This window comes from Schistocerca nitens, chromosome 4 (genome assembly GCF_023898315.1).
Source record: "Schistocerca nitens isolate TAMUIC-IGC-003100 chromosome 4, iqSchNite1.1, whole genome shotgun sequence".
In the NCBI taxonomy this organism is placed as follows: Eukaryota; Metazoa; Arthropoda; class Insecta; order Orthoptera; family Acrididae; genus Schistocerca; species Schistocerca nitens.
In genome coordinates this window covers 256,171,398-256,243,486 of record NC_064617.1, presented here as the reverse complement: position 1 = coordinate 256,243,486, position 72,089 = coordinate 256,171,398, and positions in this window count along the sequence as shown.

Genomic DNA, 72,089 nt, shown 5'->3' with positions numbered 1-72,089 from the left:
GAGGATTTTCCAGTACGACCAGTCCATGAGTGTACCGTGAACGTCAGGAGTCCGGTAAGACATCAAATCTCCCACATCGCTGCGGCATGAAAAAGATTATGCAAGAACATCATCGATGCGGGCTTTCGGAGCCAAAGGCCCACTCGTGTACCCTTGATTGCTGGACGACACAAAGCTTTACTCCTCGCCTGGGCCCGTCAACACAAACACTGACTGGAAACATGTTGCCTGGTCGGACAAGTCTCGTTTCATATTGTATCGATCGGATGGACGTGTACGGGTATAGAGACAACCTCACGAATCCATGGACCCTGCATGTAAGCAGGGGACTGTTCACGTTGGTGGAGGCTCAGCAATGTCTGAGGCGTGAGCGGTTAGAGTCATTTGAGACCCCTGACACGTCCAGATACGACCCTGCCAGGAGACTCGTAGTAACCTGTGTGATCACCTGCATCCATTCATGTCCACTGTGCATGCCGACTGACTTGGGTAATTCCAGCAGAACAGTGGGACACCCCACCGGCCAGAATTTCTACAGAGTGGCTCCAGAAACTTTCTTCTGAGTTTAAACACTTCCGCTGGCCACCAAACTCTCCAGATATGAACATTATTGATTATGCCCTGGATACTGTAGAACGCGCTGTTCAGAAGAGATCTCTACCCCCTCGTACTCTTACGGATTTATGGACAGCATTGCAGGATTCATGGCGTCAGTCCCCTCCAGCACTACTTCAGACATTAGTCGAGTCCACGCCAAGTGGTGTTGCGGCACTTCTGCGTGCTCTAGGGTGCCCTACACTATATTAGGCAGGTGTACCACGTTCTTTGGCTCTTTAGTGTATACTATATATGTTGCTTCCATTCTAGTACGTGAGAAATCCTGACACATGCTAAACTACCCGAAACATTAAAGTTAATTGCTAATCACATTGCTAAGAGTTTAATCCACGTAATTCTTGTAGCAAACTTCTCTGGGCAGTCAGTCTCACCGTGCCTTCTTTTTATTAATTTTATTTTCAATGTTAAAATTTGTTAAACTTGTGGAGAAAAAAATTAATAAATGTAGTTTTCGGAAAAGGGGGAGCGAGGCCCACATATGAGCAGGTCTGCCAGAAGCGAGGGATCTTTTCGGAACTCTACTGGTGACTGACTACCAAAACTTGAACGAAGCGATACAAGACGTTCGTTGTTCATGAGCTAGGCTTACAGAAATTGCAAATAATTGTCAAAGAAAAACCTTGAAGTTCAGTTTCCACTTTCTACTAAAACGCTTGCTGTAAAGAACGAGCAGGCCAATTTCTTAGGTGATACTGTTTTACCAACAAAAATGGCCAATTTTAAAACAATGGGTGAGCCACACATCAGTAGCGCCATCTAGTGGCCCCCTGTAAAAATCTAATGGGCGAACCTCCTAAGCCGAGCGGGATTAGCCGAGCGATGCCGGCATGGTAGCTCAGCGTGTTCGGTCAGAGGGTTACGTGCCCTCTGTAACAAAAAAACTGAGTTAAACGATCAACAAAGAACTTAAACGGATGTCTTACGACGTCAGCCCCGAGCAGACGCAACGAACATAAGCGAACAAAATTAGATTTTAAAAAAGGCGGTCTGTAGACGCTGCAGTCACGGACTGTGCGGCTGGTCCCGGCGGAGGTTCGAGTCCTCCCTCGGGCATGGGTGTGTGTGTTTGTCGTTAGGGTAATTAAGGTTAAGTAGTGTGTAAGCTTAGGGACTGATGATCTTAGCAGTTAAGTTCCATAAGATTTCACACACATTTGAACATTTTTTGAACCTCCTAAACGGTTTTCAGCCGTGTATTTTGTATCAACTTATTACGTTCAAGTATTACTTTCCAGTGTATTGAGTGTTGAACATCAGCGGAAAAGCTACACAATAAGAAGTGGCCGTACATAAATATCGAAAGCAGTAGCGCAAAAGAAGTTAAGCATTCAGAAAAAGAGGAGAAAACTAAATTGTAAACTACGTATTATACAGTGTATTTCCCTAAGAGGGTGCAAAATTTTAACAGAACATAGAGGACGCTCCATTGAACAGTTTGAAGTAGAGAAGCTGGCTCGGTGAAGCCAGCTTAATGCGATAATAGGGGAAAATTTTTTAAAAATCACGTTTTTGTTTACATAAGTTAACTTCAAGTATCATAACTGACACAATGAACGTACAGTTCGTACAGTATCTTACAAAATGTGCTGAAACTGACTGCCATCAACCTCACTGCAACCATGACATCGGCGAACAAGATTCTTACACACCCTGACAAATATCCCTGTCATGTTCCAAATCACAGCACAGGCAGCTACAATTCTGGCAACTAATTCTATCTCCGTATCCACTGGGGTCCCAAACAAAAGCGACTTTATAGATATCTCCATAGGAAATAATCAAGGGGATTCAGTTCAGATGACCCCGCAGGCGATGGGATAGGACATTTCCTTCCAATCCAGCGACCATGAAATACTGTACCGGTACTGTCCCATCGTAGTGTGCTGTACGTCTGTGAAGAATACTTAGTAATGAATGGGTCTATAGTTGATTCATAGCACGTTCTTTCATGAGACAATGCAAATACAACCGAGCCACCTTAAGGAAAGGTAAAGTGAACAAAACCTCTATCATGACTTCCTGATAATCAGGCTCATCCCTTTTGTTTCCTTGCAGGAAATAAGAGTGTACATGTAAATAAACAGCACAATACTTGTAAACTCGTACACATATTAGTTGTAAATAAGCTGGAAAATAGCAATGCTAGACAAAGCGGTAGACAAGTTTGCACCCATATCTTCTTAAGCTGTGTTCTCCGACCCAAAGTCCCCTACCTCATATGTTCAGTTGAGTATTCTCTATGTCCTGTTACATTTTTGCACGCCGTTACGGAACTGCCCTGTATACCGTGCCACAGGTGGCGGTTACTCCCTGTCATGTGACGGAACATATAGTCCGCCAGGGAGAGTCCTGTCTCAAGTCTCGCTGTTATCGTAGAGATCCCGCAGTTTACATTCAAGTCCTAAGCCCAGAGTACCCTCAGTCACTACCAGCCGTGACGTGCAGTCATGCCCGATGGCGCCTCACACCCCGATGATAGGAGTACCTCTCCAAAACACTGGAAGAATGGGGGCTCTCCTCGGCTAGTTGGCATACTCATCGACGAAAGTCGTCTGGGGTATAACGGCACCAAGATTCACCGCTGAACACAATGCGACGCCATTCATAGGCAGTTCTTGCTTTCCGGTCACAGCACCACTCCATACGCAGCCTTTTATATTGTGGTGTTAACGGTAGCCTGTGTTAACGGTAGCCTACGCGTGACACGGTAAAGCCTTAGAATAAACGCCGCCGTTACCATCACAGAATGGATTTACCTACTGATGTGCGAGCGGAATTTCCTTTGCCCATTTTCTGCAACTCTGTGTACTGAAGTGTCCTAGGAAATGGAAATATCGTTTGTCTGTGCACAGAATGTTCATTACCACTTTTTGTCCGCTCTCATGCGAGCAAGAAATTCCACTGCGAACGTTTGTCTTGCTGGCAGGTGAGCAGTAAGTAATTTCTGAATATGAATAATTTTGTATGGATGGCAATGCTGGATGTTTCGTGGAAATTTCCGCACCGTCCTCAGAGGGATATCGAAAATTCGAGAAATTTTCCGTGCATGTTTGCACAACACCACTCGACCCCTCCTGCAGTGCTGTGGCCACGTCTTCTACTGAAGTCTTATCAATTGGTTTCCTCCCTCTGCCAAAAAGCACTTCAGAAGAACCTGTCTTCTCGAATTTCGTAATCATTTTCTCCAAGCTCATTGAGAGATTGGATCTACGATTTTTTCATACTCTTTAGTATCGGTGACAGCGATCTGATACAGAAACTTTGATTACTATCACACTATATAAACGCTCTAAGACAAAAAAGTGATCTTACAGACGGCCGCTAGAGACCAAAAAGTACTACTTTTACGAAGACAAAGGAAAGGCCCAGCACGAAGGAATTATACGAATGGGTAGAAAATCGATACATATGAGGTACATGTACAGACAAACAAATGATTACAATTTCGGAAAAATTGGATGATTCAATCAAGAGAAAGAGCTGCAGAAACTGAGCAGGTCAACAACGCGTTGATTCACTAATGGCCCTTATGCACGTAGCCCTTCGGCCTTCCATTGATTGATAGAGTTGTTGGACATCCTCCTGAGGGATATCGTGCCATTTTATGTCCAACTGACGCGTTAGATCGTCAAAATTCCGAGTTGGTTGGAGGGCCCTGCAGATACTGCTTCAAGCGTTCTCAGTTGGGGAAAGATACAGCGACCTGCCTGTCCAAGGTCCAATTTGGCAGGCACGAAGACAAGCAGTAGAAACTCTAGCCGTGTGCGGGCGGACATTATCGTGCTGACATGTAAGTCCAGGAATGCTTCCAATTAATGGCAACAAAACGGGGAGTACAATATCGACGCACCAACGTGCACGGATGAAACCAGTGGGGTCTTGCTATGAAATGAAATGACACCCCACACAGTCCTTCCTTGTGTGTCTAGACACGTCTTCTGCCAGGAATCTGATTGGCTCGATTAGAATTGTCTTGTGAGTCATTCTTGGAAATGACGACCAGCGAAGACGTGTGTCGAGACGCTCCGGACAGCGGTGGAATACCAACCTGACTGTCGCCAGCCATACAGCCCGATGACCAGGTGTGATCGTCTGGGGTGACATTTCATTTCATGGCAGGACCCGTTTGGTTGTCACCATTACAGCACAGCGGCATGTTGACGATATTCTACGCCCTGTTTTGTTGGCCTTCATGGCAATCCATCCTGGGTTTACTTTTCAGCAATATAATGCCAGCCCGCACACGGCGAGAGTCTCTACTGCTGGTCTTCGTGCCTGCCAAACCGCTCCTTGGCCAGGGAGGTCCCTGGATCTGTCCCAAACTGAGAACGTCTGGGGCCTTATGAAAAGGGCCCTCCAAGCAGTTCGGGTTTATGACTATCCAGCGTGTCAGTTGGACAGAATATGGCACGATATTCCTCAGGAAGACATCCAACAACTGTATCAACCAATTCCAAGTCGGATAACTTTGCATAAGGTCCAGGGGTGGACCGGCTCCTTATTGACTTGCTTAGTTAGTGGATCTCTTTCCCTTAAAATTATAATCATTTGTTTTTCCGTACATGTACATCACATCTGTTTATTTCCGACCCATTCGATAATTCCTTCGTCGTGGATTCTTTCCTTTGTCTTAGAGTGTGCATATAAAGTGCTTATAATTAAAGTTCCAGTTTCAAAACCTGTCACGGACGCTAAAGGGTATTCATTTTCTTAGTCCTTTAGGGATATATGAAAGACGACAGGAAAATAGGTGCCACTCATAATATAGGCAATACCCTTTCCGAGAGCTTGTTCCTCTGCTGAAGGAACAAAAAGGAGGATTCAGTTCTGCTCCGTTCGCAGAATTCATCGCACGCGGCATGCGGGGAAGAAGTAATAAGCAGCAGAAACGAAATATTCCGTCGTTCTGTCTCCGGACAGGAAAGAAGGAATGAAAAGCTCCCATGGGTACGATTTTCACGCGCTCGCTCCGTTCGTGAAATTGCGTAATAATTTTTCGTTTGCTTCATAATGAATAGAACGGCAAGGAATTGTAAAACGCCGAAATTTATGGTCTTTAATTTGGGCTGAGAAAAAGTGGAATTTATTATTCAAACTAATTCCAATTTCTGCCATTTCAACTGAATACATAACGAGACGGCAGGCATGTTACGAGCAGAAAAGAAGTTTATACGACTCGACGACGGGAAATTATTAAGAGATCTGAGTTCAGGACTATGAATATGGAAAGAAAGAGGACGCAGCCTTGCTATACTCTTCGCAAAGAGGAGGCCAAGACGCCAGAGTCGTATAATAAGCATTCATCTTCGGCGCCTCAGCTATATGACTCACATTTTACTTCAGATGATACTTCTTGCACATTTGAAACTTTTCTAAATTGAATACATTACGAATATGAGCTAGCAATAGAATATTGTTGTTCCGCTACGTTGTTTCAGAGGGTTGTGTCAGCTGTAACATTAATTGGCAGTTACACTAGCATACGTTAAGACATTCCTAAGTAATTTTACCACCCATCTTATCAAAGAAAGTAAATTAAATGGTACGTTAAAATATCTTGTCTCTTGCTGCTCAGCGATTTTATTGCGTATTCAAAGAAAAGTGACTACAGCCTTTAGATGTAGTTTTCTGTTGTGCAAGAAAGTTGAAAACTGATCGTAGATTTAATTTCCGATACAAGCAAGTGCACTAGCCGGCCACATTGAGAATGCTGAGATATATTAGTGAATCCAAAAGTGTTGGTGCTATGCATGTAAGGATGGAAATGGAAGATACAAAAAAAGGACAAAAATAAGTAATTCTTACTATTAATTAAACGAATTCGTGAAATTTAAACGAGTTGCTTTCCACAGGGCGGCTGCTGTTTTTAAAATTCAGTCTATAAAAACGTTTCACTGACGAAAATATAAAGTACTAGCGAACCTGGTAGTCCTTCACAGTTTCTAAATATGAATGAGAATACATTAACTCCTTCCTCCCCTCTCTGAGACCATCTGTGACATAGGAGACAATCTGAGTAGCATTGTTTGCAGATAATCCTGTCATTTGTCTTCTTGTAAAGTCATCTTATGATCAACACTCTCTGCAAAATAATTTAGACAGAATATCTGTATAGTGCGAAATGTGGTAATTCACTCTAATTAATGAAGAGTGTGAAGTTATCCACATGAGTACTAAAAGAAATCCGCTAAATTTGGGTTACACTGTAAATCACACAAATCTAAAGGGTGTAAATTCAACTAAATACTTAAAATTAACGAACTACCAATAACTTCAAATCGAACGATCACATAGATAATGCTATGGGTAAGGCAAACCAAAGACTGCGATTTATTGGTAGAACACTTAGAAAATGCAACAGACCGACTAAAGAGAATGCATGCACCACGCTTTTTTGCCCTCTTCTGGACCATTGCTGAGCGATGTGGAATCCGCATCGGATGGGACTAATGGAGGACGTTGAAAAAGATCAAAGAAGGGAAGTTCGTTTTGTATTATCGAGAAACAGGGGAGAGAGTGCAACGGATGTGATGCGTGAAAAAAATGGCTCTGAGCACTATGGGACTTAACTGCTGTGGTCATCAGTCCCCTAGAACTTAGAACTACTTAAACCTAACTAACATAATGTGGTGCTACAGAAGAATGCTGAAGATTAGGTGGGTAGATCACATAACTAATGATGAAGTTTTGAATAGAATTGGGGAGAAGAGGAGTTTGTGGCACAACTTGACAAGCCGGCCGGAGTGGCCGAGCGGTTCTAGGCGCTACAGTCTGGAACCGCGCGACCGCTACGGTCGCAGGTTCGAATCCTGCCTCGGGCATGGATGTGTGTGATGTCCTTAGGTTAGTTAGGTTTAAGTAGTTCTAAGTTCTAGGGGACTAATGACCACAGCAGTTAAGTGCCATTGTGCTCAGAGCCATTTGAACAATTTGAACAACTTGACAGAAAGAACGGACCGGTTAGTAGGACATGTTCTGAGACATCAAAGGATCACAAATTTAGCATTTGAGGGCAGCGTGGAGGGCAAAAATCGTAGAGGGAGACCAATAGATGAATACATTAAGCAGATTCAGAAGGATGTAGGTTGCAGTAAGTACTGGGAGGTGAAGAAACTTGCACAGGATAGGGTAGCATGGAAAGCTGCATCAAACCAGTCTCAGGACTGAAGACCACAGCAACAACAACCTAAGGACATCACAAACACCCATGCCCGAGGCAGGATTCGAACCTGCGACCGCAGCGGTCGCGCGGTTCCAGACTGTAGCGCCTAGAACCGCTCGGCCACTCCTGCCGGCTGTGATGCGTGAATTAGGGTGGCAGGCATTACAACAACAACAAAAAAAAAAGCGTTTTTCGTTGCGGCTGAATCTTTTAGTGAAATTTCAAACTTTCTCCTCCGAATCCAAAAATATTCTGTTGACTCCCACCTACATAGCGAGAAATGATCATCATGATAAAATAAGAGAAATCAGAACTCGCACAGAAAGATTTAAGTGCTCGTTTTTCCTGCGCGCTGTTAGAGAGTGGAACCACAGAGAAATAGCGTGAAGGTGTGGTACAATGATCCCTCTGCCACGTCCTTAATTGTGAATTGCGGAGTAATCATGTAGATGTAGATGTATATGCAGATACTCCTCACCCTCTCTTTGTCCATCACCTCCTTCTTCTCTCCCCCACTCTGTTTATCAGGACCTCCCCGCCCCTTCCAATCATCTCCTACTCCCCCCTCTGCACTGTCTTTTCCTCCCTCTTCCCCTTTCTGTCTTCTTACCCGTCTCTCTGACCTCGAGCCTTATTGATTGGTATTGCAAGCGAAACTTCCATTGGGAGCAGAAGTCGCTTGAAATGAAAGGATATATAGGTTCGGATCATTAGTTTACGTGGTATGAGGGAGACATATCCAGTTGCTGAATTTGGGAGAATAGTAACTTCAGTGAGAGTATCTTGCACATGCTTAATCTTCGAATGGGTAGCATTAGAAAGTTTAGGACGATTCAGTTTCCGCAGTAATATTCTAATGATACGTCGATAAGCTATAACTACACCTTTCCTATTTTGTGTAAAACGGAAGGCAAAGACCAAAACGAAACAACGCATTGTTGGGTACACTGTGTGTTATTTGTTATGAAGTATTGGGGAATGATGCCCTGACACCTTTTCGTCTCGAACGGCATTTGTGAACTAAGCATAGCACTTGAAAAGGAAAGCCGATGGAGCTTATTTTGCTGCAAATTTTGCGAGTTTGAAACGTATGAATTTCGATAGTGCAGGATCCATTACTCGGTCTTCCGAAAATGCGAAACTAGCATCCTATGAGTGATAGTTACTCATCGCAAATAATAAGAAAAGCCATAGTGTCAGAGAAACACTTGTCAAGCCGTTTTTTGAAAACAGCTGATATTGTTTTTTGTACCAGAAAGTAAGCAAAAACTTTCTCAAATATCGCTTTCTAACAATACTGTAAAACGTCGGATTGGTGTTGTGGTCGGAACGATGTTGTAGCCGAGGACATAGCAAGTCATGTAGCAAAGGCCATGAAAGAATCAGAATTTTTCGCAATACAATTAGACGAGAGTACAGATGTTGCAAATTGTTGTGAACTGTGAGTTATCGTTCGATACATAGAAAACGAAACAATTCAAAACGAAATGATATTTTCTACAGAGCTAACAACTACTCCAAAAGCACTTCATAAAGTGAAAGCGATATCTGACTCCTTTGCAAATATGAACTGTTGTCTCAACAACTGATCGGCACAGACGACGCTCCGTCAATGTTTGAATCTCGCTCAGGAATGGTGCCGATGGTCAGAGAAAAGAATTTCAGTGTTATTTTGTGCGTTATACGCCTTTAAGCCGTGGCAGCTAAGACACTTCGAAACGAAATCAACGTCGTCTTAAAATAGTGTATCAGAACTGTGAAACATGTTAAAAAGAGTACGTAAAATACTCGTCTTTTACGGCGCTTTGTGAAGCTTTGGGAGCAGAATATAAGAAACTACTATTTCATACCGAAGAACGCTGGCTCTCAAAAGGAAACATGTTAGGTAGATTATCTGAATTTTGAGATGAAGTGATACAGTTTTTGAAATTCAAAACCAAACTGAGTTGTGTATGGAACTCCAAAACCCAAGTGTTCAAGTTGTGTTGGCTTATCTATCAGATTTTTCGTTTCACCTAAGACTCGAGCGCCAACGCTGCTTAGAAACAAAGCCACTGCTCGCAACACTTAGTATATCATTGAAGCTATGAGAAATCCTATACAGTGCAAGTTGGCAAGGAGTGTTGCGAATCATGTCGACGTTCGACAATGGGCCAATTTTTCGCACGTCTACTGTACTCGTATTCTACGAATGCCAGCGGTAGGATTATAGTTGCTGTCAGTTGCGGTGCTTGCATTCAGGCTGATGATCGTAGACGACAATGAATCTTTAAATATTCTTTTATTATTTATGCTGACGGGTTTGTGCATGGATAAATGCTAAGGAGTGAGCCATACTTTTTAAAATAATTAAGAAATTTCTTAAATATTTCTTTTGACATTGGCTTTGTGTATAAGGGCTTTTGTGATTATTTCACTCGACTGTGGATATCTCTTCAAATGAAACCTTCTTTTATCGGATTTCGAAAATATTTACTCACCGAAGATATGATTCGTATTGGACTATTTACGTGCTTTTAATGAACACAGAACTTTTCGCCATGTGAAGACGCAATATAGCCGAGGACAACTTTTAACATAAAATGAAACAAATATTAAATAATATCACTATATTCAAGTATCACAATTAAGCAATAAATTTACAATGAGGCTTCCAATAAATCAGTTGCAGTATTCACAAATATGCGAGTGCGCCTAGTATGATTACGCCTCTGCAAAATATAAATGGTAATGGCGGTGTGCCATATTAATCTGCCGTAATCACCGAAAAGCGTCCATCTTGGCTCGCTTCTAAGACAAAAAGATGCTGTCCCCTTCATAAGAACAAGTGAGGGACGTAATTTTACATCTGTTTCTGAAGCTGTATCCTACAGTCGACACAACCGTTCATAGTACTTAATTATTAATTATACTTTATTTATTTATTGCCTTTCAAATATTTTGTGCCTAAATTCCGCTCTTCCAGCAGATGCGCCTTTAAGATGCCCTCTGAACTGCGGCGTGAAAGAACACACCTGCAGGCAAGCAATTCATCCTGAAGTTCTATATTTACAATTCATGCTCACATACAATACAAGGTGCACAATTTGAATGTGGCGGGTGCGCCAGGTACATTGCGATGGTCGTAGCGATTGCCACGCGCATGCGCAGTCATGTATTCTCAAGCGCGGCTAAAAACATTTACTTGGTAGTCCATCTCGCAACACGCGAATGTTTGTTTTATACACATGAAACGCTCATCTGCTGCAGTAGCCGCTCCTGGTTATCTGATAATGGGTAAATTCCGAAACGCGTCATGTGAGCACTGAAGTCGTTCCTTGCCCGATGTTTGACTTCTGCTGTTGTGACCCAGTCAGTCTGAATCCAGAACTGCTGATTCTTATAATAATTTCAGCCTCCCTCCTGCATGACTTTATGTCACATTTGTAGTATTGAAGTTAAAACAGTCTCGAAAATCATGGAATTCCTGGGACCGATATCTTCCCAGTAGCCATGTCGATAACAGGCAAAAATTATCGAAATTCTCTATTCCCGGAATGGATAAACTGTCTACATACATTATTTGGTTTGCACTTAACCCAAAGTGCGTGAGTCCTACTCACATCTGGGCAATTTTTTCTTGAATGATTCGTGTCACTATTTTGCAACCATAACTTATTAAATTGATACTTCCGTAATATTCACACCTGACACTACCTGTCTTCTTTGGAGTCCGAATTATTACATTCGTTCTGAAATCTGAGCTGTTTCGCCTGTCTCGTATACAGAGTGTTTCAAAAAGGACTTTACAGCTTTGAAAACTAATATCAATTAATTCATAGCACCTACAGAGGTGATTGTTGTGGCAATTTGTTGGGAAATACATCAAGTTTTGTCTCGCGTAGTTCGCTAGTGCCGAATTGCACCGTTAGGAGCGGTAGCGGCAGTTGAGTTAAAGATGGCTACCTCATGAAAGTATAAGGAGGGGAGATGGCACTATGGCCGTCTGCTGTACGTCTGATTGAAGCCGGTGGGCCGCCATGTTTGATTGGTCAAAACAGTGACAGAGATCTTGTTAGAATTGCGTGTTCTTCATATTTAACGTTATGTCTGCGAAATAATTTCAGATGATGAGTGTTACAATGTTTACATGCATAACACAACGTCAGAATAGCTTTTTCAGGTGTTTTCGTTTTGTTTTTAATGCGTTTTTGCCCCAGCAATACAACTGATTTGGTCTCGTTAACTTAAGTGTTTCTTTTGGATACGAACTTCGAATGATGAAAAATAACAGTGTACAAAGCTCTTTTCAAACTCAAATCACCTTTTACTGTATTTGTGTCGATGTAAACTGAAAGCAGAACCCGAAAGCTATGCTAGTTTACATACCGGATGATATTTCTTACTCGTTTACACACTTATACAAAATTTCATTTGTAAATACAAACATCGTTTGTGCTTTGTCAAGAAAAATAAGCATATGAACCCACAGAGCCCTACGAGCTTCATTGATCGGAAATCTGAAATAAAATAAGAAGAAAACAGTTTCACAAAACGTAAACAAGGCCGCACATCTCACGAATATAAACGACAATATTTTACGATCGGGGCCACTTACGCATGGAACGTGATTCCTTTTAACTTGGTAGCACTATTCCAACGGTTAGTACACCCGTAAACAACGCAAACCGGCATTTTAAAATGAAAAAACCTTCAGCAGCTCTAGACAGTAGCACAATCGGAAACGAGTCTTCTGACCAAACTGCAATGGCGGAGCTCGGTTTCTATCGGCTTCAAGTTTGTGACGTCATGGCATCTCCCCTCCGTATACCTCCATGGGCTATCTTCGCTGGACCCGTGCGTGCTAGCCAGTGATCTCTATACAACCTGGATGTAGAAATTTTGTTTCTGAGTACAGAACTGTGGCGTGTCTGCCGCTTGATCTTCTTTGCATCGTCCGCCATGTTTTAGTTTGGCAAATAAATTTCCATCGCTCTGTACATGACAAAGAAATGCAGACTGATTTCTTGTTTTGAACTTTACGTGAATATATGGTTTAATACACTGACATGGGAGCGGAACCGACAAGTATTTTCCTTCCGTGTTCTAGTGACATTTCCTAGCAGCCATGTTGTAGTTTGGCAAGAAACGAAATATGAGCATCTATGGCGCGCACCATCAGACAGCTGAAGTTCAACATCCAGGTAATACGGAGATCATTGGTGATAGGTGTGTGTTTTGGTTTGAAAAATCGAGGTCGGCGACAATAGTTCAGCGTAATTTCTGTACCAAGTACGCTACAGATCCTTCTAGTAGTTCTACACTTTATGAGTGTCGTAAATGCTCTGTAGAAATAGGGTGCTCGGTAAGACATGGGAAATCGTAAGGTAGTCCAAGCACATCTGACGAGTGAGTGAGACAACGTTTTGTCAACAACCATAAGAAATCGAACCTGCGTGCATCTCGCAAACTGCAGATCCCACATGCGACTGTTTGGCATGTGTTGAGAAACCGTTTGCATTAGAAACCGTACATATTGACGATCTTACAAGCAATAAAAGACACTGACAAATTGCTTGCAAGAACTTCTGTGCGGGCATGTTAAATCAATTATATTAGGATGAACATTTCTAGGACAAAATCATCTTTTCTGACGAGTCAACTTTTCAGTTAAGTGGCAAGGTTAACACACATAACTGTAGTATTTGGCGCAGTGAAAATCCACATCAGACAGTGCAGCATGTTCATGATAGCCCTCAACTGTTCGTTTTTTTTAGCATTGAGGAAGAACAAAGTGTACGGCCCCTTTTTTTCCCGTGAGAGAACCATCAGTGGAATAGTGTACCTGGATGTGTTACAATAATTTTTGATAACACAGATCGATGAGGATGATGAAAAACGAGATGTTTACTTCATGCAAAATGGTGCACCACCCCACTACCTCGCTAATCTCCGGAATTTTCTCAGTGACCGCTTTCCAGGTCAAAAGATTGGCCGTGATACGCCAATTGCATCGCCCCCACGTTCCCCAGGCCTGATTTCACTCGATTTTTTATGGGTATTTATCGAGGATATCGTGGTTGTACCTTCTGTGCCGACATTTCTGACTGAGCAAGAATTTACGCTGCTACTGAGCAAGTTACACCTGCAATGCTATAACGAGTTTGGGAAGAAATTTACTTCCGACGGGATGTGCGCAGGATAATCAAAGGCCACATACGATATCTTTAGTTTAAAGTAAAAAACTTGAGGTGTTTCCCTACAAAATAACGCTAAATCAAGCTCTATATTTTGTTTCAATATGAGTTTTTAAAGCTAGAAGGCCCTTTTCGAAACACCCTGTATTTTGCTTACCAGGTGAAACAGTTATTTCATTGTATATTCAGCCAAGGACCTCAAAAATATTGATGGACTGTCATCTACTCCATGTGATTCCAGAGAAACGGTTGAATCAAAAACCATGTTCAACATAAAGTATAGTAGGAGAGAGTGTTGTACTTTGAAACGTTTTTGAAATTTATGCCTCTACCTATTAATGCTATAAATATGTAATATATTTTCTTATTCCATATTGAAATGTTAGCATTCACTCTATGTGTGGATAATTTTTCTGAAATTACAGAAATTATTCCAAGGTACAGCACAGTAATTTCCCTAGGACAATATATTCCACACAAATTTGAAAGTGTTGCAATTGAGAAAATATTGTCAGTACTGCACTTAATAGCCTATGTGTTACATACTAAACACCAATAATCAGTAAGAGATACCAAATTAAGAAGAAGTATTATAAAAACTATTTACAAGTTAAGCACGTATTTGCAATAGAGGCTATTGACAGCTGACGCAGCTTCTCATTTTCAAGCTAAGGAAAACTGATAGGACATTAAAGAAATTGTTCATTTTTAGAATACACAAAGAATTATGAAGACCCACAAAAATAATGGTGTAAGTCCAATTACTTAGGAAAAGAGTTTATGGCACATTTTGATGGCAAGTCGTTGGTACTACAAGACAAATGAAATGACTTTCAAACTACGTGGCAAGTCCCCGAGATACAAAGAGTATCACATTTAGTAGAGAGGGGAAGAACGAACTAAGTCGGTCTTCTCACGCAAACAATAGGGCAAGTCCTAGGTGTGTTTCACTGTCCACATTATGCCAGTTGGGTTGAGACTACAAACAAGGTCGGCTTTGTTTCTTACTCTGTGATGTTTCCTTATTGTTGTTGTTGTGGTCTTCAGTCCTGAGACTGGTTTCATGCAGCTCTCCATGCTACTCTATCTTGTGCAAGCTTCTACATCTTCCAGTGCCTACTGCAACCTACATCCTTCTGAATCTACTTAGTGTATTCATCTCTTGGTGTCCCTCTCCGATTTTTACCCTCCACGCTGCCGTCCAACGCTAAATTTGTGATCCCTTGATGCCTCAGAACATGTCCTACCAACCGGTCCCTTCTTCTTGTCAAGTTCTGCAACAACCTCCTCTTCTCCCCAATTCTCTTCAGTAACACCTCATTAGTTATGTGATCTACCCATCTAATCTTCAGCATTCTTCTGTAGCGCCACATTTCGAAAGCTTCTATTCTCTTCTTGTCCAAACTATTTATCGTCCATGTTTCACTTCCATACATGGCTACACTCCATACAAATACTTTCAGAAACGACTTCCTGACACTTAAATGAATACTCGATGTTAACAAATTTCTCTTCTTCAGAAACGCTTTCCTTGCCATTGCCAGTCTACATTTTATATCCTCTCTACTTCGACCATCATCAGTTATTTTGCTCCCCAAATAGCAAACATCCTTTACTCCTTTAAGTGTCTCATTTCCTAATCTAATTCCCTCAGCATCACACGACTTAATTCGACTACATTCCATTATCCTCGTTTTGCTTTGTTGATGTTCATCTTATATCCTCCTTTCAAAACACTGTCCATTCCGTCAAATGCTCCTCCAAGTTCTTTGCTGTCTCTGACAGAATTACAGTGTCATCGGCGAACCTCAAAGTTTTTATTATTTCTTCCCCATGGATTTTAATACCTACTCTGAATTTTTCTTTTGTTTCCTTTACTGCTTGCTCAATATACAGATTGAATAACATCGGGGAGAGGCTACAAACCTGTCTCACTCCCTTCCCAACCACTGCTTCCCTTCAATGCCCCTCGACTCTTATAACTGCCATTTGCTTTCTGTACAAATTGTAAATAGCCTTTCGCTCCCTATGTTTTACCCCTGTCACTTTTAGAATTTGAAAGAGAGTATTCCAGTCAACATTGTCAAAAGCTTTCTCTAAGTCTACAAACGCTAGAAACGTAGGTTTGCCTTTCCTTAATCTTTCCCCTAAGATATGTCGTAAGGTCAGTATGGCCTCACGTATTCCAACATTTCTACGGAATCCAAATTGATCTTCCCCGAGGTCGGCTTCTACCAGTTTTCCATTCGTCTGTAAAGAATTCTCGTTAGTATTTTGCAGCTGTGACTTATTAAACTGATAGTTCGGTAATTTTCACATCTGTCAACACCTGCTTTCTTTGGGATTGGAATTATTATATTCTTCTTGACGTCTGATGGTATTTCGCCTGTCTCATACATCTTGCTCACCAGGTGGTAGAGTTTTGTCAGGACTGGCTCTCCCAAGGCCGTCAGTAGTTCTAATGGAATGTTGTCTACTCCCGGGGCCTTGTTTCGACTCAGGTCTTTCAGTGCTCTGTCAAACTCTTCACGCAGTATCATATCTCCCATTTCATCTTCATCTACAACCTCTTCCATTTCCATAATATTGTCCTCAAATACATCGCCCTTGTATAGACCTTCTATATACTGCTTCCAACTTTCTGCTTTCCCTTCTTTGCTTAGAACTGGGTTTCCATCTGAGCTCTTGAGATTCATTCAAGTGGATCTCTTTTCTCCACAGGCCTCTTTAATTTTCCTGTGGGCAGTATCTATCTTACCCTTAGTGATATGTGCCTCTACATCCTTACATTTATCCTGTAGCCATCCCTGCTTATCCATTTTGCACTTCCTATCGATCTCATTTTTGAGACTTTTGTATTCCTATTTGCCTGCTTCATTTACTGCATTTTTATATTTTCTCCTTTCATCAATTAAATTCAATATTTCTTCTGTTACCCAAGGATTTCTACTAGCTCTCGTCTTTTTACCTACTTGATCCTCTGCTGCCTTCACTACTTCATCCCTCAGAGCTACCCATTCCTCCTCTACTGTATTTCTTTCCTCCATTCATATCAATTGTTCACTTATGCGCTCCCTGAAACTCTGTACAACCTCTGATTTAGTCAGTTTATCCAGGTCCCATCTCCTTAAATTCACACCTTTTTGCAGTTTCTTCAGTTTTAATCTACATTTCATAAACAATAGATTGTCGTCAGAGTCCACATCTGTCCCTGGAAATGTCTTACAATCTAAAACCTGGTTCCTAAATCTCTGTCTTACCATTATTTAATCTATCTGATACCTTCTAGTATCTCCAGGATTCTTCCATGTATACAATCTTCTTTTATGATTCTTGAACCAAGTGTTAGCTATGATTAAGTTATACTCTGTGCAAAATTCTACCAGACGGCTTCCTCTTTCATTTCTTACCCCCAATCCATATTCAGCTATTATATTTCCTTCTCTCCCTTTTCCTACTCTCGAATTCCAGTAACCCATGACTATTAAATTTTCGTCTTCCTTCACTACCTGAGTAATTTCTTTTATCTCATCATACATTTCATCAATTTCTTCATCATCTGCAGAGCTGGTTGGCATATAAACTTGTACTACTGTAGTAGGCATGGGCTTCGTGTCTATCTTGGCAACAATAATGCCTTCGCTATGCTGTTTGTAGTAGCTTACCCGCACTCCTATTTTTTTATTCGTTATTAAACATACACCTGCATTACTCCTATTTGATTTTGTATTTATAACCCTGTATTCACCTGACCAAAAATTTTTTTTCTCCTGCCACCGAACTTCACTAATTCCCACTGTATCTAAGTTTAACCTATCCATTTCCCTTTTTAAATTTTCTAACCTACCTGCCCGATTAAGGGATCTGACATTCCACGCTCCGATCCGTAGAACGCCAGTTTTCTTTCTCCTGATAACGACGTCCTCCTGAGTATTCCCCGCCCGGAGATCCGAATGGGGGACTATTTTACCTCCGGAATATTTTACCCAAGAGGATGCCATCATAATGTAACCATAAAGTAAAGCTTTATGCCCTCGAGAAAAATTACGGTTGTAGTTTGCCCTTGCTTTCAGCCATTGGCAGTACCAGCACAGCAAGGCCGTTTTGGTGACTGTTATAAGGCCAGATCAGTCAATCATCCAGACTTTTGCCCCTGAAACTACTGAAAAGGCTGCTGCCCCTCCTCAGGAACCACACGTTTGTCTGGCCTCTCAACAGATACCCCTCCGTTGTGGTTGCACCTGAGGTATGGCCATCTGTATCGCTGAGGCACGCAAGTCTCCCCACCTACGGTAAGGTCCATGGTTCATTATATCAACAGGTTCCTTATAGCAATAGGATTTAGTTTGAAGTGTGATAGTAGTGTGGTCCCCTTAGGATCTTTAAATTGCTTGGATCAACACAAGATGAAGGTGAGAAGACATTTGTTAATCTGTCAGATAAAAAGAGAAAAATTTATGGAAGAACGTGTAAGGTTCGTAGGGACCTCGGCAACGTCTTTTGAGTTAGGCACTGATTGTTAATGCTCATCGTTTGAGTGTTTCAGACAAATCAAACCCCACGAAAGGAAGCAGGTCATCAAGAATCTGAATTTGTTACGTAACTGGAATAATCAATCTTCCAATTTAACCAGCTTAATTGCTGTGGCATAAATTGCTCGTAGAAAGCCTAGACATGACGATTCCAATTTCAGTAATTGCTCTTCGCGATACATTGTAAGCATCAAGCAAAATGATATCACGAGTGAATTTCCTGTTTGCCAAAATTGCTTCATTACTTAGGATGGAATAAGAAAACGCAGACTGTAGACTTTACAATCCTCTATGAAGGATGCTGTAATATACCCCAAAGATAAAAGAGGCTTGCTTGCTAATCGTTCTGGGAAACCACGTAGAAGCATTTAAGGGAAGAATTAGAAACTATGGCAAGGGAAAAACAGACACAATCTACCTTCCAGAAGAAGTATGAGTTCTTTCAAGAAACAGTAAATTCAAATTATCGTTTGGTTTCCCGCGTACATATACATGCTCAACATATGACAAATTTCAAGCAGGATTAAAACATTTGAATGTAAGGCTCTCACGAAATATCTTTGAAACAGGGAAGATAGAAATTTTAAATGAAATTAAGGTATTTAGTCGGAAGACCAGGTTCATATCAAACAAGAACAGCTCTTCTCATAGTGGTTTCTACAATTAATTCCGCTGCACATTATTTTATTTGTAAAAACAGCTATGCAAACTGCGTTAAGCAAGATGATCCGCGTTCAGTGGATGCCGGAGCCATCATTTCAGCTTGTAGGCCTCTTGATGCATTGTGCAGTGGTTAACTAAATCGAAAGTCAATTAAGAGATTGTAAACTATAGTCTAACATACGTTTCTTTCACATATTATAACAATATACGAGGAAATGAAATTTTTTCCACATAATTATATCGAAGTCATGTATATTAAGCTTTAGGAAGTAACAGACTAAAGTTCTAACTTCTCATTCGGGCTGCAAATATCAACCAGCCAAGCTATGAAGTTTTGTCTCATTAAGGGAAACTAACTGTAAATCCATTACCACAAATAAAAAGAATCAACTACTCGCAGATCCAGACTCCCTTCATATCATTTTACTTCACATGAAATCTCCCTTGTGAGAGAATTTTTCTTTGTGTAACTAAAATAAATTATCTGAAATGATTACAAAAAACCATTTCTGAGCATTAAAATCTCAGTATCGCGAAGACGGCATGCAATGAACGTCAAACTGGCATTAAGTGTAGCACATTGAAACGCGTACGTTTCATAGGCAGCGATGGTGAGGCACAGAATCTTTGACCAGAGAGTAGTCTGTCGCGAGCTGTTGCGAGCTAGCGGTTGCGAGTAGCACGTGCGAGACGAGGCAGTCGGGGTCTAGATGAGAGAGAGTTCAGTTGTGTGTGAGCAGTCGGCGGGCGTCGGCACCGCAATGGTCGAGATTCAGGACGAGGTATATTATTAAGCAGCATTGCGATCAGCTAATGATGTAATTTTTGTGTAACTAACTTTCAAGAATCCCCCCAATAATAATTTTGATTTAAAAGCAATTTTTAACAAAGAATCATTCGATTTCCTTACATTTCCTTTAAACAAAAAATTTCAATTAACTTCAAAAAAATTTTTAGTTATTGCGATGCATCTGCTGCAAGCTGTGGCGCAGAATAAGAGCAGAATTTTGACATGCAGTTATATTAAGGTAAGAAATTAATTCTGATTTTTGCACAGGGCCAAAGACCGACATTTCGGTTTAATTGACTTTGATTAACACTGTACTTTCATTGTCATGGGATTATCTTTGATTAGTTTATGGGAATTTGTACTTGGGTCAGATTGCTAATTTTTGCTTAATTGTCTTTGTCATTAATATTTTTTGGGAAAGCTTACACTTAGCTCTGGCTCCCATTTACTAATAAATATAGTCATTTGAAATTTTCCGTGGGAAGGTTACACTTGGCTCCATTTCTATTAAGTATTGTCCTTTTACGAAATTTCTGTGGGGAGGTTACACTTGGCGACACCCAGTCCAGGATCGTATTTCGTTGAGAATCTTTTGAAAAACAGTCAGATATCTGCTCTTATTTGCTTAGATACAATTAGAATTTGGCGCAACGCTTTTATTAATTTGTGACTTTCTTTCTACAGGTCAACGGCAATTCGTTGCTCTGTTGTATTTGAGTGTTGCTTTTTGCATTGTGTTTATTTGTTTTGTGATTTATTGTGACTTTTGTAAAAATGCCGCGAAAGACTATTAATAGTACGTCGCGAGGTGTAGTGAACGAAGTTACCGACTCAAGCAATTTTACCGGTTAGACTTGTGACACGCAGTGTAATGATGACAATGCTGTGTTCACTAACAGTCAGTGCGTTCCAATCGCGAATGTCGACTTTTACCTTAATTATGAACAAGAGAACTCAATTGTCTCCTCTGTTAATTTGACGACAATTGATGACGAGGGGCGTTCTGTTGGAATGAGCGCTGCCCAGCTTAACACACCCGGTTTGGAAAATTCAAATAACGTACAGACAAATTTCTCTAATGAAAATGAGCAGGATACACAAAGTACGACGGATTTATTTAATTCCGAAATAATGACTGACAGTGTACGTTCGACTGACAAATCTTTTTGTAAATCACAGAATGACCAAATGGTCACACAGAACGTGACAATTGCATGTACTCCATCACAGAACACTGAAAATGCAGCAGCTACTTTTGGTTTGGATCAATTTATAGCAGTAATGCTACAGTTTAAGAACGAACTTAGTGTAAATTCCAAACAACAGAGTGAAGATCTCAAACAACTTAGTGAACAGGTCAAACAACAGAACGAAAAACAAGACAAGCTTAATGAAAAATTATACAACAATTCCAGACAGCTTAGTGAACAGATTAGAGCCGTTGCCGCACAATGTCATGATACTAAGGAACAGTTGCGCGAAGAAATTGAGGCGTGTTCAAGGAAAAGTAGCGAAGAAATTAGGTCTGTTGCTCAAGAATTAAGGGATATGCAAACAGCTACAACAGAAACACTTAGAAACGAAATTAGCGGAGTCGCTAAACAATGCTCGGAAAAGGGTACACAATTACGCGACGAGTTTAAAGCAATGACAACAGAACTTTCGCGCACAATGGATGAAAAGATTGACGCGAAATTCGACCAACAGAACACACAATTTAACGAACGTCTTAGTCTTCACATACAGAACAGTGATACGCGTTTCCGCAAATTTATTGATGATCAAAATAAGGTAAAACGTCAAGTAATGGAAACAATCACTGCTCAGAGACAGGAAGACAAACGTAAGATGTTTTCGAAAGCAAAAACATACGTAGACAACAATATTGTTACAGTGTCCGACAAAATTAATACCATCGAACAGTCAAACACAGAATTACGTGACGAAATTTCTGATTTGAAATCGAAAACAGACACATACATAACAGATTTTCAAACAGTGACCGACAGACTCGAACAATTAGAAATAACACAGGATTCCGATGTCGTCAAAGCTGACGTTAAAAAACTGAACGAAATTACAAGTAAGTTGCAAAAACAGATTAATGCGTCCGATTCTAAAAACGATGATCAGGCAAAAATAATGACTGAAAAATATGATGAATTGGCCAGTCGTATTGATGCTATTGAAAGTACTAATGACAATAAATCAGACGACACTTCACCGGTTTCATTTAATCAAACACCGGAATTTCAAAATTTACAGCAGACAATTAATGAGATCGATTCGTCTAATAACACCTTGCGTAGAAAATTGTCGAGCTTACAGCAGGAGGTAACAGAGATGAAAAACATTTCAGTTAATAACACATCACAGCAGACGCCACTTTTCGAACATTTGCCAGACTCACGCAGCGCGTGTAATTTGAGTAATCTACAGAGAGTACGGGACTTAGATTCCGAACAACCACAGTTCAACAGATTCTCTTACAATCCTGAACCTGTTCCATCTCACAGAGATGATAATTTTGATTACAAACATTTTCTGTCAGTAAGAAAATTTAAAGTGTTTAAAAACGACAGAACACAGATTCACCCACTGGATTGGATTCAACAGTTTAGCTTTGCTTTTCCACCGACTTGGCCCGTAACACACAAACTTGAATTTATTTGCAGCTTTTTGGAAGGCGAACCGGCAACTCGTATGAGACCGATCGCGAGACAATGTTATTCGGTAGAGGAATTTCAGAATGCTTTTCTGTCAGCGTATTGGTCGAAAACGACACAGCGCGGAATTAAAGTCAGTTAATTAGTTTGCCAAATTATGAAAACTCCAATTTTCCGAGTGTGACGCAATTTTTTGAGCACATGGTGCAACAAAACCAGTACCTTAGTGAACCCTACAGTGAATCTGCACTTATTCAATTATGTATCTCTAAATTACCACGATCATTAAGAGTGTCACTTCTCACGGGTCAACAAAAAGAAAACATTTCAGCATTCAGAGATCTATTGCAGCTTTTGGAAGTACAACAATCTGATTATTCTTTTGTAAACAAAAATTTTTCGTATAATAACCAAAGCCAACAAACTTACAGCAATTACGATCAGCCACGTAATTTCAATAGGAGAGGTAATAGACGCTTTAGGACCGACAACCACCAAAACTTTAATAACAGACAAGATTCTAATTATCGGTATCGTCAAAATTATGAACAACAGGGAGCACATTTTGGTAACAATAGAAGTTTTCCGCCACAACAGCATGAAAGCCAGCCGGTTAGCATACCTAACCAACAATGGAATGCACAAGGTCAACCAAGCTTTAATGCTTCGCCGCGTGCACGTATAGTCCCCGGTCCAACAAATAGTAACGCACGGGAGCAAGAAAATAACTACGTACAGAGAAGACAGTATTTCAATTCCTATCGCAATGCACCGTATAGGAATGACTATTACGACAGACGTAAAAATAATGAGGACAATTCTCAGCGTACATCCAACAACAGTCGGTCATACCTACAGCAAAATCATCCGCAAGAACATATTCTCGTGAATGAACCCGACAGTAGATATCATCCAGAGCGTAATACGTCTGGAAGAAGTAATAGAACAGTTCAAATAGTAGAAATGCCACGGAATCCTCCTGATAATAATAACACGTCAAATAGAATCTGACTAGATACTGTACAGGACGCATCTTCCAATAACACAAGCACTACCTTTGAGACGCGAAATGTTGTTCACGAAAATGTAATTACTTTTGACGACATCAGAGACACTCTTTTACAGGAAAGACCAGTTGTTCAGAAAATTATTTCACATCCTGTCATCGAAATTAAAATAGGTTCATCGAAATTTTCAGCAGTAATTGATTCTGGCTCACCTATGTCAGTCATTAATGAGGAAACTTTTAACGAGTGCAACAAAGAGAATACCTATCCTACATTACCATTAGGCAAAACGACAGTAAAAGGAGCAGTATCGAGTAAAGGAGTGGATGTAAAATTACAGACGCATTTATCATTTTGTATTGGAGGTCATACTTTTCATTCAAATTTTTGGATTGTTCCCTTATTGACAACAGACGTTATTTTAGGCATGAACTTTTTGGTACAACACGACGCAGTGGTTGATTTTCAAAATTCTTATTTAATGTTGAAGGACGAAAATGTGCAATTGGCTTTAGAATTTCAGCACTCATTATCGGCAGAAGAGCAAACAATTAACCGCACAGAGGTCATTTCCGCAACACGTAACATAGACTGTAATCCCGCATTGTTCACAGACACGTACGTACATAACTATAACATTCCAGACGAAACCGACTACGACGTAATGCAGATGATTTCTGATAAAGTTAAACAAAGCAGTGCACATACAGACGACGAACGCACGCAGCTACATAAAATTCTTTTACAGCAAGCTCCAGTTTTTGACAATGTTCCTGGTACTATGTCCGGATTTATGTACGAATTTCAAGTCAAACAGCACGACACATTTAAAGCAAAGCATTATCCTATTCCGTATATTCACAGAGAACAGGTTAAAAAAGAGTTGCAGGATATGCTCGACCAAGGAATTATAGAACCGGCAGTTAGTCCGTACATAAACCCGCTGCATATTGTTAAAAAAAAAGATGGCTCACTTCGCCTCGTACTTGATTCACGTCACATTAATGACATTATTATTAATGAAACCGATCGACCACAGACACTGGAAGAACTTCTACAAAAATTTCATGGTACTGCTATTTATTCTACATTAGATTTGAAATCGGGATTTTGGCAAATACAACTTCATCCGAATTGCAGAAAGTACACAGCTTTTCTCTGTTTCGGTGACTGTTATCAATTTTGTAAATTACCATTCGGCTTAACTATTTCTTCTGCAGCTTTTATTCGCGGTTTGAACACAATACTTCCGACAGAACTTAAAGACAGAATTACGACGTATGTAGACGACATTCTTATTGCAGAAGCTAACTGGTCTGAACACAATGTGATTTTAGAACGACTGTTGCAAACTTTTCATGCACAAGGACTCACAGTTAATCTCAGTAAATCGCATTTTGGTAAAACTTCTATAAAATTTCTTGGACACGTAATTTCAGCAGAAGGCATTGCGCCTGATCCAGAAAAACTTCAAGCTCTACGTGACATTACTGTTCCTACGACGAAGAAACAATTACGCAGTTTTTTGGGCTTAATTAACTTTTTTCGTAAATTTATTCATCATTCTGCTTTAGACACACCTAGATTATGCCAACTAACAGGTAAAAACACTATTTGGTCATGGGATAAGCAAGCACATTCTGAATTCGTGAACCTGAAACATGCTTTGTTGAATGCTCCACTTTTATCGCACCCAGATCTTACTAGAAATTTTTCCATTGCCACCGACAGTTCCAACACAGCTTTAGGCGTACACATTTTTCAGGAAATTGAAGAGGATGGTTCTAAAGTAATTAAGAACGTCGCATTTGCAAGCCGCATTCTGTCACCTGCTGAACGAAATTATTCCGTCACAGAATTGGAAACATTATGTGTTGTTTGGGCTTTTACGAGATTTCGGCACTTTCTTTATGGCAGACACACCACCGTTTACACAGACCATAGAGCTATCCAATTCTTACTTTCGGCTAAATTCACTCACGACAGACTAAGCAGATGGAAGCTATATTTACAGGAATTTAATTTTACGATTGTTCACATTCCCGGCACACAAAATGTTATAGCAGACGCACTTTCTCGTTCTCTCAGCAACAATCAGCAAGACATCGCAACCAACTTCTGCAAAGCAAATTTCAGCGTTATGTACATTCAGCAAGTTGCATTTGAAAATTTTATTTCATCGTCATTACAGGACATAGCACGAGAGCAAAGCAAAGACAATGTGTGGAAAGAAATTAAACACCTTTGGCAAGATAAGAATAATGTTACGATTAGGAACCACTACACTGTACGCAATGACATTCTGTTTCGCCGCTCTCATCCAGACAGCAACAATTGGTTACTATGCATTCCTGACGAACTGGTTAACAAATTAATTTGGTACACGCATTTAAGCTACGCACATTACGGAGTCAGAAAATTTTTTCTTATACTGAGACAGAACTGTTATTTTACAAATATGGAAAAACGTATACGACGAGTTTTAGCATCATGTAAAATTTGCCAGAAAGCTAAGTCTGACACCACTTCACATATTCCTCCATTATATCCCATTATACCTGTTAAATTAAGACATATGGCCGCAGTAGACATTTTTGGTCCAATTCCGAGAACTAATAGAGGTTTTTGCTACATCTTTGTCGCTGTTGAGCTGACTTCAAAATTTGTTACCTTCACTCTGTTACGTAAAGCTACTGCCAAAACTGTTTCGAAAGCATTTGTAAAGCATTTCTTATTTCATGTAGGGCATGTGAAGAAAGTAATTTCTGACAATGGATCACAATTTCGTTCTGCTATATGGACACGCATGTTACGAGCTAGAAACATTTCTCCGATTTATATATCCAAGTACCACGCTTCTTCGAACCCTTGTGAACGATTAATGAAAGAAATTGGTAAACTATGTAGAATATACTGCCACAAAAGACATGTTAATTGGGACACACACATACACTCATTCCAAGATGTAATTAATTCCATTCCAAATGAATCCACTATGATATCTCCGACTGTAATACTGAAAAACGTTGAACCACCAAACAAAATCAAAGAATTAGTAACATTTCCTACATCTCGTCGATTACGACACCACGAAATAATTGACATTGCGCTGAACAACATCAAACGTGCCGCAGACCGCCGGAGAAGACAGCAAAAACAGGTTTGTAGACGCCGAGACTTTCACGTTGGACAGAAGATATTAGTACGTACACACTATTTATCCAGCAAATTAAAAGGTAAGTGCAGTAAATTTGAACTTCTGTACGCAGGTCCATATCGGATTCGCAGCATTCCTCACCCCAATGTTGTACACGTCGAAACTTTGAGAACCAGAAAATCGAAAGGCAATTACCATATCTCCAATGTTAAACCGTTTATTGAGTGAACATACTTTATGATTTATCACGCCGTAATGCTATTTGCTAATTTTATGAATATTTCTGCAATTATATTCACATGGCTACTTATTGATGATTATCGTATTTTTTCTTGGCAAGTGCCTGGCAAGGTAAGGTGAGCAGGTCGCTCTTCTTGTCGTTACACATCAGACCGTGCACATATTTTCAGATGAGCTTACACATTTTATGACCACTTATGCAATTATAATTATATGACAAATTACTGATGATGACTATCGTATTTTTTCTTGGCAAGTGCCCGGCAAGCTAAGGTTAACAGGTCGCTTTTCTTGTCGTTACACATCAGACTGTGCACATTTTTCATTTTTTTGTGTATGACTGTTTTTCTGTTCTATTTGTATGCACTGTGAACTAGTTAAGGTATAACACACACCATTTGACTTTGACATTTTGCCCTATGATATCTCAACATCGTGACTGTTTTACATTTTCCTTTTTGCTGCTGCATTATGATATTCTCTGTACACATTTTGCCTTTAAACGCTGTCTATGCTTTTGACATATTATGTTTTTCTGTCATGTTATGCTGTATGCTTAATTGTGTCACCATTAACCAGTCATTATCTAATGGGTATGTGATTTAAATGCAAGACATTAATCTTTGTTCATCAATTTCAGAAAGAAATAACGTGTTAAGGAAATAAATTAAACAGAAATGGAATTTCACCTACGGAATAAACGAAAGAAGATGCAATAACCTTATGAGGAAGAGTAAATGGATTAGGATTAACAAGCATTAACAAGAATATACTATACACATCGCAGAATAGCAGTCTTAACTAATTTTTTCTTTCAGAATACGAAGCGATTGATGCAGGCTGTCAGACAGAACTACACATCTTAGTTTTAAGTGATGTAATATGCTAGAGATAAGGAATAGTTGTGTGATGAATAATGAAGTGATTTTTTTTTTGCAGATGATAATGAATGCTGATGATGAATAATGATGAAGAATATAATAATATGGATAATGAAGTTTTTCTTTACAGGTGATGATAATAATGAAGTTATGATAATATGGATAATGAAGTTTTTCTTTACAGATGAGGATAATGTTGAAGTTATGTATTTATGCTATGTAGTTATTTAAGTATTTGTTGCAGTTTGCTTTGACAGCAGGTGTTATATTGCATAGTGGGATGACTGAAGATTTTGGAAGGAACAGCTATGGAACACATTTTTTATACACATTTCACTACCGGTTAATTCGAAGTTCACTACTTTTCAGCATAGTCTGCGTTTCTTCTTTCAGCTCAATAATCCATTTTGTATTTTTTTTTCAGGAGAAGCTTTTTATGATACTTACTAAACTTGTTACCTATTATACCTGTTCTAGTACTTAATTTTTTTTTTTACCCACTTGTGTCTATCATTTATAAATGTGATAACCTTGCTACAGCTGACTCATGACGAATGACGTTACACATCTTTTCATTTATAGGAACAACCTAGAAGCAATTTTTTCTCTTATTTCTTCTTGCTTTCCCTTATAATTACCCAAAGCAATGCATTGCTAGCAGAAAAAACAAAATGTATTAACAGTCCCACATAATGTCACTAGTTTATGATAATTCTGAATAATACTGATCAGCTCTGAATAGTATGTCACTTGAATAATGACTTCTTAATGATACCAAAACATAATTGCCACTATCTATTGTAATGAGACTACTTATAATGCCCATGCTTATTAATGCTATGATTGTAATTAACTGATTTTTCTAATAATGATTTCTTAATGATATGAATAATACTGAATGATGAATAATGTTTTATACTATTCAATACTTGCTGGCCACTGAGTGCCCATAATTAATGTAATTACTTATAATGCCCATGCTTATTAATGCTATGATTGTAATTAACTGATTTTTTTAATAATGATTTCTTAATGATATGAATGATACTGAATGATGAATAATGTTTTATACTATTCAATACTTGCTGGCCACTGAGTGCCCATAATTAATGTAATTACTTATTATGCCCATGATTATTAATGCTATGACTGTAATTAACTGATTTTTTAATAATGATTTCTTAATGATATGAATAATACTGAATGATGACTAATGTTTTATACTATTCAATACTTGCTGGCCACTGAGTGCCCATAATTAATGTAATTACTTATAATGCCCATGCTTATTAATGCTATGATTGTAATTAACATTTTTCTAATGATGATTTCTTAATGATATGAATAATACTGAATGATGAATAATGTTTTATACTATTCAATACTTGCTGGCCACTGAGTGCCCATAATTAATGTAATTACTTATAATGCCCATGCTTATTAATGCTATGATTGTAATTAACATTTTTCTAATGATGATTTCTTAATGATATGAATAATACTGAATGATGACTAATGTTTTATACTATTCAATACTTGCTGGCCACTGAGTGCCTATAATTAAGACTTTTTATGAACATGTTCTGTAATATTAAAATACATGGTACAGAAATGTTCAATGACTAGAGTATGGATACCGCAAACTACTTATGTAATCACTAATCAAGACTTGTGTGTTAGTTAATGTCCTTCACCTTCTGACCTAACTACCTGAAATTATTGTAACATCCAATTGTCTTGTCCATCCTCATTATCATGGAGCACTATATTTGGTTGTTGCACTAATTCTACGTTGGTGTGCCTCTTAAGAGCGTGGTGTTGACACGACATGCTGTCCACCACCGTAAGCGATGAAGACGTTATTATGGTCCCACTGTTTGGTGTACCTGGTGTACTGACAAATGATTGCATGGAATATTACTACGACGTTTCAGTGTCTTGATACGCTGATAAATACTTCTGGGAACGGAACTGCAGATTGTATCACTTAGTGTTGTGACCCTGTGGAAAGATATGGACTTTCAGTGCAGCTGTGTGCAAACTAAAGTGCTACAACCATGATGCAATCCTTTCCTTTCCTATCCTAATAGTGAAAATCATTTTTAACTAACACCATTTATGTTCATGGCCTATACATTTTTTCGATTTGTGGAACTCCAGTGCGAGTACACTTATGTCACCTGTCGACATGATTTTTTTGCCATTATACTAAAGACATTTTTCGATTTGTTCTGAAGTGCAGTATGTGTGCACTCTTGTCATTTATATTGTATATACCTTTTATGATTTGATGATTTTTTGTAAAAACTTGAAGCATTCTTCAGTGCATGTGCACTTATATGTTAATATGTTTTCTACTGAACTTCAGTGCCTGTGCACTTTTCTCATTTTTCAATATGATTTGTGCTTATTCTGTATACCTTTTATGATTCCGTGATATGTTTAATACTTCAGTGCGTATGCACTTATGTCATCTGCTACTCATTGTATATACATTTCGTCATATGCTGATATGTTCTGAACTGCAGTGCATGTGCACTCATGTCACTTGTCAACAGGATTTTTTTTTTTTTTGAAAATGCTACAGAATCTTACAGTGCGTGTGCACTTTATCTATCAAATAATTTGTATATACATTTTTCTGATTTACTACTATGTTTTGTACTTATATTTTGTCTTGTCTGTAATGTTTTGTAATCGGTGCATGTGCACCACATTTAACTCATGTACTACATATGAATATTTTGAAATTTGTAAAAGTTAATTAATTAAAGAAAAAATTTTGCCGCGCTTGGCAAGTCCAAATGACTCACCATCGCTGCCAAATTTTTGCCCCCCCCCCAGTGGAGGGTTATGAAACGCGTACGTTTCATAGGCAGCGATGGTGAGGCACAGAATCTTTGACCAGAGAGTAGTCTGTCGCGAGCTGTTGCGAGCTAGCGGTTGCGAGTAGCACGTGCGAGACGAGGCAGTCGGGGTCTAGATGAGAGAGAGTTCAGTTGTGTGTGAGCAGTCGGCGGGCGTCGGCACCGCAATGGTCGAGATTCAGGACGAGGCATATTATTAAGCAGCATTGCGATCAGCTAATGATGTAATTTTTGTGTAACTAACTTTCAAGAATCCCCCCAATAATAATTTTGATTTAAAAGCAATTTTTAACAAAGAATCATTCGATTTCCTTACATTTCCTTTAAACAAAAAATTTCAATTAACTTCAAAAAAATTTTTAGTTATTGCGATGCATCTGCTGCAAGCTGTGGCGCAGAATAAGAGCAGAATTTTGACATGCAGTTATATTAAGGTAAGAAATTAATTCTGATTTTTGCACAGGGCCAAAGACCGACATTTCGGTTTAATTGACTTTGATTAACACTGTACTTTCATTGTCATGGGATTATCTTTGATTAGTTTATGGGAATTTGTACTTGGGTCAGATTGCTAATTTTTGCTTAATTGTCTTTGTCATCAATATTTTTTGGGAAAGCTTACACTTAGCTCTGGCTCCCATTTACTAATAAATATAGTCATTTGAAATTTTCCGTGGGAAGGTTACACTTGGCTCCATTTCTATTAAGTATTGTCCTTTTACGAAATTTCTGTGGGGAGGTTACAACATGCTTAAAAATTGTAACGATTTGCATTTTAGTAAGCCGTCGATGTATGTAGGGGAAACGCCATACACAGGGTGTGAGTTTTAAGTTGACAAACCAGAATAATTCGAATAATAAGCTTCATAAGTAAAAGATGTGTAGAATCCAAAGTTGATTATTTTCGAGGGTGACATCTGCTGGTGCTAAAATTAGCCCGCCACCCCAGACCTTGGTGGTGGGGCGGGAGGCAACTTTAAAATTTCAAATGGGAACCCCGATTTTTATTGCAGAATCAGATTCTATATAAAACTACGTACATTTTGTCTTAAACATTTGTTCTGATTCCTGGTAGTTGGCGCTGTAATTCAAGAAAATCCATGTTTTCATTTTTACGTGGAAAATGGTTACGGATGAATAAAAAATACTTATTTACTTCGTAGGATGTTTGGTTAGTTGGTTAGCTAGTCGGATGATTTGTTTGATAATTAAAAGTTGTGTGGCCTCATTACCACGAAACAAACAAAACTTACCCGAATCTGCAGAAAAAATTACTATTTGGGTCAACATTTGTAAAACTCTAATCGTCTCTCTCAAATCCAACCCTATGGGGAGAGTGGGAGAGTTTTAGTTTTAGCGAATCAAAATTTACGAAGTAAATAAGAATTTTTATTATCCATAACCATTTTCAACGCAACATGGATTTTCTTGAATTACAGCTCTAACTACCCAAGAGGGGCAGCACAGTCCGTGACATGGCGCCTGAAACCGCGCGGCCACTCCGCGCGGCCATGCGTGTTCAAATACACAGATATGTAAACAGGCAGAATACTGCGCTTCGATCGGTAACGCTTGTATAACACAAGTGTCTGGCGCAAGTGGTTAGATCGGTTACTGCTGCTACAATTGCAAGTTCCCAAGATTTAAGTGAGTTTGAACGTGGTGTTATAGTCAGCGCACGAACGAGGACACAGCATCTCCGAGATTGCAATAAAGTGGGGATTTTCCCGTACGACCATGTCACGAGGTACCGTGAGTATGAGGAATCCGATAAAACACCAAACCTCCGACATCGCTGCGGCCGGAAAAAGATCCTGCAAGAATGGGACCAACGGCGAGCGAAGGCAATCGTTCAACGTGACAGAAGTGCAACCCTTCCGCAAACTGCTGCAGATCTGAATGCTGGACATCAACGCTTGATGACTGCACGACACAAAGCGTTACGCCATGCCTTGGCCTATCGACACCGACACTGGACTGTTGATGATTGGAAACATGTTGCCTGGTCGGACGAGTCTCGTTTCAAGTTGTATCGAGCTGATGGACGTGTAAGGATATGGAGACAACCCCATGAATTCATGTACTCTGCTGTTCAAGCTGGTAGAGGCTCTGCAATGGTGGTTGGCGTGTGCAGTTGGAGTGATATGGGACTGCTGATACATCTAGATACGACTCTGACAGGTGACAGATACGTCAGCATCCTGTCTGATTATCTGCATCCAGTACTGTCCCTTGTGCATTCCTACAGACTTAGGCAATTCCAGTCGGACAATGTGACACCTCACACGTCCAGAACTGCTTCATAGTGACTTCCAGGGACATTCTTCTGTGTTTAAACAATTACGCTGGCCACTACAGTCCCCGGAAATGAACATTATTGAGCGTATATGGGATGCATTGCAACATGCTGTTCGGAAGAGATTTTCTCCCCCTCGCTCTCTTATTCAGTTGTGGACATCCCTGTAAGATTCATAGTGTCATTTTCCTACAGGACTACTTCAGACATTAGTCGAATCCATGCCACGTTGTGTTACGGCACTTACGCGTGCTCGAGGTGCCCTACAAGATATTAGGCTGCTGAACCAGTTTCTTTGGCTATTCATATGTAGGTACTGTCACAGGATGGTGGAATTGTTGGAAACAAAACTGGAGTAAAAATTTGTAAACAAGAAGTGTTGTATACACATATCAAGCATCCGTAGACTCTACAGGGTGTTACAAAAAGGTACTGCCAAACTTTCAGGAAACATTCCTCACACAGAAAGAAAGTAAATATGTTATGTGGACATGTGTCCGGAAACGCTTACTTTCCATGTTAGAGCTCATTTTATTACTTCTCTTCAAATCACATTAATCATGGATTGGAAACACACAGCAACAGAACGTACCAGCGTGACTTCAAACACTTTGTTACAGCAAATGTTCAAAATGTCCCCGTTAGCGAGGATACATGCATCCACCCTCCGTCGCATGGAATCCCTCATGCGCTGATGGAGCCCTGGAGAATGGCGTATTGTATCACAGCCGTCCACAATACGAGCACGAAGATTCTCTACATTTGGTATCGGGGTTGAGTAGACAAGAGCTTTCAAATGCCCCCATAAATGAAAGTCAAGCGGGTTGAGGTCAGGAGAGTGTGGAGGCCATGGAATTGGTCCGCCTCTACCAGTCCATCGGTCACCGAATCTGTTGTTGAGAAGCGTACGAACACTTCGACTGAAATGTGCAGGAGCTCCATCGTGCATGAACCACATGTTGTGTCGTACCTGTAAAGGCACATGTTCTAGCAGCACAGGTAGAGTATCCCGTATGAAATCATGATAACGTGCTCCATTGAGCGTAGGTGGAAGAAACTAAAATTAGCTCTATCATGGAAATTAAGCGTTTCCGGACACATGTCCACATAACATCTTTTCTTTATTTGCGTGTGAGGAATGTTTCCTGAAAGTTTGGCCGCACCTTTTTGTAACACCCTGTATAGGTACTGTCACAGAATGGTGGAATTGTTGGAAACAAAATTGGAGTAAAAATTTGTAAACAAGGGGTGTTGTAGACACATATCAAGCATCCGTAGACTCTATATGACAAATTCAAGGGAGTTGCGTACAGCAAAATATAAGCAACTTTTAGGCAGTTGCATATCTACATCACCTAAAAAATCTGTCGTTGTAACAACTGAGGTTCAGCAAACAAACAAGGTCAAAAATGATATTAAAAATGGTTTAATCCCTAATGCTGATGGTAACTGTACCCCTGGTTGACATTCCTACAATCCAGATGTTGGGATTTTACCTTAGAACTGCTCTGTAGGTATGTAAATAGAAAGCAATTGCCGCCGGTAAAGGCGCTATGAGATTGGTTTCCCTCGCGCGGAAATAAAACTGGCATTTATCAGCTCGGCAATCGATACCGGCTGAGGCCCAGAGTTGTAAAGAGATTTGTGGTGCTGACGCCGCTCTGCTGCCAGAGCGAACGCCACTCGGAAGTATCGTACGAGCGAATCTAAATAACTGCGCCAATCCCCGGGCGCCCTCCCCCCCCCCCCCCCCCCCCGCCCATTTAAACAGCTATTCCCCGTCCATGTATTTCGCTTCCTCGCCTCCCCTTCGTCCCACCGGGAGGCAGTCTGTTTGCCGCCCTCGCATGCAAAATTCTCGACGTCTGACCTCCGGATAATCCCGACCTCACTGGGGTTTGGAGGAACCCGCATCAGCGCGCTCTACCGCCGTCCCTCCAGAAAGAAATCCCCCCTCCCCTTTAACCTCCACCTCTCCGCCATCCCCCCCCCCCCCACCTTACCTCAGCTATTCCTCAACCAACCCGTCTGCCGCCAGGAATTGCAGCCGGGAAATCGGCCGGCGTTCTCTGCGGGGCAAGGAGGAGGTCGCACTGGCGACATGGCTCCGAGCCTTTTTATTTAAATGTAATGAACGAAATCACGCTACTCCGACACTCTGTGCAGCCTTCGGGGAAATTTCCCTGCTCTCCAGTTGTATTCCCCACCGCCTCGCTCTCAGCGCCTCTACACACACGCGTTCCCTGTTCCCTCCGAACAATCTCATTCCAGATTCACTTACATAACAGAATAGAAGCTTACCTTTATATTGCCTAACCTCGCCTGTCCTCTCCATGGGGAGAGAGAGAGGTAGAGAGAGAGAGAGAGAGAGAGAGACCGAGAAGGATGGAGATATCTTAGCGACTCGAGGGCTTCTCCCCGAAAGGGAGACAGGTGGGAAAGGGAGAAAGTATGCGAGCAGTGTGTCGCCCCGGGGACAGTGGAATAAGTTCTCAGAATAGCCCCTTTTCCCCACTACCCACATTATCATTCCCTAATAAACGGTTGATTTATGGTAACAAAGGGGTAACCATTTATCGTGGCGTCCGCGGTTCTCCGTTCTCCACGTCTGCCTAGATCTCCTCTTTATTTTTTTCTCTCTTATAGCGGAATTCACCGTCTTGACAGGCCGAGTTCGTTCTGAAAAATACTGATTACGACTTGGAGAAGTGTGGAGTATCTAGAGCTTTGCAGTTATGCTGATCTATGGCCTCAGCCGTTTAACGGCGTCCCTAACTCAACAGAACTGCGGATTTTTCTCTAACTTAGTCGGGGACACATGCTCTCTACCGTATGAGCAGCGCTCACCTGATTACTAGTTGCAGTTTTTGTGTTGTTCAGAAGTACGATGCAGAGTTCCTTCGGACATTCCACAGGCTCTGTAATATCGTATATATATCCGCCAACATCGAGCATGTGACTTTTAGTTAAAATGTCTCACGTGTACGGCAGTATACATAACGAATGTACGTGTGCAGATATGGACACATAGTTGCGACATGTGCAAGTGTGGGTCTGGTCGCGGTATGTGCTCGGATAGCGTGTTCGGATAGCGACCACTCGCGATAACTGGAAAATCCGGATTCGTTATTTCATTACACAGCGGTTGGTTCTCTAAATTCGCATCTGCGAACACATTTAACGTAACTTATATAATTGCCATAATCTTCTCCATATCGCATTTTGCAGGGCAGTAGCCAAAGTGACGTGACTAGTTATCTGGCATGTTATGTGGCGAATAAATAGTGTTGGCGTTGTATGCATGTGGTTCAGTGCCATTAGGACTAATTTAGGTACTAATAACTTAGCATAACATCTTACTCGGGCAAAGAAAATGGTGCAGCTTTTCATAAATTAATTAACGGTAAACAACGAAGGGCTAAGAATGATGCTACGCACGTCCTTACTGGTATACTAACGTGAAGGAAGATTATGACTTTTTCAATGTTATTTTCTTCTTCTTCTGCATTTCTTCTTGGCGAGATCCACGCCAGTTCCCTCGTCCGTAATTTAATGACCATAATTTCTTAGGTTTCCAGCCAGCTTATGAGCTAATGCTAACGCGAAAAAACGCATGCTGCTCATCGTATATTTCCGTTTGTACCGGTAGTTGCACTATCTATTTATTCTGCGTTCAGATAGTTCTACTTCTAGCACCTGTAATATTGTTCCTTTTCTTGTATGGCCTGCTCCAGAGTAACTTCTAGTTCTTCTCGTAACTTTCATTTCTAGACTTCGTATTTCCCCTTGTGTAACTGTTCGCCATTCTCCTCATGAAGAAATGGAAACCAAGACAAGTTTTTATAAATATCTTCACTTATTGTGTACCTGGTCTTACCTTTACACATTACAAATGCTGCCGGATGCGCTCTAAGAACATGTCATTTTGAGCTTTGTAAATTATCGATGTGCGCGTCAGAGAGACGACGAGCTACGTTACTGTTAAATAGTATTTGGTCTTGTTGTGGCATGGTCTTCGCCTCTTCACAGCCGGTTACATTCTTAGTTCAAATGTGTTAGGTGATTGACGTATTCAGTAGCTCTGTGTCGTCTTATGATTGTATCCGATACATGAAGACAGATTTATTGTAAAAGACAGGAAGGATGAATATGATGTATATATTGGAAGGGGAAAAGAATATAACTTTTGAATAATTTAAATTTTTGAAGAGGAGAAGTTTGTGGTAAGACTGCAGCACTGCGCAGATAGTTTGTCAGGACGATTATTGTCAACGAGTTAACTTGCTTAGAGCTAAGAGAACGACCACCCTCTTCGATGTAAATATCAACTGATAAGCTCTTTGGCTTCTATAGAAATTCTCTGTTAACATTGTACCCTTTTCAAGACATTGATCTCTCCGTTAAGCATAGTATTGTTCACACCAATGTCATGCGTGAAGAGGGCGCTAAGCTTTTCTCTGTCTTTTTGAACATATACTTCATTGTAAAAGCTTTGTCTTGGAATATCATTTCATAGGAATAGTTCCTCCACCGATACCACTGTTTCGAGAAGGTTTATCATTACGCATTAATACGTTGTACCATGAGGTATGCAACACTTTTAATATTGTTTGGACATTTTATTTAAAAAGAAGTAGAACTCTTTCTTAGCCGCTGCCTGCTTGCTGTTTGCTGTTGTGCTTTCGTGAAATCTGCAACAATGTTTTCAAGATGCGAAGTAAGTGAAAATTTTGGGTTATTTTACTTCAATTGCGTATTTAATATGACAAGTCGTATTCAAACCAGTTATAGTTTAGTTCAAGTTAAGTTCTGTTTAATCAAATGTTAACCTACGTGTTTAAGTTGGATAAGACTTTGTGGGTAAGTAGGTTTGCTAATACGTAGATTTTTTATAGTGAGGGGCCAACTCGTTGATTCTTTTGGTAATACGTAGTCAGATAGCATTGGATTTCTCGAAACCAAAATAATATCGCTGCGCTGATATTAGTAATGTTGCACTTCTTTTTCAGACATTCATCTAAAGTTTTGTATTCACTTGTGAAATTTTGTGTCGTGTGACGATTATCGATTACTTCATTACATGAACAGTTGAGACAATAGTACTGGTTTAGAGTCGATTTAATTCCCTGTTGAGTGTTAGTGCGCACGGTAGTATGGTTTCTGTTTTGGTTCGTCTGTTCATTGTAGTAATTTTTTTTTCCAAGAAATAGTATTTCATCGTGTTTGGTACAGCAAGAAACAATATGAAAATCCGTCATAGCACAAGACAACAGAGGGTGTTACAAAATAGGGGGTCGGCACTGGATAAGATAAACCACACTGTGCAGGTAGCAACGACCAACAGTTTACTTGAGACTGTAGGAAATCGCGCGGATCCTCAATTATTAACCAGTAATGAAACAGAACAAACGATGGGCAATGAACAAGCAAATTGTGAAGTTGAGTCGATCGGCAATAAGTCGCTGTACTCTAGGGAAAGCTTAAAGAGGTCGCCACAATCGTACGAAATTTTGCAACATGTGGTAACAGGCACATCAGAATTAAGATTTGCGACAATGCCTTTTGAACGAATGCCACCCACATCACTTTCAGTGAATATTTATATAGATCTACACTGCCCGAATCCGAAAAAATTTCTAATATCTATTCGTCAGATGCTTAAAGAAACAAAAGCTGAAAGGAGTAAGAAAATCGACAAATCAAAGGAAGAAATGAAACTGACTATAGAGAATTTATGAATTGAGCTTACACGAGACTGCAGAAAATTGCACGGATCTACAATTATTAACCAATTTTACGAACAGTTATGTAACAGGAAGTTGAGTCCAAGGACGATAAGCCGCCATAGTGTAGTGAAAGCTTACAAAACTCGCCTCAGTCGTGCAAAATTTTACAATTGCTAACAGACACATCATAATCAGGTTTTGGGCCAATGTCTTTTGAACGAACACAACCCACAACACCTTCTGTGAACAATTATATGGAACCGCAAAGAGCGAATCCGACAAATTTTCTAGAATCAATTCTTCAAACGCTTAAAGACGCACAAGATGAAATGAGTGAGAAAATCGACAAATCACAGGAAAAGAACAGAAAAGCTAGTCTGGAACCGCGCGACCGCTACGATAGCAGGTTCGAATCCTGCCTTGGGCATGGATGTGTGTGGTGTCCTTAGGTTAGTTAGGTTTAATTTGTTCTAAGTTTTAGGGTACTGATGACCTCAGAAGTTAAGTCCCATAGTGCTCAGAGCCATTTTTGAAAGAACAGAAAATCACAGGGAGAGAACAGAAAATCATAGGAAGAGAACAGAAAATCGCAGGAAGAGAATAAAAAATCAGAGGAAGAAATGAAACTGAAAAAGCAAAATTTATTAGTTGAGAGTTGGGAAGAAATTATAAACGATCTTCAAATAATAATTGGCTGTTTTGCAGCTAGAATACGTAAACCTGATACAGAACACGAAAATATGAAAACAAACCAGCGTAATGATAAAGACGAACTCTTAGCTAAAATCAGCACTGTAGTTCCGAGTGACATAGTTACACAGATGAAAGAACAGAACGAACACCTTAACACAACGGTAAATGAAATTAGCGAACAAGTGGAAACTTTGACCTTAAATTCTGAAGAACAAAAAGAGCAATTAACCACAAGTTTTGAAAATGAAGATGAAACTCATGACGAGCGAGGCGTGACTTGGGTGGAAGAGCAATAAGATAAATGAGATGCAGGAAGTGTGTGGGATAATAATGATGAACTTCATTCTTTTTGCCATGGCATAGGATAATATTCTACAAATATTTGTGGCATTGAAGACTAACAGTCTTCTTGTATTATGTAACTTAATAGCACACATTGCTTTAGCTTGAGGAATGACTTAATAAATGACATAAGCGTAAGGCGCAAATTCAACCTGAAAAATCCTTAAGGTGAAGCAATACATGTTATTATGTTTCATCACATGTAAAAACAAGAAGACAGGTTGACTGCAATGTCACATATGTTAATAGAAAAACATATAAAAAAGAATCTGATCCTAAGCCATGCCTAAAAGAATAAATCTGAAAAGTAAAAAAAAAGTCATTGATAGTATCCCACATACTTCCTGCATCTCCTTTCTCTTATTGCTTTTTTTTTCTCTTTCTGCGTATATTGTCTAAGCATGTTATCTTCGCGAGTCATGAGTTTCATCTTCACTTCGAAAATTTCCCAGACACCTAGACTGAAGGACAATATTGTTATGCCATCGTTTCATACACATGTAAAGTTTACCTATTAGACAAATAAGTCAGATTAATTCTACAGAATTCAACAGGAGTTAAATTTTTCGTGCCTGTAGATATGAACAAATCAGTAAAAAACAATGAAATTCATCAACATAAACAAGAAAATAGACATTGCCATAAAGGCAAATCTCAAGCAGTTAAGTGAGGTATCATATGATAAACGAGTGTGTCACAGTACAGAGTAGCAATCAGTGCAGTACCAGACCTTTGCAAAACATTTTTCGTGCACAAATGGAGACGAAAATGTACACTTCTCGAATTACTGCACAATTTGCATAACTCTTACATGTTGTGTGGTTTCGACGAAAAAATTGCACTATGTTTAGTAACAAAGTTGAATAATTTGTATCAGATAATCATAAACTCCGCATCAAAGAAATAACTGTGTTGTGTTACCTTCATTTATTATTGTCATCTAGCCACATCTTTTCAAAAACTTACCTTTTCGCTGATAAACATTGACTACAAAAAGAAACAGGGTCCCTGTGCCCTAACCATTACTCAGTTACTACTCTTCTACATTAATCATCATAATCACTGTCTCATCATATTAGAGTAGGCATCACAAGTCTCATAATTATACTCTCTTGTATCTAAGCAACATAAATCTCATTATCCTATTACACCATTAATCATATTCGTCTCTATATACACTACAAATAACAAGATCCTGCGCTGTTTTCGTCCACTTATTTTGACAGAAAACAACACATCATAGCTATAACTGTAAATATTTCACTTCAGTAAACACAACTTCACTACCTCACAACAGATCCTGAAAAACTTCTTATCAAAATACCTATTACACATCTTTCCAAACAACACTATTGCCATTGTAACATCCTTCATATCTCATCCAAAATGGTAGATAATGTTATATGTCTGTGTATCATCATCACTGTGTATAGTCAAAAATATTTCTCAGTTTAACAACACATTGCTGATAACCTGTGTATCGTCTCAGGACTGGCTTAAAAACTACTGTCAATGTTCATTTTATTAGAAATTATTTGTTCTTATTCGAATTCTAGGTGAAATTTCGAAGTTCGTCGCAGTTTGTTTAGTGTGCGCGTCGTTGTATCAAATCGCTCGATTTCTTGCGTGATAAAGATAGTTGCGAAACTCAAGTCGCCCGATTCTTGTCAAAAGTTGCCTTCCGCGTGATGGGAGTCCCTCTGGCATGCGATGCAATGGCATTGTTGATCGCTAAGTGTTGCTATGCGTTATAATGCAAGAAATATTTTAGGAATAGGTGACATGTAGTTCTATCACCTGGGTACAACATAAGTAAATAGAATTATTCTTAGATGGTTTTATATGCGAAATATGATATAGTTCCTTGCTCTTGCGTGTCAGAATAGTATCAGTTTCGTCCTGTATTGCTTCCTCGTCGACGTTTATCAAAAAAATGGTTCAAATGGCTCTGAGCACTATGGGACTCAACTGCTGAGGTCATTAGTCCCCTAGAACTTAGAACTAGTTAAACCTAACTAACCTAAGGACATCACGAACATCCATGCCCGAGGCAGGATTCGAACCTGCGACCGTAGCGGTCTTCCGGTTCCAGACTGCAGCGCCTTTAACCGCACGGCCACTTCGGCCGGCCCGACGCTTATCTCTGGGATTTGAGTTCAATAATTCTATCTGTCGCATTGGGCTTGCCCTTCCATAATTTTGGCACTGTGAATTATGATGCTGACTACTGTGTCTGCGTAATTGTTGTTGTGCCATGTATTTTGTGGATTTGATCTACCTGAATTATGCCGCTGAAACTTCGCATGATTGCCATCTGAGTTAGAGCACTGTCTGTGAATATTATGATTGTTATGAGGGTGCCTGTTCCCATTATAGTAATTCCTTTGATGTCTGTTATTGTGTTCACAGTTGGAGCTCCGGAAATTACTCCTATCAAAATAATCATTACTCAACTGCGAGAATTGCGTATCATACGTGCCTTGTCTGTTATCCGGTTTGTAATTATTTCAGTGCTTGTGTTTTTTATGCGAGTTCCCATGGTTTTTCTTTTCGCACGGTATAAAGGCATCTTGCGTGTCATAGTTTCAGTTGCTTTTTCGTTAAATTGTTAATTCCACCAATTCGAATTTGTGAAGTATTGTTTGAAATGCTTCTAAATCATCTTTACATCTGCCGGCCAAAATTACGTGTCCCAAATGTGTAGGTAACTTTGTTAAGGGGCTCCGGAAAGGCTCAAAATCATGAAAAGTTCAATTTTTACTTTTTTGCGTTTTCTGAATCTGCAGACTATTACCTTTTAATAGATATATAATTTATTCAATTCCGAAGACTACAACTATTTTTAAATTTTTTTTGAAATGTGTTCTACATGGGCGTGACCCACTGTGGCGCTGTTAAACTGCTGTCAAATGGTGTTATTATTAACGTCCGTGTTCATCAGGTACATTTTAGTGATGTGAGATAAAGTATGTGTTGTGGCTAACCTGTGATGGTTCAATATATATCGCTGGTGTGATTGTCGATTGTTTCATGTTTATTTACTCTGTCGTTATCTCGAAAATATTCGTAATGAATTCTGTTTCTTGAGTCTCTGTTTTGTTGAAGTATAATAATGAGTAAAAGTAAAGTTATTAGAAATCCTCTGAAGGCTTTTAAGAAAAGGAGAAATGTTGGAAAGTCAAAGGTATTTAGAAATATGGGAATGAAGATAAGTTCCAACATGGTACGAGCGATGCTTGCTTTAGACGAGGAACGCCTTCGGGCTGCAGACAGGGCTGTAAAGAGTCTAGAAATACAAGCAAGAGTAAACAGGAGGAGGAACAAGAGGAAGCTGGAGGAGGAGTTTGCAGAGGATGAAGATAATCCATCCTATGGACCTGGAATGCACTAAAAAGTTAATCCAATCTTTGTCGCTCGATTCCCAAAACTTTTATTTTCTCATACTAATTACATGTTTTCTAAGGATCTTCCAAACATATTTGTTTCAAACTTTCAGTAAATGTTACACGGTACCTTCTGCATAATTTAACACAGCCTTTTTCCAAAAAACTGTATATTTTTGAATATATAAATAAAAAATTGCAAAAAGATGTTGTGAATTTTCATTACAATTGAAAAAAAAAATCATCTTTAATAACTGAACTAAAATTTTGTAAAATCCCTGTGTTAAGTTGTAGCCCATATTCCAATAAATAATCTGTAAAAAGTTCAACTTCCTACCTCAAATACTTTGTGAGGAAAGATGTAATTTATAAGCGTTATTTTAACATTGCAAGTATAGGGCGTTCCGGAGCCCCTTAAGTAAATTCGAATTAGGTCTGACGGACCGCTTGGGTTTCGTAAGTACTGATTTGTGCATATCATGTCTTCAAAATATTTTGCTTGGCTGGAGAAGTCAGACTGTTCAAAGCTTTGTAACATTGGAACGCTATATCTACCCGTTCTCGTGTGGCCTCCGGTCAGTAGGCTGACAAAAACGGTCGGTAGAAATCATTTACGCTTTGGCAGTCTCTCACTATTTCCAACGGCCTTGCCGCGTGGTAACAACGGTTCCCGTTAGAACTCCTAAGTTAAGCGTTGTCGGGCTGAGTAAGCACTTGGATGGGTGACGATCCAGTTTGCCGAACGCTGATGGCAAGCGGGGTACACTCGACCCTTATGAGGCAAACCGAGGTGTACTTTACTGAGAAGTAGCGGCTCCGGTCTCGTAAACGGACATACGGCCGGGAGAGCGGTGCGCTGATCACATATCCGCATTCAGTGACTCCTGTGGGCTGAGGATGACATGGCGGCCGGTCGGTGCCATTGAGCCTCCGTGGCCTGTTCGGTCGGAGTTTATTTTTAGTCTCTTACTAGTGAGCGCATCCTTGCTGCAGGTTCATTTTCCAAATAACCGCAGAGAAATTCTAATTTGCGGTCAGGTGGTCAATTTGGTGGTAAGAAACATAGGAACTGATCAATCCAAGCTTGGGGTGAATTTCGTTACTTAGTTGTAATTAAGTACTGTCGGAAAGTGTAATCGAAGTTACAATTTTTGTGTGAAACTGTTTGCTCTCTACTGCACCACGTCGGTGAATCATTGTCGAATCTGAATGAGTGCACTATTCTGTGGAAAATTACATAAATGCCATTAATTCGAATGCTCACCAAGGCTATCTGAATATGCAGGCGAACGGTGAAAATCCTTCTTTTCGTCCTACCGGTTAAGCTTTATTTCAGTATGCTCGACTTTGTCATTCATAGTGTTCCTATATAGTTTATTTTCCCGATTAATTTTCTCCAGGTTGCCTTTAAAATTTAATAATGACAGGTATTCTTCTGTGCCTGAAAATTGTGCTTTTAGCGTGTCATTTGAATCGCTATCTCCACTGGCTGCCAAATTTGCCATTTTCGTTGTCAGGTCATCACCTTTCATTTATTGTGCTTCAATTTTATTTCTGTTCTTCAGAATTTAATATCATAGATCCACTTCTTCGATAAGGTCTTTTATGTTGTGTTAAACTGCGCGTTCTGTTCTTTTCTCTGTGTAACTATCGGACTCGAACTACAATGTTGATTTTAGCCAACAATTCGTCTTTGTTACTACGCTGGTTTCTTTTAATGTTTTCATGTTCTGTTTCAAGGTCGCGTAGTCTAGTTGTAATTATTGTTTGCAGGTCATTTTTAAATTCTCCCCTAATCTAAATTCACAAATTTTGTATTTTCTATTTAATTTCTTGCTATGATTTGTCGATTTTCTCACTCATTTCATCTTGTGTTTCTTTAAGCGTCTGACGAATCGAGTCTAGTGCAGTGTGGTTCTATGTAAATGTTCACTGAAGGTGATGTGGGTGGCAGTCGTTCAAAAGACATTGTCGCAAAACATAATTCTGATGTGCTGTTACCACATGTAAAATTTCGCACGACTGTGACGACCTCTTTAAGCTTTCCCTAGAGTACTGCGACTTATTGCCGATCGACTCAACTTCAAAATTTGCTTGTTAATTACCCATCGTTTGTTCTGTTTTATTGATTTTCGCTAAATTGGTTAATAACTTAGCATCCGCGAGATTTCCTGCAGTCTCAAGTAAACTACTGGTAGTTGCTACTTGCACAGTGTGGTTTATCTTATCCTGTACCGACCCGTAATGTTGTTAACACCCTCTGTTGTCTTGTGCTATGACGGAGTCTCATATTCTTTCTTGTTGTACCAAACATAATGATATACTGTTTCTTGGAAAAACGAAATTGCTACAATGACCAGACGAACCAAAACAGAAAGTATACTATCGTGCACGCTAATACTTAACAAGGAACGAAATCCACTCAGAAGCCACTGTATCAACTGTCCATGTAATGAAGTAATCGATAATCGTCACTCGAGACAAAATTTCACAATGCGAACACAAAATTTTAAATGAATTGTCTGAAAAAGAAGTACAACATTAGTAAAATCAGCGTAGCCATATTATTTTGCTTTCGAGAAATCCAATGCTAAGTGACTACGTATTACCAAAAGAACCAACGAGTTGGCTCACCACTATGTGCTTCTCTATTATGTTAGACCAAATTTACCTCCCAGTCTGTAAAAAGTATACGTATTAGCAAAACTATGCCCCATAACTCTTATCCTACTTAAACTCGTATGCTGACCTTTGACTAAACAAAACCTAACTTGAACTAAACTATAACTTGTCTGAATACAACTTGTCCTTATATTAAATACGCAACTGAAGTAAACTAACCAAAATTTTCACTTAACTCGCATCTTGACAACATCGTTGCCGATTTCTCCAAAGCACAACAGCACCAGCAAGTAGGCAGCGGTTAAGCTAGATTTCTATTTCTTTTAAATAAAGTTTCCAAACAATATTCAAAGTGTAGCTTACCACATGGTGCAAAGTGGTAATGCGTAATGATAAACCTTATCGTATCGGGAGAGTAACTATTCCTGTGAAATGATAATGTTAGACAATGTTTTTAGAATGAAATATGTATTCAAAAAGACAGAGAAAAACTTTGCGCCATATGCACACATAATATTGGTGTGAACAATGCTACGCTTAACAGAGTGAACCATGTTTTAAAGGCGTACAATGTTAACAGAGAATTTCTGTAGAAATCTGTATTTTGTCAGACGAGTCATCTACACTTTGGATAGTCACAAATGGGTGCTTCACACCAGTCTTCCTGGAAGACTTCATAATTCCTGGGCATATGGGCCGGCTTGCTGCCTGCATAGTTCTGATGCATCGGGCATATAAGTGCCGAGACAGTATGGCGCGAGCCTCCTCTAAAGCACGGCGGGCACTGACTGGGGCTGGTGATAACATATCGATATTTTTTCAAAAAAAATATCTGTGGTATCTTCCCACGATATGTCGCTATTAAACCAGCAATACAGAGTTTCGGTATTGTATCTTATATTTTTTCACTGTTTTCGGAAAATATTTGAAGCTGTGTTTTTGAAATCGTACTACAACATAATTTTGCTTTCGCTGAGTGAGGGGATCTTGCTACTTTTTGAGCTTTCGTCGCGTCAGATCTTCCCCTTTGACTGCACGAATCAAGTATACGTGGCACAAAAGAAGAAATCCGATTTTAGTTGAATTAATGTACTATTTCTTCACAGCAACGATCTTCAAGAACAGTAGTTGAAAATTATGAAGAAAAATCTAAATGACAAGACTGGTCGTTGAGATGGGCGGCGACGTGTGAGCGGAAATGGTGACGTAATCGGCGCTACCAACAAAACCTGCAACGTTTAGCTTCACTAAGCAGTTTTGACACTGCAACTGCTAGGTCGCTGAGTTTGCAGGAATGAAAAAACCGAGAGGCCGACATGAAGGTTCCGGACAAGTCCGATATGTGACGAAACTGAACGGTGGATCCATCAGACACCTTTTATTGTGCCACTTACATTCAGCTAATGTTGTTGGCAAAGTAGTTATCGCCAGGCATGAACGTGTATCGTTTTGCTTTAAATTCTTGCTCTAAGGGGAATAGACAAGCTGCTGGCTTGTTGAGTTACAGAATATTTAATAATAAATCAGTACTTAAATACACAGCTCTAAAACTCGCACTATATTTACAGTGTGCAGCCGATATTATTATAGGCAGGTACGTCGATATTTTTTCCGCCGGTATATCATACTTTTCTCAATATATCAAGAGCGGATAATGGTATTTTTTAAATTTCGAAATATCGGATTCGCGATATTTTTAAATATATCAATAGTCCTAACCCCAACACTCGTTGCCTGGGCTACGTACGGGATGAGGTGTCTTTTAGTAATAACACTGGGGCGAGCATGTATAAACAAAGCCAACTCCAGTCATGCAGCGTCAGCTGTTGACAACTGGTTACACGTGGAAGGCCTCCACGGCAGTCGTCGACTCAATGTGGGTTATCCAGCCTCACCTACAACTAGCTGCAGCGTCTATTAGCTGCTGGTCTTTGGGCAGTTCCTAGTCCTGATATTTCGTGATGTTAAAGAGTGCCTTTCATCTGAGGTCTCCTGCAAGCTGACATCAACCGACTCTTACCAGTTTCCAAGGGTCTGCTCTTGGGGGCCTCCCGCACCTGAGCCATTGTGAGCAACTGGGTGACCACTGTAGTCACGCCTAACGGTGTGGCCAGTATCCCTGCAAGACTACTGCCGCCGCATGGCTAACATCTGCCTGCCTGGTGTAGCCGCATGATCACCAAGGCTCTTGGCGCCACTCCTTTGCTGCGTCCACCTTTCCGGCCCGGTGTTCTCGCGCTGGTGGCCATCTCCTGCTTCCAATTGCCTAGCTAGGCAAGCACCACAACCCAGGGTCATCGTCCGCCACCAGGACAGTGTTTGCTTCAGCTTCTGTTGGATTAAAATGTTGCATTTATGACACTGTAACCCGCAAGAACTAGTTTTTCCTACCTGCTGCCCAGCCAGCCATACTGACCGCTAATCATTGGTGTCAGAAGTGACCAATGAGATCGAGCAATGTTGTGAGTCAACATAAAACATCATCAGTCCAGGGGGTGAGTGGAAATGAGCTTCTTTTCTAGTTATGAGTTCCTCAACTATTATACGATGTCAGGCAGACTAAATTAGCGGACATATTTGAAAACGAAATTTGTGAAGGTTCTACAGCTGCATCTACATCTTCACTTTGCAAACCACTGTGTAGTGTATGGCAGGGGGTATGTGATGGTTTTTGGAACTTCTCAGGATAATTATGTCTGTCATCAAGCGTCCGCTAATTCACTTTCTTCGCCATCGCTGAGACACCGTCCAACAAACCAAACAAACTTGTGACCCCTTGTGTTGTCCTTCTTTGCATAAGTTCAATATCCCTTTTTAGTGCTGTTTTGTATGGGTTCCACACATTTAGCGATGTTCTAGGATGGATCAAACGAGAGACTGGTAGGCAGTCTCTTTCGTAGATTGAACTTCCCCAGCATTCTGTCAATAGACCGAAGTCTATCACCTGCTTTAGCCATGATTGAGCCTATGTGATCATTCTATTTCATACTCCTACAAGGTGTTACATTTAGGTATTGGTATGGGTTGACTGATTCCAACTGTGAATCATCGATGTCATATTCATAGGACACCATGTCTTTTCGTTTCTTGAAGTGCACAATTGTTCATTTCTGAATAGTTAAAGAAAGTTGCCAATATGTTTAAGCTTAGGATACGTTGTAATATTCCACAACAAATCGACTTCAAGCATATTAGACCATGGTTTTGTGGATCACTTGTGCTGCCCTTCTTGTAAACGAGGATAATCTGTGCTTTCTTCCAACTACTGGGCACAGTTTTTTGTTCGAGGGACCTACGACAGATTATAGTTAAAAGAGGTGCTAACTCAGCCGCAGATTCTGAATAGTATCCGACAGGGAATCAACTGGGGCATGGAGCTATATTAATCATGGCAGAAATGAGAGTGAGTTCAAGGGTAATACAAGAGAGACTGATACCAATACTCGTCCTGTCAGGAGAGCAGTCATCACTTGCAACGAGCTTCATGCGTAAAGGATAACGGTACTATACCAGGGAGTTCGATGGGTGAGCATTGTTACTGCACGGATAGCGAAACTGAGTTGTATAAGGAGCTGTTAAAAAAGTGTTAAGATTAAATATCCTTGTGTTTACATTATTGTGCTTGTGTCTAGTATGTTAGACAGAGGCTTTACAATGAATAAATCAAAGGTGATTAACACTCAGGTTGAGGATCAATCTCTATTAGATCAAGCCGCTCGGACGAAAGCTGGTAATACAGACTTGCATGGATAGTTAGATACTTCGAAACAGGAAAGACCCTTGTCCAGTTTAGCGGTACCCTTCTTAGATGATACTACTGCTAGCCTAGTTAATCAGTTTTATGGAAAGACAGGAGAAGACGTATTAGCGTTTTTTATAACCTCTTAACAGCGGTAAAATTGGGTTATTGGGCAGATGAGAAGTTATTCCAAATGGCCAGACCACGTTTAACCGGGGACGCAATAAATCATGTACACTCCTGGAAATGGAAAAAGGAACACATTGACACCGGTGTGTCAGACCCACCATACTTGCTCCGGACACTGCGAGAGGGCTGTACAAGCAATGATCACACGCACGGCACAGCGGACACACCAGGAACCGCGGTGTTGGCCGTCGAATGGCGCTAGCTGCGCAGCATTTGTGCACCGCCGCCGTCAGTGTCAGCCAGTTTGCCGTGGCATACGGAGCTCCATCGCAGTCTTTAACACTGGTAGCATGCCGCGACAGCGTGGACGTGAATCGTATGTGCAGTAGACGGACTTTGAGCAAGGGCGTATAGTGGGCATGCGGGAGGCCGGGTGGACGTACCGCCGAAGTGCTCAACACGTGGGGCGTGAGGTCTCCACAGTACATCGATGTTGTCGCCAGTGGTCGGCGGAAGGTGCACGTGCCCGTCGACCTGGGACCGGACCGCAGCGACGCACGGATGCACGCCAAGACCGTAGGATCCTACGCAGTGCCGTAGGGGACCGCACCGCCACTTCCCAGCAAATTAGGGACACTGTTGCTCCTGGGGTATCGGCGAGGACCATTCGCAACCGTCTCCATGAAGCTGGGCTACGGTCCCGCACACCGTTAGGCCGTCTTCCGCTCACGCCCCAACATCGTGCAGCCCGCCTCCAGTGGTGTCGCGACAGGCGTGAATGGAGGGACGAATAAAGACGTGTCGTCTTCAGCGATGAGAGTCGCTTCTGCCTTGGTGCCAATGATGGTCGTATGCGTGTTTGGCGCCGTGCAGGTGAGCGCCACAATCAGGACTGCATACGACCGAGGCACACAGGGCCAACACCCGGCATCATGGTGTGGGGAGCGATCTCCTACACTGGCCGTACACCACTGGTGATCGTCGAGGGGACACTGAATAGTGCACGGTACATCCAAACCGTCATCGAACCCATCGTTCTACCATTCCTAGACCGGCAAGGGAACTTGCTGTTCCAACAGGACAATGCACGTCCGCATGTATCCCGTGCCACCCAACGTGCTCTAGAAGGTGTAAGTCAACTACCCTGGCCAGCAAGATCTCCGGATCTGTCCCCCATTGAGCATGTTTGGGACTGGATGAAGCGTCGTCTCACGCGGTCTGCACGTCCAGCACGAACGCTGGTCCAACTGAGGCGCCAGGTGGAAATAGCATGGCAAGCCGTTCCACAGGACTACATCCAGCATCTCTACGATCGTCTCCATGGGAGAATAGCAGCCTGCATTGCTGCAAAAGGTGGATATACACTGTACTAGTGCCGACATTGTGCATGCTCTGTTGCCTGTGTCTATGTGCCTGTGGTTCTGTCAGTGTGATCATGTGATGTATCTGACCCCAGGAATGTGTCAATAAAGTTTCCCCTTCCTGGGACAATGAATTCACGGTGTTCTTATTTCAATTTCCAGGAGTGTAATTTACTATGAGGAAGAAACTGCAAAAAGGTGGGAATTTAAGGAGATGAGACCTGGATAAACTGACTAAACCAGAGGTTGTACAGAGTTTCAGGGAGAGCGTAAGAGAACAAATGGCAGGAATGGGGGACAGAAATACAGTAGAAGAGGAATTGGTAGCTTTGAGGGATGAAGTAGTGAAGGCAGCAGAGCATCAAGTAGGTAAAAAGACGAGGGCTAGTAGAAATCCTTGGGTAACAGAAGAAATATTGAATTTAATTGATGAAAGGAGAAAATATAAAAATGCAGTAAATGAAGCAGGCAAAAAGGATTACAAACGTCTCAAAAATGAGATCGACAGGAAGTGCAAAATGGCTAAGCAGGGATGGCTACAGGATAAATGTAAGGATGCACAGGCTTATCTCACTAGGGGTAAGATAGATACTGCCTACAGGAATATTAAAGAGACCTTTGGAGAGAAGAGAACCACTTGTATGAACATCAAGAGCTCAGATGGGAACCCAGTTCTAAGCAAAGAAGGGAAAGCAGAAAGTTGGAAGGAGTATATAGAAGGTCTATACAAGGGCGATGTACTTGAGAACAATATTATGGAAATTGAAGAGGATGTAGATGAAGATGAAATGGGAGATATGATACTGCGTGAAGAGTTTGACAGAGCACTGAAAGACCTGAGTCGAAACAAGGCCCCGGGAGTAGACAACATTCCATTAGAACTACTGACGGCCTTGGGAGAGCCAGTCCTGACAAAACTCTACCATCTGGTGAGGAAGATGTATGAGACAGGCGAAATACCATCAGACTTCAAGAAGAATATAATAATTCCAATACCAAAGAATGCAGGTGTTGGCAGGTGTGAAAATTACCGAACTATCAGTTTAATAAGTCACGGCTGCAAAATACTAACGCCAATACTTTACAGACGAATGGAATAACTAGTAGAAGCTGACCTTGAGGAATATCAGTTTGGATTCCATAGGAATATTGGAACACGTGAGGCAATACTGACCCTACGGCTTATCTTAGAAGCTAGATTAAGGAAAGGCAAACCTACGATTCTAGCATTTGTAGACTTAGAGAAAGCTTTTGACAATGTTGACTGGAATACTCTCTTTCAAATTCTGAAGGTGGCAGGGGTAAAATATAGGGAGCGAAAGGCTATTTACAATTTGTATAGAAACCAAATGGCAGTTATAAGAGTTGAGGGGCATGAAAGGGAAGCAGTGGTTGGGAAGGGAGTGAGACAAGGTTGTAGCCTCTCCCCGATGTTATTCAATCTGTATGTTGAGCAAGCAGTGAAGAAAACAAAAGAAAAATTCGGAGTAGGTATTAAAATCCATGGAGAAGAAATAAAAACTTTGAAGTTCGCCGATGACATTGTAATTCTGTCAGAGACAGCAAAGGACTTGGAAGAGCAGTTGAACGGAATGGACAGTGTCTTGAAGGGAGGATATAAGATGAACATCAACAAAAGCAAAACGAGGATAATGGAATGTAGTCGAATTAGGTCGTGTGATGTTGAGGGTATTAGATTAGGAAATGAGACACTTAAAGTAGTAAAGGAGTTTTGCTATTTGGGGAGCAAAATAACTGATGATGGTCGAAGTAGAGAGGATATAAAATGTAGACTGGCAATGGCAAGGAAAGCGTTTCTGAAGAGGAGAAATTTGTTTACATCGAGTATAGATTTAAGTGTCAGGAATTCGTTTCTGAAAGTATTTGTATGGAGTGTAGCCATGTATGGAAGTGAAACGTGGACGATAAATAATTTAGACAAGAAGAGAATAGAAGCTTTCGAAATGTGGTGCTACAGAAGAATGCTGAAGATTAGATGGATAGATCACAAAACTAATGAAGTGGTGTTGAATAGGATTGGGGAGAAGAGAAGTTTGTGGCACAACTTGACTAGAAGAAGCGATCGGTTGGTAGGACATGTTCTGAGGCACCAAGGGATCACCAATTTAGTATTGTAGGGCAGCGTGGAGGGTAAAAATCGTAGAGGGAGACCAAGAGATGAATACACCAAGCAGATTCAGAAGGATGTAGGTTGCAGTAGGTACTGGGAGATGAAGCAGCTTGCACATGATAGAGTAGCATGGAGAGCTGCATCAAACCAGTCTCAGGACTGAAGACCACAACAACAACGCTATGAGGATCTGAGAAATGCGCAGAAATGGTTGTGTTGTGGAGAGGTCTGTAACAGCCGTGTAGAAGGCAGAATAGCTGTAGATGCTACAGCGACAAGTTAAATGGTGGATCACAGAAACAGGGACAATCCATCGACAATTTTATGCATAAGATACGAGAACATAGTGGTGATACCTATGAATTATAAGATAGTCACGAAACAAATAGTGTCCTACTGCAAGAAGCAGAGAAAAACGCTGACTAGGATTACCACCCCAATGTATCAAGAAAAGTGCGTGCCAAATATCCAGCAGCCTCTGCGTAAGCCATTGGCACAACAACGGCATCGGAAAAAATAGATGCTGTAATTCAAACCAGAAATAGGACGGCTACCTTTTCCACAAGCATAAATGCTGCCATTGTGTTAGGTAAAGTTACAATGGGCAGGATTGTCGTCAGCCACAGTGAGAGACTATAGGATAGCTGGATATCGGAAGCAAGTCTGTGGACAGGGGAAGGGTCAACGGGAGCCTCATGGCCGGTGATGGGTGCTCCCAATATGATTTAATGCTCCAGGAACGTACACAGTGGCAGGATTTTGTCCGAAGCTCGTGGGATAGTGGCTAGCGTGCTGTCTCTGGATCACGAAGTCTCGGGTTCGATTCCCGGCCACGTTGGAGATTTTATCCGCCCAGGGACTGGGTGTTTGTGTTATCTTCGTCATTTCATCATCATTCGTGGAAGTGACGAGATTGGACTGTGTAAAGATTGGGAATTTGTATGGGCGCTGATAACCGAGCAGTTGAGCGCCCCACAGACCAAACATCATCATCAGAGGCAGAATTTTCCTGAGTGGCCTATAGGGAACACAAGGCGTATATTTCGTGGGTAACGGAGTACATTCGGTAGGTTTGCAATATGACGTTTTCAGTTGGGAACAAAAGATTTCCGGGAACTTTTCCTTAGTATAGGTGATGGCTATGGTACCATCTTTCGGTCAGAATCCGTTTAGAACGATCGGGCTAAAACTGACTTCGTGCTGTGTCTAGTAGTACTCAGTGGAACAACGGTTTTCGCCTGGAGAAAACTGTTATCAGCACCTCTCTACCCCAAATTTCTCATGAAAGGTCAAGCGATTAAGCTGTACGCAAGCTCAATGAGGGTCATTTCACATGACAAAATACTGCAAGGTAAAGGGAAACTGCTGTGAGTGATTGTAGGACAGTGTGGCTTGTAAAAGTGTTGTGCGTGGTTGAGTCAATGGAAGAAAATAATGAGTTACATAAAGCATTTTTTTGTGTGTGCAGCAGTATTACATACATATGTGAGATAAACCGAAAGTGCTTAGTGCTCATCACCCTTGATAATTGTTGGGATGAAGATATGATTTTTCTAACAGACTGTTTGTCATCAACATACATGTTCTCTAAAAAGATGGTGTAGGCAACATAAAATCTAACCGTAGCCACAAGTAAGCCACCAGTGCAACTGTGTTACATGAGAAGATGGAGCTTTTAAAAGGAATGCAAAGAGTAGCAATGGAGGAGCTACTGTTAATTTAAGGACCAATTTAATTCTCCTGGGTTTTTACTAGTGACACAAAGCAAAATCCCAACTGTACCATAAACCTTATCGGGGTCCCATTAACTACACCTGGTAATGGAGGAACTCATTAACTAGCAATTATGTAATTGTACCGTTGTCAAAAGTACCAGCCTGTGAGGTGTACCTATAGTGATAATGCTGAAAAATAACTTGGACAGAATGAAAAAATATCGATTTTGCTGCTAGTACAGATATCGCAACAGTTGTTTGATAATGGACACATACGAAACTCCCAATATAATAGAGACATTGGACAGCTTGGGATACTGCAGGTATTTTTCCATGATAGGTTTATAGAGTGGGAATTGTCAGCAAGAGGTAGCACCGGAGGACACGCCAAAAAAAGGCATATATGGTTCCTTCAGCTCACTGCCAATGTCAACGTATATTATTCGCTTTGAACGCTGTGCCAGACAAATTTCAAAGTTTGTTGGATGGAGTGTTGCGAGGATTAAAACCAAAACAATGTATGATGTGTCTAGATGACATTACTGTGTTTGTGAAAGATATGGAAGGCACGTGTAGTGACTGAAGGAGGTAGTTAAGAGGTTACGCATAACATACATAGCTCCTAGTGCAGCAAATCGTCGCTTTACACTGCAGGAAGTAAATTTCTTAGGATATGTAATAATTCTTGAGAGTATATGGGCAGAGTCTATATTGATGAACACCACACAAAGTTTAGTATGGTTGAGATTGGAACAAAGTTACAGTCTTTGTGGGGTAGCAAATTGTCATACGAAACTTTTCCTGGGATATGTGGGGATATCACAGCCTCTCCTGCAGTTTTGAAAGAATGAAGTTCCATTGGACAGTGGAATGTGAAGCTGCATTTGAAAAACTGAAAGAATTTTTAAATAGTTCAGTGTTGGCCTTTGTGAACTACAAAAGGAGTTCATATTATGGTGGGATGCTAGTTAATAATTTATTTGGCTGTGTTTTGAGTCAAGAGCTAGAGAGGAAGGAACATCCAGTTGTCTATTAATTGCAACATATAGACAAAGTAGGGAATTTCCAGAATGAGATTTTCACTCTGCAGCGGAGTGTGCGCTGATATGAAACTTCTTGGCAGATTAAAACCGTGTGCCCGACCGAGACTCGAACTCGGGACCTTTGCCTTTTGCCCGCGAAAGGCAAAGGTCCCGAGTTCGAGTCTCGGTCGGGCACACGGTTTTAATCTGCCAAGAAGTTTCAAAGTAGGGAATATTCTGCCCCAAAAAAGCAAATGCTGAGCCTTATATGTGGCATGACACATTTGTACTGGTATTTGTATAGGAAACGTTTGAAGGTAATAATGGATCATGCAGTGCTGAAGTATGTATCTAGCAGTACCTGTGCTCTGATATTGAGCAAGTTTGTTTTCAAAGCGCTCAATAAACCTGTTAGAAATTATGGTAATGAAGATGGCTTCAGTATGACGACGGCCATATTACCGACTATCTATTGTGCACTTTTGGAGTTGCAGAAAGCAGAAGCTGCTTGCGAGGAATGTAAACGATTTGCAACACAGCTGCATTTTGTTTCGCGTGAGCAATTGTTTTGTAATACAGCAAGGCTTGGACCACATATTGTGGTGCCAATCATATTGCAGAAGAAGTTTTAAAACAGGATCATGATCATGTATTATCCAGTCATAATGGATGTAGAACCGTGGAACGATTAGCAGCTGAACATCACTGGTGGTGTACACGAAGACAAGATGTAGAGCAGTATGTGAAACAAGCCATGAACGTATTCCACTGCTAAGGTTACTGAAACCATTTGAAATGGTTGGGATGGACATTTTACTACTACATGAAGACACAATCAGGTAAATGTTGTGTTCTGACCACAATAGATCATTTTTCACGTTATATGGGAATGATCACTGTCCTGAATCAGTAAGCTGATGCAGTAACACAGGGAATGGTGTATAATTGGTTACTGAAATTCGGTATTCTAGAAACATTAACCACAGAGCAGGGCACCAAATGTATGCCGGAATTAATAAATTAGTTGTCCCACATTTGTGTTCATAAAATTCCATCATCATTTGAGATAATCAACGAAAAGGTGGGAAGAAATGGAGAGCCAGTGCTAAACTTACAAAAACAATGTGAGAGGTATACTTATACTGAGAGCCAATACCAAGGCCCTTGCAAGTCCGGAACAGACGGGTGAGTACAGTGTGGAGCTACTGGAGTGCTGTGGGCGTCAGTGAGTGATGCTGGCTAACCCATGCACCACAAAGGAGAAAACATAGAGTTCAGTCACCCACTATCAGGGACCATATCAGTTTATTGAGATGACATCGCCAGGGAGCGTTAAACTGCGGCTCTGACATGTACAACAGTTGTGTGAAACATACAGGGGGGCTAAAGATTCGTTGCCACTGGTAACAGCACCACTCCAAAACAAGGGGGGAGTAGACCATAAGAAAGAAAAACGGGCCACACCATCAGAAGCCACATCCATCTTGCCATATGTGATAAGGCCACAGAAGTGATAGTGTATTAAGATTTTGGGAATTTAGTTTTTTTTCTGGTGTTTCATGTTCCAATTTTGTACAAATGGTGAAAGGGAGTGTCGACGTATTTTTGAGATACTGACCTGCGGTTTATGATTTCGTTTTGTGGTATGTTAACGATTGGTATGGTTTATTGGGTTATTTTGTGTGTAGTTCACTTTATGTTGATAACGTGCTTGCAAAGGGACGTCGGGAACTGGGAATTGAGATTATTCATCTAGTTTAACGTATATGGTGTGTGGAGAGTGTAGATGGGTGTAATTTTAGACGACAGGCCGATGAGCGAAGAGTGAACACGGATGTCTCTCTCTAGATAACACTAACAGTGAGGATTACTGCGAGATGCAGTACACCTGTACAACTGTGAAGGGCGAGGATCTTGCAGGAGCGGCCATTGAAAGGAGGAGTGATTTTTCCCTAGGCAGGAGGACGTTGTCCTGACCAGTCACCAGTGGACGTTAGATCAACACAATGCATGGGGATTAAGAGACGAGATGAAGCTATCTCGGAATTACACCTTAAACCTGGGATGAAGGGGCTGTTATGAGAGGTACAAGGAAAGTACTGGTCGCTACATCACTGATGTGGCGTCACTGGGACACATTACAGCAAACCATAGACCTTGTGCCACGCAAATTAAACCAGCGAACGCCAGGATGGATAGATGCAGGACGTAGATTGTAGAAAACGGTACTTGGAATAGCGAATGTCGGTGCCAACCAGGGGCTCAATAACTCACTAGTACAGGTGGAGGGAGAGGCAGGAGGAATCAGAACTCCGACGGGATGGCACATCTGGAATCAGGATTATTAAATAACACTGTAATGTTGCGGGTGTAGTAGTAGAGCTGACGAGCTATGAAAGAAAGACCTCCACCTCTGCAAACCGTAACTGATATATAATGCAGGGCCAGCTGGACGTATTGGATACAGATGTGTTGCACAGTCTTGCCGATAGGGTAGGGGATACCCACACTGAGATAACAGAATTACAGGAAGGCAACTGCCACGCAGTATATTTTCATTTAACCCCTACCTCGTCGCTACAAAAATTATTTCTGGTCGGCGAACGTCATTCGCTCGAGGAGCTCCCAGCTACACCAGAAAAGAAAACCCTGTCACTGTTTTACCATCTGCACCCAAATGCATGTGATTATTCTTTTCCCAGTAAGAGGTACCGATTAAATAGACTATGATATCTTTTATATGTATGGAAAATATATTCCACAATGTTAGTTTTCAAAGATAGTTAAATGGTTTTAGTAGAGAGAAAAATAAGATCAAATGGAGTATAGTAGCTGAACTAGAAATGTAATGAGGAAACAAACGTAGTATAGAATCAAATACAGGGAACGTAGAAGGTAAGTAAGTTATAGTATTTATTGAAAAAATGTTTAAAACAGTAATACGGACTATGAAGAAATCTTGGACTGAATAGTAAAATTTGTTTAAAAATAAAAGATATTCTGTGGAAAACATTCAAGTATTTGAACGAATGTGCTCACATTTTCAGGAGGAGGTAGAAGCCATCAAGGAAGAATTTTAAAACCGATAAATGACTGTATATATTATAACTTTCTTTAAAATGATAACTTTACGATTACGTTGAATGAAAGCGAGATCTGTGGAATGAGTACTGAACTCGAATAGTCGTTTTGCTTGTTGTAGGTGCAAGTGGTATGCTTACTTTGTGTTATTGTTAGCAAAACTTTACGCATAGATTGGGTAATGCAACTCCCAATACCAATAAAGAAATACAAAAATGTTCAAATGTGTGTGAAATCTTATGGGACTTAACTGCTGAGGTCATCAGTCCCTAAGCTGACACACTACTTAACCTAAATTATCCTGAGAACACACACTCCCATGCCCGAGGGAGGACTCGAACCTCCGCCGGGACCAGCGGCACAGTCCAAGACTGCAGCGACTTAGAGCGCTCGGCTAATCGAGCGCGGCAAAGAAATAGTCACTGCAAAATACATTCAGCTTCTTAAGCACTGAATCCTAAGGCCCTGCTCAAACCTAATAACTTTGGTCCCTCTGCACATAACAAATAAATTAAATTGTGTTACTTCTAAAGTAGCAACGATGGAACGCGATATATTCTGGTCTCTCATAAAAAAAATATAAATATTCTAAATGCAGACTCAGTAGGGTGCCATTGGCAGATAAACGAGAACATTTAAGAAAATCCTACTTCTTTAAAAAATACATGATCTGGGCTGGTAGGTGGCACTGATTATGGTGAATTACTAACATTCCGTTTTTTTAGCACAATTATATTGCGTGTTATGTTTGTCTCCTCAAAAACATCTGACCATTGACGTTCCATTATTCACAATTGATTCACAAACAATGAGATATAAACAGCAAGTATCATCTAACTTCATTAATCCAACATAAATGCAAATCACCAAATTAACATAGCTCTGTCAACATTTCTTTAAAGCATTACAAGAATGAAATATCTAATTAGTATTTTTATCAAAACCGTTTACGTACGTTATGGGGTTACTCAACAATTACAAATAATCAGCCAACTCATCTATACTAAGGCGCTGGCAGAAACAGAAATCATAATTATTGAGCATCTTTACCTTACTTGCATGAAGCCTTCTGTTTCCATGTTCAACAATATTGACATACCTACATTAACCTAACTCTTGGTGGCTTCACACAGCACACACGAAAGAGTGTCTACTCTATCGTCTTTCCCTCACAGATGGCTACCTACAACTGTGCTCACAGCGCTCTATCACTCCAACAAAGCAGTATCTTTGGCTCTGCGGTCAACCACAGTCAGCGCTCCGCACTATCGAGCCTTTCAGAGACAGTCATCTTTTATAATATACTGCTTTCATTTTAATTTATTAATATTCTTATCTTATTCTCGTGCCACATGTAAGTGTGCTCCAGTTGTCTCCTTTCAATGTGGATTTTAATCCAAAAGTGGGATAAAAGATATAGGGCGTCCCTTAATAGATAAATTTTCTAATGTTACTTAAAATCCGTCTTGATTGCAATTTTTTTTTATTATTCATATGACCGGTTTCGGTTCATTCACATGTGACGTAGCATGTGAAAGTTGCTGGATTTGGACGGGTTACTCCTGTAACTGAAATATCAGATCTGAAGATGGTTCTGAATGAACCGAAACCGGTCATATGAATAATAAAAAATTTGCAATCAAGACGGATTTTAAGTAACATTATAAAATCACTGATTGCTGTTATCCCATAAGACATTATGTCTGTTTTTGCAAAGATAAATTTTCGTTATGATACCTGTAATGACAAGTCATTGTCGAATTTCTCGAGAGGATCATCGCTTTCCTTAACATTTTAGATCTCAAGATAGCAAGGAAAAAAAGGGCTTAAAATGAAACTGACTGTATTTTATTAAACAACAAGGACGATACGATTCAGAATTTGAAACTATCGCGGGCAAGTAAGATGGCAGAGTAATATTTATGCCAGATACGAATCGTTCTTAAGCTGACTTTTCTATTTTTCAAAGGTGACAAAGAAGTAGCTTGCGTGATTATGACTGCACACAGCTAGTGGCTACTACTTGTACTTTAAATATAATCTGCTGTTTTTAAGTGTTAGTGGAACACAGTTTACCTCACCTCCGCAAAATACGTAACCATAACGCTATTGCTTCCTTTGTTGCTTTACTTTCGTGGCCGTTGTAGGCATTTGTTGCTGCCTGTTAAGAGTTTCGATATATTTCGTGGATAAATAGCTCTGCAGACTTCCTCTTACGAATAACGCCTCATTGTTTTTCTGCAACATACTGCTTGTTCATTTTCAAAGTAAATAAAAGTCACCTACAATGAGTTCATGCAAACCCAGTTTTATATGCCCACCTCTGGGAAATATCTAGTTTCTCGGCTTACGAGACACGAGAAAATCATTATTTTACAGTTTTTGGATATCCTCATAATTACACTTACCGCTTCAAGTACAACTTTATCGTAAGACCAAAATGGGGCCATATTTCCATCATATTATTCTGTGGCGGAGTAATTAATCAGGGAAGGGAGGGGGGGGGGAGCAGGGGGAGCAGTATTCTATATTAACCTTCCAGGAGCATTTATTCGGCGATTTGTTTTAAGAGAGAAAGCGTTACATAAATTTCATGTGATGTCTAATACATAGAAAATCTCATTAAACGAAAAGTAAATAACAACATGAAAAACTCTGTACAGCAGTCGTCAATATTAAGGCAGTAATAATTGTGTGTGTAGTGTTTTCTTATTACTCTAACATTTTAAGTTCAGCAGCTTTGATGAGAAAATTATAAATGGGGTTTCATAATAGCATCTTTTTCTATAAATTTTAACCCTTTCACGACGATGAACTTCTGTAGAAGTCGGGAGGGAGAGTGCCGCCCAGCCGGTGGACTGCTGAAGCAGTTCCGCCTCGCGTCGTATTTCTCCGCTTCACTACGCTCGACTTGTGTCGAAGTTTGTCCTGTGCACCATCTAGCGGTTGTGACTGAGTCTTACTGCTCATTTCCCTCCTTGTTTCTGATCTGAAGTGACATGTTGTTAACCTCAGATAGTTTCTTCTAGCAGTGATGTGGGAGATAAGCGATATATTGTGGAGGAAGTTGTTTCTCTCATACTGGGTAGTGACTTTGATGATGAAAGCGAATCATCGTTCGAATCTGACAATGAACATGAAACGCCTATTGTAGCTGCTTCTACATCAGGTACACGTGCTGCTCCAGCTGTTCCATTGACAACCTCAGACTTAGATTTGTTCTCAGAAGAGGAAACTACAGATAGTGATATAGATGAAGAGGCACCAGAACTGCCGAACAAGAAAAAAATAACGTGGGAAAATGACAACTTGAAACCGAAGAATCATGCGTTTGACGCAGATACTTCTGGACTGAAAGGTATCGTAAACAATGCTGTTTCTTTTAGTTGTTCTTTAGCACGGATATCACAAACTTTTTGTGTAAGGAAAGTAACAGAACTTTTCTCAAATGGTGGCTAATGGTCGCGCACCAGGGAGGATCCAAGGAGTGTGGAGTGACGTGAGTGTAAGTGGTATTTACATCTTTATTGTCACTATGTTTATCATGACAAGAGTAAAGAAACTGAGCTTGTATGAATACTGGTATGAGAATCCAATTATTCATACAATATACGTTTTAAATAAAGCACCCACCGCACCAGAGCTGAATCCAAAACACGGATCTTATAGAATGAACGAAATAATAACGCGAATTATCTAAAACATCCAAGAAAACTGTTTTTATTGAAAACGAATATCAAAAAGATGTGTGATTAGGATTACTCATTTCCCGAATATATATGACGTCCAATATTTGCGGTAACACTACGAGTGCAGTTGTGGATTTAAAACTTTTGCGCCCCCCCCCCCAAAAAAAATTCATGTTTTAAACAATAACTATTATCACTTCACAATTGCCGTTTTGGGTGGGAGTGCAGTTAGCTGTTTCCGTGCTCTACTATTCGTTGTTCTGAAGGACGCGTCAGCGGTCTAGTCGCGCTCAATCGAAATGTAATATGGTTCCTGAATTGTACTTGATGTACAGGCTCTAAATCTGTATCATATGACGCTTGGACATTCCGCAATATCGTCAGGTGAACTGTTCGAAAGTTTACTGAAAATTGTGAAGGAGTCCAACAGTGTTCTATAGCTTTCCTTCCTCATTAATTCGGCGTACAAGCTATCGAGTGCTGAGAGAAATGTTGCGAATCTAAATTTTTCCCTTCCAGTCAGAAAAACTTCTTCAGAGTGCGTTTCTTCGTCATCATGAAGTTTTTGTTTTCGTGATCTTTTGTAGGTGCATTCATAGCCTATATCAGTCACAATTTCCATGGATTTATTTTCATAATAGTCGAACATGCCACAAACAGATGCTATAAATCCTACAAGTGATTCATATAGTTCATGCACTATTTTAGTATCAGTATTTACACACTGCAATTTCAGATTTACACTAATAAATCTCTACAGTATTTCCTTCCAAATTGTCATCAAGAATACTGTTTCAGGTCTGCTGAGTTGATTCAATAAAGCTGAAGCCTCATTTTGCACAAGTGGTTTTTCAAACGCATTATTGGAAATATGTGTGAGGGCATTGTTAACGCCCTCCCAGTTTTCATATAAACTTGCACACGCTTCCTCTCTTGTTGACCAACATGTTTTTGATAAACTTTTTACCGTTTTCCTTCCTGGTTTCATGAAGGAAAGAAGTTTATCCCAGCGCTGTGTAGAAGCAGAGAAAAAAATTATAAAAGTTTTGCGCTACAACAGCTTGCAGCACTAGTGCCGACTAAATTCAAAGAATGTGCTGCACAAGGCACATAATGCGCCTTCGGATTTCGTTCTCTAATCCGTGTCAGCAAACCAGTGTTGGTTCCTGACATATTGCTTGCGTTGTCATATGATTGGCCTCCACAGTCAGTATTATCAATGGAATTTGTCGACAGGACTTTTAGTACGACCTCAGCTAAGTTTTCGGACTTGTGTCCCTGGTTTGGTAAAAACAGAGGGAAACGTTCAACAGGTTAACCATTCTCGTTCACATACCTTAATATGAAAGATAATAGATCAATATGTGAAATTTCCGCAATAGAATCTACTATTATATAGCAATATTTGGCCTGTTTTATTTCACTGATGACAATTCTTTTTATTCGTTCAGAAAGAAGTTCTATTATTTCATTACAGATTGTTGAAAAAAGGTCCCTGGCCTGGATTTTCTGCAAGAAAACGATCAAACTCGGCTATAAGATCAAGAGATCTCATAAATTGGCCATTATATAATCTTTCAACGTGTCCACGTAGGGAAACTCCACGACTTGTTAGCTTCTTCACTACTGCATACACCCTTTTAAACACACTGCACCAGTAAATTTTTTCTGTCTCAACATATGATTCGAAATGGTTATCTATTGTTCCAAGTGGCTTATTTCTTGTTAAGAGTGGTAACTCAGAATTTTTGTGTTCAAGTGAATTCTCATGATGAGATAAAATATTATTAATATTCTTCCAATCTGCAATACCATTACTAACAATCGCGGCCTTACCTCCGAACAATTTATATGGTGCACAAGAAACAGCACCGGTGCTACGGGAGTATACTAGAAAATCGCGCAAAGTTATTCCCCCATTTAAAAGTTTACAGTAAAATACATTTTTGGTCAAATGTCTGCTTTTTTCGCCTATTGATCTTTAATTAGAAAAATCACCGTTACAATTTTGATTAATACCATGTTGTAAGAGAATGTCGATTGTTGATTCATTGACACACCATTGTGCAGGATCATCACTGACGAGATTATTTCCTTTCATAATGTCTGACTCGACACTTAGTTTTTCGTGAAACTCGAAATCAGGAACAATTTGCTTTCCTTCATTTTTAAGTTGTGTTTTGTCTGTATTTATTTCTTTTACAATAGCTGCAGTGCCAGAAATATCATCCGTACTACTTGAACTCGAAGTCGAACCAGCAACATTCTTTGCGAAAAATTTATCTACTGTGCCAAACGTTTTTAGACTATTAGCTTTTCGTTCTCGTTTTTCCTTCGATAATTTTCGAAATGCTGCCCCACTTAATTTTGCACTTTCGCTTTTTTCACTGTTATTCATGTTAAGGCACTTACAAAATTGTCAACCAACGGTCAAAACAAAAGCAAAAAATTGTAAAAGGAAGGAAAGAAAGACTGTATCCAGTTAGAATCGTACTACTCCGCACATGAGCACAAAGCTTTTTACTTTAAACACGGCAAGCGAGCACAAAGATTTTTCCTTTAAAGATGGAGTGATGAACTGACCAACTCGGATTACTCGACGTAACTTTGCTATGAAAGAACGACAATGCAGAATAATTTAGTTTCATTGTCGCCTGTTTCTCTGCCGGTTGGAATTCGTCTCTTAAAGAAAACGGGACAGTCCTCTTTTTGGCTTCTGTTTCCCGAATCGCTGGAATTTTCGTTTAAGTAGTCTTGTTGGCTGTTGATGTGGTGTGTTGTCATTTGTGTAAACACTGCTGTTATGCGTACACGCTAATGCACCTTTTGTTCCAACATAAAATAAAAATAACGTTTCCTCGAAGAAAAAAAGTTTAGTTAAGAAGTTTAATACGAAATTTAAAATGCCACGTGCTATTCGATTGCACAGAGTGGGAACTTTAATAGCGTGGAGGCTGCAGCAAAATAAATGAGACAAACGAAAGTTGATTTCTTCTTCTTTTTTCGCTAAAAAACTAAGTAAATAAATAAATAAAATTTTTAAACTGTTGTGAAGTGTGTTTCACACATTATTAGATATTCTCCTTATGTTTAAAAATGTAAAATATTGCCAGTATCAACATGTTGTGTTAAATGGGTGTCATTAAATCAAAGCTCAGTATTGAAGGCCACAGAGCTTTCACATTAATTACAGCAATGTCCGCAACTCGTGGTCGTGCGGTAGCGTTCTCGCTTCCCACGCCCGGGTTCCCGGGTTCGATTCCCGGCGGGGTCAGGGATTTTCTCTGCCTCGTGATGACTGGGTGTTGTATGCTGTCCTTAGGTTAGTTAGGTTTAAGTAGTTCTAAGTTGTAGGGGACTGATGACCATAGATGTTAAGTCCCGTAGTGCTCAGAGCCATTTGAACCAATTACAACAATGGAGGGTTAACTTGATACTTCCCCGTAATTTCTACTAGAAATTTAAGTAGAGTCGGGTTTTACATACTGAGGCCCACACATGTTACAGTATTTAAGAAACTACTGATTAGTTTACCACTGCTTTTCAGGAGTCCCGGTATTTTCACGGGGGAATATGGTAAGGTTGAGTAGAAGCCGACAACATTCTCGGAATAATAACATATCAAACATTGTATTGTAGATTGCCGTCCTGACAGCTTACTTCAACATATTCTGAACAATCATGAAGATGACTCCAGACAGAAACCCAATGTTAAATTGCAATTCAGTCACCAAGTAAACTATAAATATTTCCAAGCTTGTATTGTCGATTTTCGTTCTTAATACTTATTTAAACTAGCAAGCTGTTTCAAAATATTTTAAAAAATTTTGTTTGTAAGCGCAATTATTTTAAAACGTAAAACGTTAAAATGAGTGCAGTGCAAAAAATGCTGCCTCTCTTAAGATGCCGCGCCTGGTGGCCCTATATGTAACTCCGCCACTGTACGAGTATGAAAGCACGACGCAACAATTACGGCGCCGGCGTGAAAGGGTTAAGTTTCGTACCTCCAGTTATGTTTTAATTATTGCCCATTAAACATTCTTTTGTATTTTATATAAGTAACTAAATGAAGTCAGATACGCTGAAGCGATTAATTCTTTCTCTTTCGCGTACTTTTGTCCACCTGGGAGGTGAAGCGACACCATGAGACTACATAGGTTAATTTTTGCAAAGAAGGAAACAGCTGGCAGCCACTGTCGACAATGCAACTTATTCACACCAATAGTGCCCTTACCAGCTTCGTACCACCATATTCATCTTCAGACACCTATTCACCTTCAGATTCACATTTGCTGATGTTTACATAAGAATTTATTTATTCTCCCTTGTGGTGAAAGTTCCATGGTGTGGTGGTGCCGTGCGGCCAAATAAGATGACAGGAACGGCATATTTAACTGTAATTGTACCTACCAACGACTGAACACAATATAAAAAAATCTTTGGGGTAGAATACAGATAACGATAGCTGTAGGAAACCCAGATGCGTCAGTGTAATACACAAAGAAAAGTTCCATTGGAGGAGAGAATATTAAAATCCTAATATTTAACTGCCGAAGCATTCGCAACAAAGTGCCAGAGTTTCGAGTGCTCCTAAAAACAAAGAAGCTCAAACAGTACAAGGCAAAGAAAGGTGGTTAAAAACTGGAGTTGACAGTAGTGAGACCTTGGGGGAAGATTTAAATGTATGAAAGTAATCATTACAATTGAAACAATATTTCCTTTGCTTTTTCTCCCAGATTTAATTTATCAGGTTGATTATTGCACAGGGCCTAAGGTCAACGCAGATGACCCTACAAAATTTATCAGGTTGATCTTAACGTTAATTTTGTGGGGAGTTAACATTTTTGCACATTTTTGTTATCATTGACTTTTATTACTGTTGGAAGCTAACATTTGGCACTGTTTGTAATTCTTATTCTATTTTTTTTTTCATTTAAAAAATAATTACGGGGGAGCTAAAATTTGGCACTAATTGCATTTACATTCTATTCATATCATTTAATAATAATTACGGGAAGATTACACTTAGCAGAATGAATATTCACATTTAAAAAATTATCTTTCATTTTTGCGGGAAGGTTACACTAGGTTCTATTCCCATTAACATTTAAATATTGTCCTTTCAAAATTCTCTGGGGAGGTTACACTTGGCGACATCCGGTCCAGGATCGTATTTCTTTGAGATTCTTCTGAAAAGTAGTCAGATATTTGCTCTTATTTACTTAATATAATTAGCATTTAGCGCAACGCTTTTACTAATTTTATGACTTTCTTTCCTCAGATCATCGGCAATTCGTTGCTCTGTTGTATTTGTGTTTGTTGCTTTTTGCATTGTGCTTATTTCATTTGTGAATAATTGTGACTATTGTAAAAATGCCGCGAAAGACTGTGAATAGTGTATTGCGAGGTATTATGAACGAAATAACCGACTTAAACAACTTCACCGATAGTACTTATGACACGCAGTATAATGATGACAATCCTGCGTTCACTGACAATCAGTGCGTTCCAACCACTCATGATGATTTTTATCTTAATGATGAACAAACGAACTCAATTGTGTCCTCTGTTAATTTGACGGCAATTGATGACGCCGGGCGCCCTATTGTAATGAGCGCTGCCCAGCTTAACACACCCGGTTTGGAAAATTCAAGTAACGTACAGAGAAATTTTTCTAATGAAAATGGACAGTGTACTGAAAGTACGACGGATTTATTTAGTTCCGAAATAGTGTCTGACAGTGTACATTCGACTGATCAAACTTTTTGTAAATTACAGAATGACCAAATGGTCACACAAAACGCGACAATTGCACGTACACCACTAAACATGCACAGAGAATAGAAATGCTAATTTTGGCTTGGAACAAATTATGGCAAAATTTCTACAACAACAATTTAGTGAAAATTTCAAACAGCTTAATGAAAATTTCAAACAACTAGATAAAAAACAAGACAATCTTAATGAAAAACTAGACAATAATAATGAAGATCTCAAACAACTTAGGGAACAGGTTAGACAACAGAGCGAAGATAACAAACAAGGTAATGAAAAACTCAAACAATACTTAAATGAAAAATTAGACAACAATTCCAGACAGCTTAGCGAGCAGATTACAGCCGTTGCCGCGCAGTGTCATGACACTAAGGAACAGTTACGCGAGGAAATTCAGGCTTGTTCAAGAAAATGTAGCGAAGAAATTAGGTCTGTTGCACAGGAATTAAGGGAAATGCAAACAGCTACAACAGAAACACTCAGAAACGAAATTAGCGGAGTTGCTAAACAATGCTCTGAAAAGGCTACACAATTACGCGACGAGTTTAAATTAATAACAGCAGAACTTTCGCGCACAATGGACGTAAAGATAGACGCGAAATTCGAACAACAGAACACTCAAATTGACGAGCGCTTTAATCACCACATACAAAACAGTGATACGCGTTTCCGTAAATTTATACAGGATCAAAATAAAGTAAAACGTCAAGTAATGGAAACAATCACAGCACAGAGACAAGAAGACAAACGTAAATTGTTTGCGAAGGCAAAAACATACGTAGACAACAATATTGCTACAGTGTCCGACGAAATTAATACCATCAAACAGTTGAACATAGAATTACGTGATGAAATTTCTGATCTTAAATCAAAAACATATACACACACAGCAGATATTCAGACAGTGACAGACAGATTCGAACAATTAGAACTAACACAGGATTCCGATGTCGTGAAAGCTGACGTTAAAAAATTGAACGAAACCACATGTAAATTACAAAAACAGATTAATGCTTCTGACAGTAAAAACGATGATCAAGCAAAAATACTGACTGAAAAATATGATGAATTGGCCAGTCGCATTGATGTTATTGAAAGTAATAATGACAGCAAATCAGACGATACCTCACGGGTTTCATTTAACCAAACACCTGAATTCCAAAATTTACAGCAGACAATTAATGAGATCGATTTGTCTAATAACACGTTGCGTAGAAAATTGTCAAGTTTACAGCAGGAAGTAACAGAGATGAAAAGTATTTCAGTTAATAACACATCACAGCAGACGCCACTTTGCGAACATTTGTCAGACTCACGCAGCGCGTATAATTTGGGTAATCTACAGAGAGTATGGGACTTAGATTCCGAATAACCACAGTTTAACAGATTCTCTTACAATCATTAACCTGTTCCGTCATACAGAGACGATAATTTCGATTATAAACATTTTCTATCAGTGAGAAAATTTAAAGTGTTTAAAAATGACAGAACACAGATTCACCCACTGGATTGGATACAACAGTTTAGCTTTGCTTTTCCACCGACTTGGCCTGTAACGCACAAACTTGAATTTATTTGCAGGTTTTTGGAAGGAGAACTGGCAACTCATATGAGGCCGATCGCGAGACATTGCTACTCGGTAGAAGAATTTCAGAATGCTTTTCTGTCAGTGTACTGGTCGAAGACGACACAGCGCGGAATTAAAGATCAACTTATTAGTTTGCCAAATTATGAGAACTCCAATTTTCCCAGTGTGACGCAATTTTTTGAGCATATGGTCCAACAAAACCAGTATTAAGTGAACCTTATAGTGAATCTGTACTTATACAATTATGCATTTCTAAATTGCCATGGTCATTAAGAGTGTCACTTTTAACAGGTCAACAAAAAGAAAATATTTCGGCATTCAGGGATCTGCTGCAGCTTTTAGAAGTGCAGCAATCAGATTATTCTTTCGTAAACAAAAATTTTTCATATAACAACTAAGGCCATCAAACGTACAGCAATTATGATCAGACACGTAATTTCAATAGTAAAAGTAACAGACGCTTTAGGCACGACAACTACCAGAACTTTAATAACAGACAAAATTCTAATTACCAATATCGTCAAAATTTTCAGCAACAGGAGCCACATTTTAGTAACAATAGAGGTTTTTCACAACAACAGCAACAAAAACAGCCGGTTAGCCTACCTAAGCAACAATGTAATACACAAGGTCAACCTAACTTTAATGATTCGCCGCGTGGACGTGGGGAAGATTTAAATGTATACTGAAAGGATAGGGAAATGCGAATGGTGGGGGTACATTTATCACAGCGGAGAGGAACAATAGAGGTTTTTCACAACAACAGCAACAAAAACAGCCGGTTAGCCTACCTAACCAACAATGTAATACACAAGGTCAACCTAACAACAAATAGTAACGCACGGCAGCAAAGGAACAACTACGTACAGAAAACACAGTATTTCAATCCCTATCGCAATGCACCGTATAGGAATGACTATTACGAGAGACGTAAAAATAATGAGGACAATTTTCAGCGTACATATAATAACAGTCGGTCTTACCAACAGCAAAATCATCCGCAAGAACATATTCTCATGAATGAACCCGACAGTAGGTATCATCCAGAGCGTAATACGTCTGGAAGAAGTAATAGAACAGTTCAAATAGTCGAAATGCCACAACATCCTCCTGAAAATAATAACACCTCAGATAGAATCTGACTAGATAGTGTAAAGGTCGCATCTTCCAGTAACACAAGCACTAGATTTGACACGCAGAATGTTATTCACGAAAATGTAATTACTTTTGACGATATCAGAGACACTCTTTTACAGGAAAGACCAGTTGTTCAGAAAACTATTTCACATCCTGTCATCGAAATTAAAATTGGTTCATCGAAATTTTCAGCAGTAATCGATTCCGGATCACCTATGTCAGTTATAAATGAGGAGACTTTCAACGAGTGTAACAAAGAGAATACATATCCTACATTACCTTTAGGCAAAACGAAAGTAAAAGGAGCAGTATCTAGTAAAGGAGTAGACGTTAAATTACAGACGCATTTATCATATTGTATTGCAGGTCACACTTTTCACTCAAATTTTTGGATTGTTCCTTTATTGACAACAGACGTTATTTTAGGTAATAATTTTCTGGTACAACATGACGCAGTTATTGATTTTCAAAATTCTTATTTAATGTTGAAGGACGAAAATGTGCAATTGGCTTTAGAATTTCAGCACTCATTATCTGCGGAAAAACAAACAATTAATCGTACAGAGGTCATTTCCGCAACACGTAACATAGACTGTAATTCCACATTGTTCACTGATACGTACGTACATAACTATAATACTCCAGACGAAGCTGACTACGACGTAATGCAGATGATTTCTGATACAGTTAAACAAAGCAGTGCAAATACAGACGACGAACGCACGCAACTACACAAAATTCTTTTACAACAAGCTCCAGTTTTCGACAATGTTCCTGGTACTATGTCCGGATTTATGTATGAATTTCAAGTGAAACAGCACGATACATTTAAAGCTAAACATTATCCCATTCCATATATCCACAGAGAACAGGTTAAAAAAGAGTTGCAGGATATGCTTGA